Source organism: Balearica regulorum, chromosome 1 (genome assembly GCF_011004875.1).
Source record: "Balearica regulorum gibbericeps isolate bBalReg1 chromosome 1, bBalReg1.pri, whole genome shotgun sequence".
NCBI lineage: Eukaryota > Metazoa > Chordata > Aves > Gruiformes > Gruidae > Balearica > Balearica regulorum.
The window spans coordinates 82,972,605-83,041,895 of record NC_046184.1 but is presented as its reverse complement, the minus strand read 5'-3'; the positions used below and the strand labels follow the sequence as shown (position 1 = coordinate 83,041,895).

Below are 69,291 nucleotides of genomic sequence, written 5' to 3'. Positions count from 1 at the left end.
GAAGGACAACATGGCACAATTATCATCTAATTCATTTTTCTCACTGTTCATTATTACTTACTCACAAGCCCACATAGAACAGCAGCTCCCACACAAGTTCAGCTACCGCTTTATCTCCTCCTATACCACTGTAAATTTAATGGACTATCTACTTATGTAAGGCTGAAAGGAAATTTAACCCAGTGCGGCTTAAATCTAAATAATGTTTCTTCTGACTCTCCCCTGTGTCACACAGATGTGTACAGAGAACATGCCCTGGTGTCAGCCAGGAGCTAAGTTCCTGCTTGCTTCTTCACAGGACTGATGTGATGCTAAACGGCAAGGAGGAAAAGGAGAAGAAAAAGAAAGGGGAGAGGCTAAGAAATGGCAGGGGACCATCTGATTACATGGTATTACACAGAGCTCAGCAGCTTGCTGCAGCACGAGAGTTTCAAGTTGTATTTGCCTTTGCAGCACAAAAAAGTTTGCAGAGAAGGAGGAAAGAAGAAAGTATACAAGGATGACTGGAAAGCAGAGAGGGGACAAATAGCAGGTGTGGCAGAGGTGGGGAATATGTCGCACTGGGACGGGCAGGCTGCAGAGGCCCGAGCAGGGTGCGCTCCTCAGGGACTGTGGTATAAGGAGCTGGTGGATGGGAATATCTGTTCCAATCCGAGATTGCCACAGCTGAGAACAGTGCAGGAGATGAGCGTCATGCTGAGGTCCATGTAGTTCTTTCGTGTTTTGACTCCTTTTAGGACAAATGACCAGTATCTAGAAGAAAATCACAGGGTATAGGTGCTTATGTACGGTGTGGTGCCAAATTTTTCTAAGTTGTTGGGTACAGAGAAAGAATTAAATTGATGCACCAGAGGGGAAAGTAATTTAGGAGGTTAAAAAAAAGAGTGAAATTTGGTATTTTGAGCTGTTTCACACAGTGTTTGGGATTAATATGGACCCACTTACAGCCAAATTGAAATGCACAAAAATCCATGTTGTGAACATTGGGTTACAAAACTAACATCTACAGTACAGGCTTAGCTTCCCATAGATGGATATATCAGAATAAAGCAGGCAGAATCTCACTTTTGGTTTTGCACTAAAGAATTCTCTTTGAAGGAAAAAATAAAGTGGCCTGCTTCTTTTACCTGGGTGGGGTTTTGGAAATAGAGTAACTTGATGCCTTGATGTAACCTTCCGCCTCCGGAGATCCTCACATTGCCTTTGGCCCATGCTCTCTCCTTCCAGAGCTGCTGAAGATGCAAGGACAAGGGGCAGAGGGGACTGCCCTGGCCATTTTGAGAGCCCCCAGCTATTCTTTCTATTGCTAGATTTAATCTCATTGCAATCTGTGTAATTGTACAAACTGCTATTCAGCAATAATCCTGTAGTCCTGTTTGGTAACAGTACCAGGCACTAGTAAGTGCCCAAAGCCCAGAACAAAAAGGTTTTTGCGAAACACCGACCAGCCCCTGAGCTTTCCTGCGGCATGGGCCCGGCCGTTGGTGGACTTGTCAGCACAAGCACAAAGTCTGGTAGCGCTTCAAGCATAAAGGGAAGCACCAAGTACTTTCCAGCACAAGCCACACCTGCCGAGCGTAACACAGGGTCACGCAAACACCCGGTCTGCTCTCCTGCCTGCTGTGCAGGTTGTTCCGATCCTCTTTTTGTCACCCACCATCCTTTCTTCCCCTACACTTGTCTTCATCCCTTAGCTTGATGTAACAGGGATGCACCCTGGTTTTTGTATTTCTTACCTGATTCGGTGCTTTTTAGAAAATCACAGACATTCAGAGAACATCCATGGTTGGAAGAGGAAGGGGCTTATGTGGAGGATTTATGCTGAAGTTGAAAGACAAAAAACATTTCTGCACCTTTTCCACCCAAACACTCATAGTTTTCATAGGGATGAATGAAGTTTTATTTTTATTTATCATGTGCGCTTGCAAAAGAAGCATGAATAAAGAGTAGAGTGCTAGTCAGAGGTCTCAGACAGTACTGGGAGGCACTTGCACTTACGCTGGTAAGAAGAAAGCTTTTTCAAACAGAGCGTAACCAGACGGTCAGAAGAGAGGATTATCCCGCTGTATTCAGTGTTGGTCTGGCCTCACCTTGAGCACTGTGTACAGTTTGGGGCCCCACCATTTCAGAAGGACATTCAGGTCCTTGAATGCGTCCAGAGGAGGGCAACAGAGCTGGTGGAAGGGCTGGAAGAAATGTCCTCTGAGGAGCAGCTGAGGACTTTGGGCTTGTCTAGTTTGGAGAGAAGGAGGCTGAGGGCTGACCTTATGGCTCTCTACAGCTTCCTGAGGAGGGGACGTGGAGAGGGAGGTGCTGAGCTCTTCTCCCTGGGATCCAGCGACAGGACATGTAGGAATGGCTCAAAGCTGTGTCAGAGGAGGTTCACACTTGACATTAGGAAACATTTCTTTACCAAAAGCATGGTCAGACACTGGAACAGGCTTCCTAGAGAGGTGCTCAATGCCCCAGGCCTGTCAGTGTTCCAGAGGCATTTGGACAATGCCCTTCATAACACACTGTTGGTCAGCCCGAAGTGGTCAGGCAGTTGGACTAGATGATCGTTGCAGGTCCCTTCCAACTGAAATAGTCCATTCTGTTCTATTCTATTCTGGTTTTTTTTCCAAACAAAATGCTGTTGCTTTTTATCTGAATAACTCAAGGTTTTCAATTTATTTAACTTGGGTCATTGTCTTCCATTTTCAAGGTAGAGCTCCTCCTCGAAAGTGGCAAGAATTACACATAGCATTGCAGGTGAGATCTCATCAGTGCTTGTACAATGGCACTAATGACTTCTTACACTGACCAGAGATACCTCTCAGGATCAGGCTTGTCTTTCTAAATGCAACACCAACTACCCATAGTAAGTCAGAGGTTAATATTACCCCAGGGTATTCTCCTCCTTTGTGGTTTTCAACAATAATCTTCCAGCTTGTAGAGGACATCCTTGTCATTGGTATCAGAGTGCCTGAGCTTGCAGTCCATAGTAGGTGGTTTCATGCCTTGTCTTTAATTTCACTCCTCAAATTCATCATTTTTTCCTCTGCATGATATTCTGATCCACATAGTTATTAAAGATGCTTCCTCACTAACATTTCCACATTCCTGTATTTTTATTCAGTCATTTAAAAAAAAAATGCCTCATGAGGAACTTAAATATTAACTTTATTCAAGCTCAGTGCTTGACCTTGGACATTACTACTTACTCATATGCCCATAAATTGCTTGCATACCTAATTCATCTTTTTCTTTTTTTTTCCTAGTAACATATATCTTTTCCAGTTGAGGTGATGGTTTCCATTGTGGCATTGTGTCAAGTGTTCAATTAAAATTCACTTAGATCATATTCCATTATTTTTCCCTTGCCTAGACATCAGTTATTTCATCAAAGAACTATCAGTTTAGTCTAGTGTGAACTACTTATAGTAAAAACTCATTTAATTATATTCCAGGTTTCATTTACCTCTCTTGCCTGTAATTACATTTCTCCTTCAGAATTTGTTTTAAAGGCCTGAATGCTATTAAGGTCAAACTAACAGTTCTGCAACATTACTTTGTCCTCTTTTCTCCAATAAAAAGTATTTTATTTCCTATTCTCTAGTCATACGGTTCCACACCCAACTTGACAGATCTATTTAAAATACTTGCTTACAGATGTGTAATTTTAGATGTTCTTTCAGAATCCTGGGATAAAGATTAGTCATTTGCCCTGACAGGAGCGTATTAAATTCTTTAATTCTTGGCTTTAAATGTGGTATTTTCTCTATCCTCATTCCCATTATCTATCCTCTTTTACCCTTGTGTTCAATACTGCTGTAAATGAAATAATTCATTTTGGGGATGTAATTTAAGACTATCTAAACTCTCTTCCATCCACACACTGCAAAATTTCTGATACTTCTTTCCTTGTTCTCTATTTTGATATACACTTATCTCAAGATGGTTTTACTACTTGTTTTAATTTATTTTGCAAATTCTCATCATTTCATATCTAAGATACAATGATCCATATGATATAACTTTCTACTCCTTATAGGCTCTCTTACCAGGATCAGTAACCCATTCTGAGATGATTATTGATCTAATTGGGCCTAGAGACCCTCCCTGTAATTTTTGCCTGTTTCTACATAATTTTTATATGTCTGATTTAAACCATCAAAGCTTTCCCCCTTTTCTTCCATATTAAGTCTATTTAAGACTCTTAAGTATAGCTGACCTTATTAAACTAATTTCATCATTCTTGTCCTTCTGAAATAAAACCTTTTTTACCTCAACTTTTAACATAAGTAAATTCACTTTTCAATAGCTAGCTCTTCCAAAGTATATTAATGACTTACTTATCACAGTCAAGTCCAGCACATCTTTAGCTATGGCTTGATCAACCAACTGGGCGTCACATCCAATGATGCCCCAAAAGGGGTGCTGCCTGGACCTCAAGCGCATTCCTTTAGTCACCAGTAATTGCCTATTCACCATTTGTGTTCTTATCCTGGTACCTTCCTGCGCGCACGTTCTCAGGACCTCTGCTATTGTTCTCTGATCGTCCTCTCAGGTGCCCCGCTATCAACTTCTGGTTTTCAGGTAGGACATACGTAGACTCATGCAGGGCTTCCTGCATGCTGGGAAGTCCCGGAGATGTTTGCTGGTGACACTAGAGCTACCTTGGTGCAGAAGACCTGCCTGAGCGGCGTTGGATTTAGCATGCACAAACAGATCACCAGCACAGCGGGTTTGCCATAGCTGTGGATGTCAGGGAAACAGCTCCCATGCTGTGCAGTTGATTTGTGTTCATGCAGCTGCCATTTGCCTGGGATTACTATATATCCAAAAACCTCAGGCTTGTGGCCAAAGCCCTCATAAGAAGGACACATCTGGGGAAAAAATGACATATTTTAAGTCTAGGCATGTGGGCTGTGGATCTGAGGCAGTCTTATGAAATACCAAAAGCTTGGATAGAGAATGCATCTGATCTTAATTCTGTACTTGGGGCGGGGGGGGGGGGGGGAGAAAAAGGAAAAAACCCAAACAACTCCTCCTATTGCAAAGACAGGGCTATGTCTGGAAAACATAAACCCAACAGAGAACTGTGGGAATACAGCAAATATCTTGACAAAGGGCTGATACTTTAGAGGAAGGAAACTGTGATACTACCAGCACACTTTGCCAAAGTGCATGCCTGATGACTGCGAGACATTTAGCAGACCTCCTAGGAGATAATGTTGGTGGAGCCAAAACTGAGGAACAAGTGCACTACCATGCAGGGAACTTTGAACTCCTCTTTATCTCTCCTGTCACCTTTTCCAAATCAAGCCCAGCCTGGTAAAGCACTGCTTAAACATGAACAATGACTTTATCAAAGGAGGTCACAAGTTCCCTGCCTTTTGAAGCATCACTTTTTTGGGAGCAGAACACCACTGAAATCTTCAGCAAAATATAACATTAGGTTAGAGAGGAGAGGACTGAATTTCCTCTTGATCTTGGTGATGGCCACAGTCAACTTTTCTTCTCCTGTTGCTCAGCTGAAAAAGCCTGCCAAGACAGCTTTTGTTTTAACCCTCACCAGTGTAAAAGATTTTAAAAGTACACATTGGTTCTCTCAGATCTGACTACAGGCCATTATGTGGCCAAGCTGACGTGTTTCTAGCATTTATTTCAGCACTGTTTTCCTACAAAGATATTCAAAAGGAATGGACGTTTCTCTCATCACTTTAAGTTCTTATTATCATCCTGGTAATGTGTTTAACAGCTCGATCTGCTTTCACAGCCTCTCTTGGCAGCTACTCATGAAAATCCACCCTGTAGTTAAGGCCTTGTCTCCTGCTGCTAATTAGAGACTGGCATTTCACCGGGACAAAACATTCATTGCCCACTACTGAGTAATCCCTCAAATATTTATGTTCTGCTACTATGCCTAACAGAACCATCTATAACTGCAGCTCTCCTTTCCCATGATCCCAATAAACTGTATGGAATTGCTGTACAAATGTGCAAGAGTCACTTTATTAAAAGAGCAAGAAAGATTTCATCTCGGTGTCGATTCAATGACTTAAAAAGACCAGTAGTATATAGAGATCTAAAGAAAAAAAGGCTTACAATTAACTCCAGAAGCTTCCAAACTTACTGATTTACTTTTTAATGCACAGAGAAGCTTACATCTGATATAATAAAGCTGAAAGAAAAGGGACAGGATGTAAGATCGCCTAGGCCAGTATCCTGTCTTCAACAATGTCAAGTGCAGATACAGTACGGCAACTGCAGAACATGCCTGACTGCTTATACTTCCCCGGTCACTGGCAGATGTGTTTGCACCAATTTAGTGTGTTTTACAAAATCTTAATTAGGAGATTCTGGCTCTCCAGTTTTTCATTGGAAAATGTTACTTCATTAACACAGAAGCCATTTAGAAGACTTGAATGGTTTCACCCTTTGATATTTTTCACGGGTGGATGCTATTGTGCCATCTGCTTGCCCTATGTAAGGGTTAACACAAGATGAAAAAAATTATTAACAATAACTTAAAAAAACAATCATAAAGACAGGTTCCTTAGGATGGGTCTAAATTTTAGCCACCTACAAACACATTAAAGAAGGTAAAGCATATTATAGAGTAAAAAATCCCCATGGGAAGAATATTACCCAAGAAGTGGCAAAGTATTTAATAAATAAGTAGATGTTCCCATAAGATATTTACCTCATCAGCAAGAACAAAATGTTTATTAACCTGCTTGAGCATAAGCAAGAAAGAAAAAGAAGCCTTTTCAACTAAGGGAAGCACAGAAATTGCTAGTGTGTTTCATAACATTTGACAAAAGTTGCTGACTTAGGGAGGAAAACATTAGGTCTCCACTCATTTTCTAGCTGATGAAGGATGCACATTTTCAACTTGGTTATTCTGGCTCCAAGAAGTATTAACGGAATGACCGACCAAATTCAGGACGTGGCAATTACAGAAAAGTTCAAGCTATTTAAAGCACCAACAGGACAGTCTCCTGCTATGCAACTAGCCTCCCTAATAAATAAACAGGCACTACTGGAGGCAGGCAAATAAAGAATGAACTCCCCTCCCACCCTCTGCCAATAACTTTGTTAGCAGTCAGAATTAAAACTTTTCCACCTTCTTTGCCTGTGATCATCAATTTAGTATTCAGGAGCCCTCTAGGAAGACGTATTTCAGAGGAAGCTCAAGGAGTCTGTTCAAAAGCCCACATTTCCATTTTTCCTTCCTACGTACACAACTTATTTCCTCTAGTATGTTAAGAATGAATTCTTTCATTTGTGCAAAAGATCTAGGGACACTTTTAAATACAAGTCTTGAGCAGTTCCTCAAGCTACCACTGTCATCTCTGTGCTTTCAATTTGGAACAGACTCTTTTTAATTTCACAAACACAAACTTACTGTTTGGGTGGTAATCATTCATAATGTCAATAATGGTTTACTAGCCAAGGATTTTTCCAGTTGGTTGGCTTTCTCAAAAAAAAAAAAAAAAATTACTAATTTTCTAAATATTTTATTGTCGCTATTTGAATTCAGAAATTTTTACTTCTGAATAACACTGAAACACTTCGCTTAAGAATATCTTTGTTTTGAACAAAGGCTGCTTATATGAAGTTAAACTTGAAATAGAGTAATTTTGACCAAAGCTCGTTTTTATGTTATTGAGGAATCTTAAGCTTCCCAGGATTCTATATTATGAAGATTTCATGTTTGCTGGAAAACCCCTAGTCAGAAGATTTTGCCCAGAGTATTTATGAGTATCTGTACATTTAGGAACTGCCTCGTACGGGAAAGAGGAGCCACAATGAAGCAGCTTTCCTCTGTACCTGTAAAGAAATGAAAGGAAGCCAGCTGATCAGTCAGTACCAAGTTTAGCCTACCAATACAGAAGTTCAGCATAAAACTCCAATTTAAATGCGCCAACCCAACTTAAGGGCATCCAGCCCTTCACGTTATAGAACGCGTTAGAGGCTGAAAGTCCACTCTTGACTGACATCAGTTACCAGTATCCATCTTTACACATCAGGTAAGCTGCTTTCCTCTCTATGGACTAGTTTTCAGATGCAGCAGCAGATGGTTTCATGGGTATTTGCTAGATAAACAAGCCCTGCTGCAAGTAAAAAGCCTTCGGTTCATTTCCAGGTTCTGGAGAACACAACTGTGGTGGTTTAACCTCAGCTGGATGCCAGCTGTCCACCAAGCTGCTCTACCACTCCCCTCCTCAGCAAGGCAGGGAGGGGAGAAAATAAGATGGAAAAAACAACCCCAAATTCGTGGGTCAAGATAAAGGCAGTTTAACGTAGCTAAAGCAAAAGGCTGCGCGTGGAAGCAAAGCAAAAAGCAAATGATTATTCTCTACTTCCCATCAGCAGATGATGTCCGGCCACTTCCTGGGAAGCAGGGCTTCAGTACACGTACTCCTTACTCCAGAAGACAAATGTTGTAAAAATAAAAAAAAAATGAATGCCCCCACCCTGTTCCTCCCCCTATCTTTCAGTTTCTTATTGCTGAGCAGACGTCATATGGTATGGAATATCCCTTTGGTCAGTTTGGGTCAGCTGTCCTGGCTGTGTCCCCTCCCAAGATCTTGCCCACCCCCAGCCTGCTGCTGAGGGAAGGGGGGAGAAATGTTGGAGAGACAGCCTTGATGTGTGCTGGCACTGCTCAGTAGTAGCCAAAACACTGGTGCTAGCTACCAACACACAGCACACCAATACGTCTTGCTAGCTAACAATACACAGCACAGCACTATGAGGGCTGCTGTGGGGGGAATTAACTCCATCTCAGCCAGACCCAATACAACAACCTTAGAAGCCTACCTCTGATCACCACAGGGCTGAACACCTCCCACTTCATCATCATCTACATTTTAGCAGTGTTAGTATTGGATGAACAGCACGGAGAACAAAAGCAGAGCCCCATTCTGTGTTCACGGAGGAATCACGAGAACCTTCCTGCTGAATCACAGTCACAGTAATAGAAGCAGCAAAGTACAGTTACCAGAATCAGCTTAAATCATTTTGTGCCTGTTTTTCAGTAGGACCACAGTGAAGAATAGGTACCCACCTGTTCAAGGAAACAATAGCAACCTCCTCAACATTCAAGTCTCTGCTTAAGGGCAAAGAAGCCAAGTAGTTTAAAGTACACAGGATAGCATATTTTTAAAAATTACAAAAAACCTAAAACTTAGACTAACAGTTAATTTTGTACCGTTGCAAGCAATTTAAGTATGTCCTTAACATTTTAACATCAGTGATGTTAAAGAGTCAGGATAGCACTGATCCATCAGCCCTAAAAAGGCTCTTTTTCACAGTAAAAGAACAGCCTTGGGTTTTTCAGGAAAAAAAAGGAAGCTATACAATCTGAGAAAAGCTTCATAGAGTAATATTAAAGGTTTTTTACCTCAAAAAAAAAAAAAAACAGACGAAATGGAGTTCTATTCAGGAGCCTTTAATTTGTTTCTGGTTTTTGTTTGGTTTGTTTGTTTGGGTTTTTTTAAACAGGCTTAAAATATGCAAATGAAGAAAAAGTATGTGGATACTATAAATAACATAAATCAAATAAGCTTACACAGTAACACTGCAAACACCCCAGTGGGGAAAGAATGCAGTACTAACCGCAACTATAAGCACTCATCAAGCAATCAAACTTGCCTAATTGTAGGCAAAAATATTCATCCATCAAGTGTATGACTGCAATTGACAAAAGGATTCTAGTCGGGTACAACTTACCCTATTGATAAGGTTACTTATCAGAAGAGAGACCGTTATTTCAACTATGTGTACATCAGGTTCCTCATCCTGCTTACAGTTAAAAACAAATACCTTATGTTTGTGTACAGTGCTCTTCAACAGAGGTCTCAACAACAGTCACAATTCCTTACAAAACACTCCTGCGAGGTAGGTGTATCATCATCCCCATTCTATAAACGGAAAAGAGATTTGCCCAGAGTCTCACAGCTATTTAGTATCAGAGCCAGGAACATGTCCCCTGACTCTGTACCAAATCTTTTCCACTAGGCAAGGCTCCTTTTTAGGTTAAACTATTGCATTCAAAAATTTATTTTAAAACAACATATATGTTTAACATTACAATATAGCATTTTGTAATAAAACAAGAGTACAGTATAGCTCATCTTTGAGGTACCATTCCTCTCCTCTCACCTCCCCGACTCTTTTACCTGGAGATAACCAAAATAATTATGGGCTAATGAAAACAAGTTTTTAAAAATATGCACTCTAGGAGCAGATATGCAAGTGACTGGAATTATTATGTATCTGTTCATAAAGAACATTTGTGTTATTTCTCTAGTGCCAATTTATATTGGGCACTAGGACCATGCAAATCGTGTTATTTTAAGATGGTAAGCAGTTGCACAGCTTCAATTTTGCAGTTTAGTGTCAATAACTCCAGTCAGTCTCAGAAATTAGTACAGATACCTTTCCCAAGCTTAGTATAACAGTTATCTAAACCCACTTACCCCTACCAAGACTCTTAAAACACTTTTGAGGCTACACATTCAGCTCCCACATCCACTAAGTGAGAGTCTTGATTGAGACAAACACATGTGATTTCAGGTTTTAACAAATTTCCATTTTCAAGTTTTATAATGAAGTGACTAACTCCTGTATTGGGACTGACAGAAGACAACTGAGACTTTGTTAAATTTGTTGGTAAAGTACAGTTGAGATCTGAAACAAAATAACCAATCCAGTTCCTCATGTAGGCTCCATGACTCACCACTAATATATTGGCATCTAATATTTTAGAAGCTCCACTGTTATCAGAGCTCAGTTCTGCTTCACTGCAGTGGTTTGTCCAAGGGAAAACTAACTGTTCTTCAGGTGTTCCTGAGCTTCTGCTTGCTGCACCATGCATGTCTTGTTCTTTCTGTTCCAATTCAACAGCTAGCTGACACAGAAATTCAAAAAAATCCCTTGCACGTTCTCTTACCTAAAGAAGAAGATCAGAAGAGTACATTGTGAAGAACACAAGAGACTTCGGTTTTCAGAAATCTGAGATATAACTACTTCAGTTAAAAGACAAACATTTATCACAAGCAAGTCTCAGAAATCAATGGTAAGTTACTGAATGCTGTATAAACCCCTCCGTCCTCCAAAACCAAGGATGACAGTAATTGCCATCATCCTCCTGCAAATGAGAGCTTCCTGAGGAGTCAATCCCAGAATCAGTATTTTAGTTCTAAAGACATTCCTTACTTGGCAGCCACTGCAATCAGGTCAAGTAGTGTTTTTAGCTTAGAAAATAAGTACCTCTGGTTGGGCTAAGCTCTCAGTAAAATCTTCCTAAGTACACAATAGCTGCATCTGCACTGATAAAATGGCCTAAAAAGTAGGACACAAATAAATAAATACCATACTTCATCCAGTGTTTCTCCTCCAGAAGGCGTGAATGAAGGACACTGCTCGCCAGCAGCCTTTGCCATAGCCTTGAGGTCGGTCAAAGGCCTTCCTTCTGCAACACCATACTTCTGTAAGAGGCACGTAGCAAGGAGTGGGTTTAACAAGTTATTATCAAGTCTCCAGTATCACTTCCAACGTGAACATCTCTTAACAGCTTTGTTGTAACATGCAGGTGTAACTACCTTTTACATTTTATCCCAATATTGGCAGAGGAGGTATCTTTACATCTGCTATTTAAGTTAAAGTGTACATATAAATATGCTGGGTAGAGAAATACATTAAAAGCAACATCTCATTTGAAGTTCTAACATTCAAAAAACTACCTTTGGCCTGATCTTTGCCTTGAGACTTTTTCCTACATTCTTGACACTCATATAAAAAAAAAAAAAGAAAAACCACAAGTACGCTACCTATTGAAAATAAACAATAAGGCCTTCCCCCATTTTTTCAGGACATACATTACTGCTGTGGACAGTGTTTTCAGAAAACAAGAAAGGCAAAAAAGATCTTAAAAACATATGCTAATGGACTGAGAGGACATGTAATTAACTGTCTTCAATGACACACTTATTCCCAAGACCTCCAAATACAAGGCCCATATGAGAAACAGGAGTAAGAACCCATATATACCAGCTAGCCACAGTAGAAAACATAATATTTATCATCTGTAACGTATTTTACAAGATAGATAAACTTGGATGTGCATTACCATTTTTGACCTTGAAGATCTTTCCAAGGCACACCTCTAACAACGGTAAAACAGATTAATACTTCTCCCTCTGAAGATTAACACTTCACTAACAGATGAAAAATGTATTCAAGTGGAAAGCTTTGGTCTTTCCTTGGAATGTCTGAAGAGAGTGAAAATGCTGCAGTGATCATAAGTATTTTGAGAAAGGAAGAGCTGATGCTATACTGACATTCGGTTACACACATTCCAGAAATCCAGATGTCGATGACTGGGATACAGTCACATACTCATTACTGAGGCTTTTTTTACTACTATGTCACTATCCACTTGCTGTGGATATGCAATTAGCTGCCGTAACAACTAATTCATCACAGTCTTCTGTGTTTAAATGTACTGAAACACATTTACTTCAGCCTCTCAATCCCCTTCTCTAAAGCAAAATATTGGCAATTTAAGAACACTAAGAAAGATGTGAAGAAATAAATGCTCTGAAGCTGCTGCAAATTAAATCCTAATCTTAAAGATTTTTCCAGACTTCTCTCATGAAAGTGAGGCATGGGAAAATGAAACTTTCTTAATAGGGTCAACGACATATGTTCTTTTAAAGGACTTTGCTTCTTTTCATACAATTGAAACTTAATTCCAGTTATCCACAGTAGTGACTTAAAACCTGTGGCCTGCAGACACTGTATTGCCATTTCTATACATCCATACAAACACTACGAAAGGGGAAATACAATGTAACAGAGACTTAAGATTACTCTAAAATTCTGTATCATGATCTGTAATATTTTTGAAAATACCTGGTGATAAAGCAACTAAAGAAGATTGGGAGGCACTTAACTTGCTGATTTCAGTGGAAGAACTGGAATTTCTGACAAAAAAAGAAGATCCAAATAGGAAATGCTACAATCATGTTCTGCTCCTTAAACACTTATTTGCCTGCTGGCAATAGGCCATCCCACTTTTGGTTTTGTAGCATTTCCTTATTTAAAATTCAGCTGACGCTCTGAGCGTAGCATCTGAAGCATGATTCATATTAGCAGAAACAGCCACCATCTGAGTTTATTCTGATCAAGACATACTTAAAAACAGACAGGAGGTACAATTATGCCTGTTATCAGGCAGAGGCACTAATCAGGAAAGCAGATTATTCTATGGACAGCAGAAAGCTTTCCAGAAGTCTTTGTGCAAATGAAAAGGTATGCACAGCTAAAAAGCGCAACATCGTGTTGCACCACCAGGCTAGAGGAGGTAGGCAGGGGAAGTATCTTCAGCAATTTACATACGGGGTTAGAAAACAGAGCTAAACTTTTTATTACATGTAAGATAATTCCTACTACATGTAAATCTTACCTTACTTAAATCATTACAGCATCACAGTTACAGCACTAATCACTAAATTTTGGCCTTCCTTCACAATGCTACAAGCAATTTATAGCACCTTATGTGAAGAGTTCAGTTTTTAGTGATTAAAAACACATCGAATAGTGTTCTCCACTGTTAAGTCTACCATTTAATATGCCTCAGCAGTTACATTTTTTAAATTGTTCAATATTAAAACAAACTTTTGGAACTTACTCTCTCTCGAAGTCTTGCATCGTACTTGATTTCCAAATCTTTGCAAAACTTATTTTTTCCTAGAATTGTGGCAGCAGTCTAAAAAGTGAATACACAGTCGCATCAATGAGCTGTTTTCTCATGCAATAGCTAGACCATCTTACAACACCACAGCCAACGTGAATCACATTAGTAGTACCCAAACAAACAAGGACAGCTAGTAGTGTCACTCAGAATTGAATATATGGCCTGTGTCAGGCCACAAAAGACAGAAAAGCTGCAATCTTCTGAAAGTTCTTTCACAATTCCAAGTCCAGAACAGTTAAAGACACTTAGCACCCATGAAAGGTGGGCAGCAAGATGCACAGCAGCAGCAGGATTTACCAGGATAAAAGCCACATCTTCTCTTGAGTGTACTGCTACTCACAAAGCAATCATGCCAACACATTCTTTACATGTAGCATGTGTGTCAGACTCACAAGCAATACGTTCCTAAAAACTGATAGTTAAACCGACTGCAAAAAACACAGCATCAAACAAATGAGATTACTTTCTGGCAAGTGGCTACTTAACACACCTCAGAAATCAAATCTCTTGAAGCAATTAAGAGGCAGGAGGGCATTCTCTGGCAAAATACTAAAGCGTCAGCCTCATTGTTATGAGGGAGAAATGCACTGGATGATACACTTGGGAAAAAAAAATCTAGCTTATTGTATTCACTTGCTTTTTGGTAGCATGGCCAAGAGACAGTGAAAATCCAAATGGCTTAGTTTACTTTTAACAGTAGTCTGGATATCTTGAGGTTTGTGTTATGTATCTTTTTTCCTTCCAAGGAAGCATGTGATTTTGGGGGTGCAGGGAGGGCAAGACAACTGATCAAGAGGAAATTCCGATACCACTGTGGGAAAAGTATTGCCTAATACAGGCTCTAGTGTGCTGGATATTACATAGCTGTCTGGCTGCCACAGCCAATGATGCGAACTAAAGGACAGCTAACCTGCTCCTGTGCTCATATGCGCCAAAGTGTGAAAGCTGTACTGGATTCATATACAGTTTTGACTGGTAATAGTAGCTGGAAGTCTTGTGCAAATGTCCACATCCAATTGAACTGACATTCAAAGAACTCATTTTGAAAAGGCTCCTTAGATTATGGCAAATAATAAGTAGCCTTGTTGTACTAACAAGATTTTATGACCTATTTAATGTATTGCTTAGGAGGGGCTTTATGTTGCAACTTTAAATCTCTGTCACGGAGTAATGTAAAATTTCAGAAAGGGTTGAATCAATTTCCTTGTATATATGAATAGCATAGTCAATTGTATGATTATATCCTGAAATTTCTCCAGGATTGATACTCGTTCAGTACACAGAATAGACAACATTCACTTACAGAGCACTAATTCATACTCTGACCTGTAAATAAAAGTGAAGCTTCATTTACTGTGCTGAAACCAAAATCTGCTCTGAAGAAGAGATTAACTTCCTCACACCTTTTCTACACCATCCGTTACTAGAATACCACCATGCTTCAGAAACATTACCACTTTATATATGGAAAAGACTCAAAGATTTTTTTTCTCATTCTTCTCAGGGCTCAGCCTGTCTCAGTCCTGAACCTACCTTCACTACTGCAGAGTTCTTGTCCCAACAGCGTGAGCATCTCACAGTAGGCCCCATATTCCCCTGCAGACTTTGGTGTTATGGTCTGTTAAGCTGAAAAGTCTTACAGAGTTATGCTCTGTTCACACCACGTCCCAGTCTGCCCAACTAGTCTCTTTTTATTTTCACACTGCAGGTCTGCCTGCTCTCTTCTACACTGCTAATTTCTGGAGCTAGTCTTTGACTCTCCCTCCTAGCCTTATTCTCTCAAACAGGCTTCCCTGCAAAGCCTCTTTCTTCGTTTCCTGTACATGCTGACTTTGCATCTCTTTTCGCTCTCAAAATTCCTGTCCAGCTAGTACAACTCTCTTTGCACACATCCCTGTTTTCTCCTATCCTGTTCAGGCTTGATTGTTCAGCTGTCAGCCACGGGCAGTAGCCAGAGGACCACATACTGCTCTTGGTTCCAGTAACCAGTACATACCATGACTACAGCTGATGGAGGAGTCACTGCAAGGGAAACTAAACTTTACCACTAACAGTTTCTTAAAAAAAAAAAAAAAAAATTTTTTTTCCTCTTTTGCAAGGGAATTTGTGCATTCCTCTCATACTTGAGCGATGAAGTGACAGCGTAGTAAGAGACATTTCTTCATAGATTTGCGGCTGCCAAAAAAGGGAGTTCCAAGCAAATGGAAACTGCAGCTTTACACATCTTTGGAAAAGCTTCTGCAAAGTCTGGATAGCTTGTCAAACAAAGGGCAAAACACATTTCCTTTATGCAAAGGACAAATTCAGATCTGTCTTCCACGTTACGAATGCAAATGCTTCTCATGGAAAACACTGTCTCTAATACTAGGAAAAAAAATCACCAACCTGACTCTGAAGTGGCTGAGCATTCAAAAACAATTTCCCTAAGACAGACACATAGCACAGACAGTCTTATGAACGTTATAAAGCACCGTTAATGTTTTCAAATATAATCACTTCCATTCACATACTTAAAGGAAGTGACTTGTCACACAGTTATTATGTATTTTTAAAATATCTCATTATTGTACTCCTCCCGCCCTGTGCTCCTCCCTCCCTAGTTTGTTTTCTGCCTAAGTGGTGCTGCTACAACAGTTTACGTGACTGTGCTGCAAAACTCATGAACAATATTGATGATTTATGTTTTAAGATAAAAAGGGGATTTATGCTAGGTTTTGTTGATCTTGCTTACAGCAAGGCTTCACAGATTTTTGTAGCAGCACAACAAAGCAAAAAGCAAGCAACACCCAGGGCTATCAAGAATCACCTAGTAGTTTCAATCGCATGAAATCTACGTCTCCTGAAATCACAGCGTCAGCAAAAGAAGAAAGAATTAAGGATAGGGCTTCCACAGGAGACGTGACCTTCTTAGAAGAGCTGATCTATGCCTCTACCTTTAAAAGTTCTGTTTCCCTTATTTTTTAAGCATTTTGTAGTCTTTCACACAAAACCACATGTAATCCCCCTCAGTCATTAACATTTTTTTCCAATTTAATTAACCTATTAAAGTAGTGCATCAAGGCGAGAGGCGTGCTATTACATTCCTGCTAAAATCTAACCTTTCTATATATTTAATGATCCTTGTACTGACTTTACAACAAACTTTGATCTTACCTATATTGGTCTGTATAAGACCAATACAGAAAAAGCACAGCATATAGCCACAATGCATAAGACAGTACAACAATATCACAGCCAATTTGTTTTGGTTCTTCAAAGAAAAACTGATTTCAGTCTGTGTTACCTCTAAGTCCTGATTACCGCTTTAGCAGGATCTTACATGCATACAAAATAATGGCAAATCCATAAGAACAACACTGCATGACATCCTGTAAAGCAAGCTGGCCTTCATTGCTTCCTAACTGAGCTGTTTTCACTGAAATTTCCTTACTTGTAGAGGCCTTCTTGAATTCTACACAACTCAAACTTCAGTTCTAAGTCCATCAAAATAGCTTTTTGATCTCTGTCACTGTATTATTTTTGCATCATCAATAGCAAATAAAAGTCAAATTCTGAAGCTAACATTCACATTCGGTTGCCTCAAGAAGCACTTGCCTGCTTTGCTCGAAGGAGGTCACTTGAAAAGACATGAGTAAACTTCACATTACTGAGAAATAAACCAGCAGCATCTGCTTGTCTGAAACCAGTTGCAGAAAGCGGCTCATCCACTCCTTGACCTACAAAATAAAAATCCATCAAGACATGCAAATTTTAGATCATTCAGCAGCTCAGCAAGCATGGCAGCAATAAAGTATCTGCTCAGTCACAATAAAATGCTTCTCCTTCAGTAAAGCCAACCCTTAGTAAAAGTCACAGTTCCTCTGGTCTTCCCTAAACTCAGTAAAACAAATTGTATGAGAGAAGGGAGAGCAGGCTAGGAAGACAGAAGGATCATTACTGATGATACTAATGTATACGTATGACAAATTTAAACATAAAACAGAGGCCTACATTTTTTAAATTTGAGTAGTCATTTCAAGTCACTTGTCCTTTTTAGATGGTCACTGGTAGGTTTCCTCCAAGAGGAATCTCACAACCGAAACTCTGTAAACAGATTTGTTGATTGCAAATAAGAAAAAAGACAATAGAACTGAGATACTGTTGTTGATACTAAAATACATATATGGAAAAAACATGCACATCGAGAGAGTCAAGTCCTGACAAATATGAAATGCCTTCTCCTCCCCATTCCCTAACGTTGACAATGCCTTGAAGAAATGAGGCAACATGAAGGGATTCTGTGTATGGCGGAAAGCAGCACATGCTCTTTGCCAAAGACACAGTTTCATAAGAATTTTACAGCTGACGTCAACACAATCTGTTGTGGTCTCTTCCTCTCCCCTACTCCACCTTGCACATTGACACTAATGCTCATGCAGCTGCATAGTTGATGGAACAACCCTAGCTGAAAAGCAGTAACCCTTCCAAAAATTGTTTTCAGCCAGAGTAGTCTGTGAAACTAACTGGTCGCAGAGCTCCAAAGACAGCATTAAGAGAACCAGCACTTTGGTATTCCAACTTGAATGAAATAGGTGTGCTCCTGTCACAGCTCAGAAAGCCTGTAGGAGAATTAAGAACTGTGGCAGGGGGACAATCCTGTACCAAATTGCTATGTCCTCAGGTGTATCACCTATTTGACTTTCTACAAAAGTAAAAGCAGGGAGTGTGTGATTCTCATCAGATCCACAACAACGACAAAAACAATTTTCACCAAGCAAATACACAATCATTTATATGCTTCCAATAGCAAAAGACAGGACATCAGAAGTCCAGAACTTGAGTTCTGAGCACCTCGTCTGTAGTGCAGCCACGTAACAGCTTGTACCCCACCATGCTGGTATAGATCTTACGCCTTTCAAAAGACAAGGTGCACATGCTTCTGTAAGAGTTGGCAATGTTCACTTTCTACACAGTGGCCAGGAGGGCAGAGAAGAATGTACTACATGTCATCTGCCACAGAAGGCTAGGAATTTAAAAGACATCACTGGTACTTCCAAGAACATAAAGTGGAGGAGTATTGTTTATTCACTTTATTATGAGTACAAAGCCATGTTGCAAGAACTGTAAAGTGCAATGTCGAAACAGAGGCAGGAAAATCTAGAAGCACAATCCTTTCTGACAGCACATAGCATTGTATAAAATTTATTTATTCAGAGTACAACCCCACTAGGTTCCTTGTAGTGGTGAGACTTGGTTTTCCTACAACAGACATCCAAGCAGCTCAGTGTTTTCAGGCGGGTGTACAAGTCAGCAGTCACTAAGGAGAAGCCTGGTTTAGAATGTTTCATCTAAAGACTGCCTTCCTAGAAAAAGCTGGGATTGAATAATTCAAGCATTTAAACAATCTTTATTTTTCACTCCTCCTTGCTCTACTACTCTATAGGCTTTTTTTGTAAGTGAAAGATTACTCTCATCAGGCAATAGCCTCCTTTACAACATGACCTTTACCTTTCCTTCTGCGGCTCCTCACTAACTCCATCATACCAACGCGCACCCAGCTGGTTCTTCACCAGAGCTGCAGCTCTCACTTCTCATCTGAGTCCTAGAAGCCCTTTACCAAGGCTTGATACTATTGAGATTTAACACAGTGCTATGGGACACTCTGGCATCCTTAATAACAGGTGCTGCTATCGCTTTATTTGATTACTGGTAACTGTTCTTTCCCTGTTTAAAAAAAGGAACGATTCTAATATTCCTGTTGACACTGGAAATAATCACTATTTGTTGATATCCTGTGGATATTGACTAAGAATCTTTACAGTTCTCCACAGTTAATCAAGCTAACATCCTGGCTTACAAATAAAGTCTCTTAAGGTTTGCAAGATTATTCTGTAAGAACACTTAACATTTCAGCAGTTGGTTACACGATCTCTCATTGCACAGGGAAGAATAATTTTCCATCTCTAACAAGCTAGTAGAACAACTGATACTAACCTTGCAGGATCTTGTCTTTGTTGTATCTTGTTTCTCCACTGAAAGAGATTATAAATGAAAAAAATTAACTCTCAATAATTTTACTGAATGTTCAAAAATATTATTACATTAGATATCAACAGGAGACAGCACAGTCTGAATATGAAAAATGAGATATAGGACAGTACAGCCTCTTTTCAAAAAGATATATCTGAAGACTTTACAATTAAAAAAATAACCAAACCCAACATTTTCAAGTAGTCAACCCCAATCATGCTGTCAATATTTACTAAGGCAAACTTACCTGGAATAAAAGAAAGGGAAGTAATTTCTTAAATTTATCATAAATGCATCGTAATTTATCTATTACAATTACATCTCCATGCTGGAGAGAGGGAAGTTGGAGGAAGACTCTGGAGCCCCCTTATGAAAAGCATGTGCTAGCCAGCCGGACCTCTGCACTTTGAAGGGAAGACAATTCAAGAGATTATCAAAGAAAGCAGCAGAGCAGACTACACACCTTGAAGAGACAGAGCACAAGAACCCAGAGCTGTAGAAAAACTAGGAGAATGAACATCACCCTCTTTAGGAATTAGAATATTCTACCTCAAAAACTATAACTGGCAACGTTTCAAGAGAAGAGTGACTAAAGACATTTATTCAGGAGGGAAAAATCTAACCACTAAACTTGACATGAATAAAGTTAAGCATGCTGACTTTGTTGAGACTCCTCACCTGACTGAAACGTCATGCGCTTAAGTTTTTGCAGTACTAAGGCCAAGTATGCAGCTTGGGTTTTATACAGAGAGCTATCAACGCTGCCAGGTGGAAGTCCTCAAGAGGAGCCCCAAATAGGTAACTGATCACAGAAGGCCACTACTTTTAAGATAAAGCAGACTATTTCAGTACACTTTAAAGTCTTTCCTGCACAGGGGTCAGCAATTTAATTCTTCAGGCTCCCCCCACATCCTGACAGCTACTTCCAGGCTCCTGAGGGAAACGCAGCATGGCTGGATGGAGCCCATCCTGCTGGCATTCAGTTGAAGGTGGGGAAAGAGCAGAACGTGCAGTTTTCCAAGTAGCACTAAGCGCAGCATACATGAGCACAGTCTAATGGATGAACTACCATCCATCTGCTGGTGAATAAGCTGGGATCTCTCTGAAGTGTCTGCAAGAGTACCACCTGGAGATTTCCAGTTCAACAAATTGTTTCAGGTTCATGTGTTTTCTAGATGATGTAAAAGCAAGGCTGCAACTACAGCACCATGTCAGCAGATCCGGGTCTTTAAGGGAAGTCAAGAGTAACTCTTAACAGGAGGGGGGGGGGGGGGGAAAGTCACTGTTCCAGTTGCACTGATCAAGTACTAAACTCTATTATGCTAAAGGAGAAAAAAAGTTTAGCTTTCATAAAAATTAAACAGTTAACTACTGTCATTTGCTGGAAGCTGGAGCTACTTAGCCTAGTTAACCACAAATCTTGCGAATATCCACTGTGGCTTGAAAGAAAAGCTAACCTTACCAATTTTAATTAAGTCACAAATGCCAATTCTTTAACATTTCACAGCAGAAACGTCAGACTGCCATTCCTAAACAAGCTCTTCACCCCTCCAGAGAGCTCTTGGCAGGAGAAAGGTCTTATGACCTCAGAGTCACCTAAGAATTCACAAATACCACCTACTAGCATTGTGCATAGCCCTGCCATTCAACCAATACCAAGCCGTAGGGGTACGAGTTAAGACTCGCTAACCGAGGCCCAGGCGGACAGGGCCACGCACCCAGTCACACAACCAGACAGCCCCTCCGGGTCAAACACCCCCCCGGCCGGCACGGACACCTCCGGGCTCCCGCACGGCCCGACCCGCCTGCCTGACAGGAGACGTCAAGCCGGAGGGAACCGCGGGGAGAGGCGGGGCGAAACTCTGCTGCTGACGTCACAGCCCGTCCCGGCACCGGCGGGGAAGGGGGGGAGGGGGCAGCGGGGTAGAGAGGGGAAGGGCAAGGCCCGGCACCGGCGGGAGGGAGGGACGGAAGGAGGGTACTCACTGCCGGACGACGGTCAGCCCGAAGCGAACCATGGCGCGGCCGCACAGGTGCGCACAGGCCCGGCGTCACCTCGCGTCACCCCGCCGCCGCCGCCTCCTGCCCGCACTGCGGAGCCCGGCCGCCCCGCGCGCCCGGCGGTGACGTCACGGCCCCGCCCCCCCCGGGTCGGCCCGGCGCGTACGAACGGGTCCCCGCGCCGCCTGCTCGCGGAGCTCGCGCGGGTGGGCTCGCGGGAGTTCCGGCCCTAAAAACCCGCACCTTCGGAATATTCCTTTTTTTAAAAAAACCCCCACAAACACAATAAAGGGGAGAGAACGTGCAGTCTGAAGCGTTTTTTAAGGTCTCAAGGCACATGTTCTTACTTAATAATCAGATGGCTTTCACCTTAAAACTCTAGTTTTCACATAATTCCTCGTGACTGTGGGTCTGCAAACTGGAGTAAGTTTACCACATTGCAGAAGACGTAATACTTGATAACGGGCAGTCTTGTTACGTCAACTAAAGGAAGAGCACTAATGGACAACAGGACTTTGCTCAGAGTAATACCAATAGTTGGATAAATTACACTAATTACAAGCCAATTAAAAACCTTGGAAGCCAAATCGTGCCCCCGAGTAGCCACCGGCCAAGATGGGAGCCGTTCCGAAGCAAGGGTTTCGGAGCAGCAGCTTGCGAGGCGAAGCAGCGCGTGGTGCAGGCACCCACAAGGCGGGCAGCCTCAGCCAGCGAAGCCGCGTGCGGCACAAGTCCAGAGCCTCCCTATATTTTCTGAAAAACGGGACAGAGGGTCATCTTCTTCTTCAGGTCCTGTCCACCCCCATCACTTCACCTCTTGGGATCCAGATGGGAGATTGGCGGAACGCAATTTTGGGATCCATTGTCCTGGGATGGGGTGAGCTGCTGCTTAAGACTGTTGCAGATCGATTTGTTGGACGGAGGCTGCTTTTGCTCCACAGCCATGTGGGAAATAACGGAGAGAGGAATTAGGGGAGTTGCAGGGAGAGAGAAAAGCAAACCTACCACCTACCCCCCGGTGAAAAACATCATACGCTCTCCATATCATGGTGATGTTTTCAAACTCAGGAGTGAAGCTGACGTCTGAGCTAGCTACAATAAATTAGCTCTCCTCTTTTTCCTGGCAGTATTCTTTCTGGGCCAGCTGAAAGCATTTGCAGGGAAATAGAAGACGCATCTGCATTTTGTAGTTCACACTCTTGTTGCCGATGCGTAACTTCCTCTGTGAGTAAGGGGATTCTTCCTTCAGTTGGAGGGTTTGACATTCAGATTCTCACTTTCCCTAGCGAGAGTGAAAAAGCAAAGAAAAAAAAAAGTCTTAGAAAGGTAAAGATTTATTTCACTGCTCTGTCCCCACTTCCTATTTTTGAAGATTCATGAAAAAGCACACATATGTCTCGACAAACTGCAAGGATGTGGCATAGAAGATATTTTCCTCAACATCATAGAAATACAATGTTCACCTCAGGAAAGGTTCTGCTGGCCAGAAATACTAAGGATTCAAAATGGTTGATATTTTAGGAAATTTACCATAAAAATTTAGTCAAATCATCACCACTGTGCTATTGATGTAGAATACAATAACAGGTAATACATATTTTATCGTTGCAAAAAGCAAGGAAAGAAATGGGAAAACCACTTAAGGTTGAACAAAAATATCCAAGTAACTATGATAGCACAGAAGAACTGAGAAAATAACATTTATAGTTAATATTTTAATCATTTTGCTAATGATGATTTCTAATAGACAATGAGAGCAATGACCCAATTGCTAGTATTAAATAATAGTATTATGAAATTACTGCTGGTAAAATGGACAAAGTAACAGAAGAAGTGACTGCAAATCATCCTTTTCCCCTCAGAAGGCTGAAGTTTTATGGATTACAGACAATCTAATTAACCAAAATACTAGTTGGTCAGATAGCTGAGTGTATTTCCTTTAGGATTTCACAACCAGATGGAATAAATGCTATCTAAAAATCAGAGAAATTCTTCTGGGTTGCCCAGAGATCTGACCTAACTTTGAAACTGCTTTGCGCTTGAACACCAAACAATTTCTAAATGAAGACTAAACCATAATTCCTTCATTTTACAGCCATTTAAAACAGATGATAAATTAAAATATTTAACACAATGGTGGGTCTGTTTCATTCTCTCTTTATCATCCTTTGGCAGTGTGGCACAAGCCTGTATTTCTGCGGTGCCTCTCCTCCACGGATTTCAGAACTGACATTTTCAAAGGGTGAGACTAGTGACATGTCTAGCCTCTAAATGAGCCAGTGCCAAATGACTCAGCTCTGACCTATTTCTATTGTATCACCATTAAAAACAACTGTGTTTTGCTATGATGATAAGACCCCAGCTGCGTGAAAACATATTTGGGCCAACACCGTTGGCGTCTATATTCTTATAAGTGCATGGTTTGATACAGGTCCCTTTGCAAAAGTGATAGCCCTTCAGGCAAAGTTTTAGAGACTTGGTCTGAAGTCACACAGTTCGGGTTTGCAAGAAAACAGCTCGAAAGGCTGGCAGCTTCTGACTTACAGCGTCCTGGTTTGGTGACTGGATCATGTTTCCCTTTTCCATTGTTTAGTCCTCTTATCTTTGCTCCTGTCTCCTTCACCTTTATACCATGTGCATGTTTTTTCCTGAGCGTTAAAATTCTTATTTTCTGTTTCTTCCTCCTCAGTAATTTCTCTGAACTGCTGTAGCACATCATGTCAGTCTGTGATCTTGATCCTGTTTTTTTTTAACTGACCCATTGAAATAGTGTGTTTATAAAGCACAACTGCTAACACGAGCACTGTACCTCATCAGATGAAGAACAGTATTTTGCAGAAGTCATCTTAGGAAGGAAAAGCTTTCGTGGAGCTGGAAATTAAACATTTTTGAATGAGAAAATTTTATTCTACTAAAAGTTTTAAACTCGAATCTGGTAAATTCATCATCGTATGGATCGCATATCACTAACATCAGACAATATCATCAATCCACGGAGAGTTATCTACTCCCTATGAAACAACAGTTGGCAATTAGGAACACAAAACTGCAGTCATCAGCCGGGCTATGTTCCCTGCAGCCCGCTTGTCATCCAGGATCTCATCTTGCATCCTGCTCTTACAAGTACACCAGCCCAGCAGAAACCTAGGAGGAATTTATTCAATTTTTTCCTCCGCCACTCCTCTCTCTGTGTAATGGGCCTCTAAAGGACATGCTGTCAAGAAGAAATTCATAACTTGATCAAATCCAAGCACAGAGATTGTGCTGTGTCCGCTTCTTGAACTGGACAGGCTGGAGAACACAGCTGTGCGATACCTTTGCAGCAACTACATCAGTTGCTTTCACGGAAAAGTAACTTTAGGAAAGTGTTTAATTATTTTTTAAGACGATTTTCAGTGTGATATACTGACTGCAAACAGGAAGCAGAGCCAGCCTCTTGCGACTGTCCAGCTGAACGTAAAACCTTCTGTGCTCCTGCAACAACAGCACTCCAGACCAATTTGCCCAAGCCCCCAAGCACAGAAGTTCAAGTGGCGGCTGCAGGCTTTCCGCTTGATGAAGGCATTCAGGTTGGAGAATTGAGAGAGTTCCGTATAACATTTTACTTTCCAGAAGGTTAGGAAACCCCAGGCAGCTCCTGGAGGAGCTCCAGGAATAGCTGCAGCTGTCGGAGTTACGTTACCGTCATCTAGCGGTCCTCCCGCAGCCTGCACCCTCCGGTTCCACCGTCCAATCTTAGTCTGTTCCCATTCAACAAGCTTTGCATTTCGCTTAGTTCACATAGTTAATCTTTTGCTCTGGTGCTGCTAGCCATCAAGGAGAATCGCACCCAAATTTTATGCATGTCTGTTGCAAATTTCTGTAACGTTAGGCCAAGCCTTAATACCCAAACTTGGGAAACTAAACAATACTATCAGGGCACTCGGGGAAGATCAATACTTTGTTCTGTGTAAGAAGCAAATCCAAAGAAATTGAAATAAAAAACTTCCTGGAGAAGGAAAGAGGTTAAAGTTGAGGAAGCTGGAAAAAATTGAGAGAAATTTTTTTTCGGATGTGCTGGATAAATCCTGATTTCACTCCTCATCCCCCAGCTGGTTATGTCCCCCTCACAGGTTTGTTAAAGTTCTGAAAACCCTGGTCATCAGAAAGGTCAATGTATTGCTCTTCAGGGATGCTTGCTAGTATCCTGCCAGATGAACCAGGGTTTTTTTGCTCTAAGAAGCATTACCAAGTAATTTGAGGAGCCGCAGCCCCAAAGGCGCCCAGTCTGCTGACCTTTCTCCCTCACCGCTCTGTCCTAATTCTTCTTGTAGTTTCTGCGTGTTACATTTTGGAAGAGCTCAAATAACATCCCAGTTTATTTTTAGAGAAAACTCAATAGCAAGACAGAGCTATCACTGCATCATTTCCACAGAAGGACAGACATTTAAGGAGATAGACATTTTCCCCTTATTATTTCCCTTTACTCACTGTGCTTTGCATCAGCTCCTTTATCTCTGTCTAGCAGGTTGCAGCAGAGCTCAGAGGAGCCCCTCATGCCAGGCGTATTGCATACAGACCTCATACCTAAGCGTAAATACCTCAGCTTTACTCACCTTAATTTGTAAGCCTAACAGCTCTCGATTTAATGTATCCGCTACCAAGGGATGCCCTTCCCCACAGTGCATCGCACCTGAAGCCCGTGCTGAGCGCTGGCCTGATGTTCTCCCTGACAACTGTCTGTAGCGAGACCTCCGCAGTTTTCACTGCTGTCCCCTGGCAGCATCAGCAGTAACATCAGCTGCCATGCACTCTTCTTGGTGTAAAAATGTTGTGGTACCTGCGCCCCTGCGGCTGCACACAGCTGAAATGCTTTGAGAAGCCTTTTAAATATATTAGCTTAAGAAAAATGAAAGAGTGGGGATCTTTTTTAATATTTCAAGGAGGCACAAAGTAAATGCGGTACAGCCAGCTTTCTCCAAAGATCTAAAGGGATCCCCAAAGTCTTTTTAAAATAAACTTTCCCTTAATTGGGAGAAATGATTCAGTGTGCTGTGAGGGGCAAAGACGTAGAGCATAGCCTGTTTCCCTTTTGTGCCAGCTGGCTGACTTGGATTTGCAAACAGCGTGGAGAAGGCTCTCTAACACAATTTTTTAAAAACTGAATGCAACTACTCTATATTTATGCCTGCAAGTGACTGCAGAAGGGCGCAAAAGTCAGTAACGGAGTCGTCCGCACAAGCAAAGCCATACTCTTTCCTGGCCTGTTTCTTCCCTGTGAAACGTAAGATTAAAATACACCTTTTCTATCTTATTATGTACGTTGCCGTTAAGCCGTCCATGTGTTTGATAGTGCATGTGAGGTGCCCTTCGTCTCTCCCGCTCTGTATCCATGGGACGTTTGGGTTACAGTATGTTTGAAAATGCTTGTCATTCATGCTTCCTCCTGTGCATCCTTCCAGGCAGAGTATGGATGATTGATGGGCTGTGACTGCAGGCAGTGGGCTTCAGCGACCTAGGGTGTCCCGTGTGCTGATTTTAATAGGATGAAGCACCGATGTAATGCTCAAGGAAGACCACCATATTGAGAAAGATGGACTCCACACCTCTCATACCTCTTGGCAGCTAAGTCCTGACTTTTTCTGCTGAAAAAATAAAAGAAAATTACTTGGCCAGACTTAGCAGTTCTACCTGCCTTTACATCAGCTTCACATTTATCGATGTGACTCAATTTACAGTATGAGGCAAGAATGAACTGGAGTTGGTGGGAAAATTATTAAACCCATTGAAAGTTAACAGCAGAGCTCCCACTGTCTTCAGCAGGGATATAATTTCATTCTGTTTGTGCTGGTTGCATGAGATTTGTAGGGAATTTTGCTTTTTTAGAGCAGCACAGAATGAAGAGTGGCTGCATAGTTCATGGACAAATCAGAAAATATAGCAATTGCAATAGAAGTGTTTGAAAAGACTCCTGAAGCAAGCATTAAGGATGCCTTCTTTGGAACAAGAAGGAAAATTCCCTGCTTAGAAAGAAAAACTGCATTTCTAGTCCCTAAAGAAATATTTGGGGAAATATGAAATAAAACATCATCTAACTCGTATACCGAGATTGGAAACACAGAGCAATTGTGTGGTGTTTTTCTCTTCTGAAATCTCAATGCTAAAGCTTTTTTCTCTTTGCTTTCCTTAAACACAAAAGTCAGTCCAGCGTGCAGTTGCTTTAAAGCATGATTTTGCTATGTTGTCCCTCCTTAAAATCCTCAGGCTGTCCTTATGTAAAGTATAGGATCATGATGGGCAGAAATTGTTTGCAGATGGTAAGAAGACGACAATAGAAAACGGTTTCACAGGCTACATAATAATGGAACTTAACCCTATTGTATGTGGCTTCTCAGCATTCAGCCAGCTTTCTTGAAAGGAAGTGAACAGGCTGTTGTCCAATTAATTTCAATTTTAGCTTCTGCACCCTATATCCACCAATTCTGAAAACATACATTTATTTAAGTGACGACAGAAAATCTCTTTTCTGCTAAATCTAGGTTTATTAAAACCGCTTAAAACACAAAACTGCAGAGCACATCCCTGCAGTTCCAGGAGGACTATTGGTGACACTATAGTGGGAAAGGAATTAATCCCCTGAAACCTGAAATTAGGCCGGAGAGCACTCCTTTGAGCTTTAAACTACAAATGGAAGGTGTAAAAACAACCCTCACAAGTTCCAGTTCTTCACAGGCTCTAAGTTACGCCTATGGAGCTCTGCAGATTGCTGCTCATAGTGTTAAACGGTGGCCAGATGAACGCGAGGACTCGTGATGCTTTAGCGTCTCTACCTTCGGTGTGCAGATAACCTGTGAAACACAAAGCTCACAGGTTTTGAGAGACTTTGCCTAAAGCCACAGCTCCCAACTTTGTGTCATTAGGACTAGAAAGGTCTGTATCTCCTGACTCACAGCCTCATGATTTAGTTCGTATTTCCTATCCCATCCTTGGGTTTTTTTCTATTTGTTCATATCTGTTCATGTTTGCTCGCATACTTCTCCATTTTAACAACACATAGTTTTCGAGTGTTTTCCCTTCTCCCTGTCATTACATCTTGTGCTTTGGGGTTTTTTTCCCCTTTTACTTCTCTTCTCTGTTTTTGTCTGTATTAGTCACTTTATCTTAGCGTTACGTTTTCCCCGTTGTGTCTGCCCCAACACCTCTTCACTCTTCGGTGCCTCTCTGCTCGCCCCAGGGATGCCCAAAGGCCTGAAATTCGGTAGGAGAAGACTGCTCCTGGATGGCAGCGGAGAAGCAGCGACGCCGAGGTCGGGCCAAGCACGTCACAGGGGAAGTTGGTCGATCCACAGCAAGCATCCACGAGCAGGAGATGTGGAAGAGGACGAGCATCCCATCCTGCCTCCCGGGTGCAGGCTGAGCATGGAGGCTCATCCCTTCCCTCTGGCTTCACCACAAAGCCCTCTCCTTTTACTCACACTTTGCCCAAAGCTTACAGAAAGAAAAACAACAGAATTTTTGCAGTAGCCTTTAAATGCAACAAGTAATTGAGTGGAGGTTTAAACAGTATTTCAATTAGTTGCAAAACAGTGCACTCCATGTAATTACAAGGACTTTTCCACGAGCTTGATTTAATTTCCAATGTCTTAATCCAGCAACTTACCGTTTTTAAGGCTTTGCTCTCCTTAAATCTCACGGGACCTTTTCAAAGAAGAAACATGCCAGAATTTGCCTGCCTGGCAGGTGAAGGGCTACATACAACTTGCTCTGTGACTGCAACCTTCAATAGTTCATGTTTTATATGCCTGCTACCACCATCTACCTAGAATCACAGAATCACGTCCCCTTTTGCACTGTCTTCACACTGAATGAATAAAACCAAGACAGGCAAATTTAGGTCAAGGTGAGTTTATTGTCCATACAGCATACCTAATCCCGCCAAAACACTTTTCTTAGAACCATCTTTAAACTAGTCAAAACAACAGGTTATTAATAAAAATGACAACACTGAACAAAGAAGACCTTTTAAAAGGTAATCAAGACTACACTGTATCAGAGTCTTATCCATCAAAAACAATCTCGCATACTTTCTAAATACTTTTGTTTACACTGATCATGTCTACTACCGCACTTTCTAGCATCCCCTGACCATATAAACATCCACACGTCTTAAAGAGCACATTGTGAGAGAGTAACATTGACTTGATATGGCATCACACTCGATAAAGCAAAAAAAAAAAAAAAAAAAAAGAGAGTTTGAGAACAGAAACTGTGCAACCGAGAGTGATTTCTGAGGTACATGAGAACATGGTAATAAACATAGTGGAAAAAATCCAGTGGCCAGGTGGTTTGCTGAGTAATTAAGAGCCGTCTGATTATTCAAGCATAAATCATAGATATTAAAATGGTTAGTCATTTTCTCTTTCACAAGCATGTTGGGAATATAAATAGATTACGAGGTGCTCCTACACTTCGGTAATGGGAGGGAGGGGAATATCATCAAAGTACCATCAATAGGAAGCTGAGAAAGACACGCTTTTAGCAATTGTGCCCATCCCTTAGCACTTGTGAAAGTATAATCAGCAACGTTTTTTTTTTAATTAATCAATAGGAAGATTTATGATTTCTGCAATTCAGGAAAAAAAAATCTCACACCTCATTTGCAATAGTAGCGTTCACTTTTTTAACGTCTGTTAAAAGCATACTATAGAGTATTTTGATTTTGAATGCTACTGTGAAAACACTCAAGTTTTAGGTTTTCCAGACTTCAAATACAGTACGTTTCTGGGCGTAACCAGACGGTTAGCATTTTTTGAGTACGTCACTGCAGCTGAGGACACTCTTGCCCACGGCGGTGACCCGGGCAGACCCGTTGGGATGCCATGAGGGACCCGGGTTGTGCTGCAACCCCTGCGCCCGCTCCTCGCCCCTCCGCGGACCTCGCTCCCCCGTCCCCGTCAGCGCTGCAGAGCCCTGGGGGCACGATCCTGCAGGAGGGGGATCCCCGCACGGGACTGGGGCACCGCAGGAGGTGGGATGAAGAGCAGGGGCAGACACCCTAAATGCCACCCCCACCTACGCTCGACCTACAGCACGGAGGGGAGCGCACCAGGCAAAGGCGACGGACGCGGTGCCTACGCTGACTGCGGGCAGCTGTGCTTCAGCCCGGCACGGAGAGGGCATCCCACTGTCTGGGGACCCTCTGGCTCGCCTCCCCGTGAAGCCACCGCTTGCTAACATAGGAGGACTGTCAAGGAATGTTCTGATCTGTCATATATACGCTGCATGCAGCTCCGGAGCCTTGCTTCCACAAAATTAATTAACTTTTTTCCTCCAGGAGAGACACCGTCGCTGAACTTCAGGTGCTCACCCATGTGAAACATCAAGGCAGGAGCTGATGGCGGTGAGAACAAGGCTGTCCCCACCACTGGTTTTGGGAAACACGGACATGCTCCGGCGAAGCCGCCCGCAGAGACGCAATGCATTTTTTCCACTATGAAAAGGATACCGAAGACCAGAAGGGAGCCAGTGCCCCCGGCTGCCTGCAACCTCGCCCCGGCGCGGCCGGAGCGTGGGCCCCGGGGAAAAACCAAACTGTCGTGTTGTGAGGTATTGTGAAAATGGGAACCATTTCTGTTTTGTCCAGTAAACCTGAGGTAAGTATACCGTCTTTGCAGGATGTGATCAGGAAGGAAGGAAAAAAAAAAAAAAAAAGGAAAGAAGGAAGGAAAAAAATAAAATAAAATAAAAAAAAATAATCATGAACACGCTATTAGAAAAAAAAAAAACCAAAACCTGTACAGGGCATTTCCAGTAAATCAAAGAACTCATCATATCTCCACTTAACCATCTACTTCAGGATTTGAAATTTAAGCAGTAAAATAATATATTATAAAAATGTTTATAAAATAGCAGCACACTCAGTGAAACAATACAGCTAAGTACTGTTAATGTGAATAAGAATGAAACAAATCATAGCTTCTTAGCAGCGCAAAAAAAAAAAAAAACAAAACCAAAAAACCCCCAAAAACCATAAAAAACAACAAAACCTTAGAATCTTACTCCATTTTCTACCCTCGTCTAGCCAAATATGGCTGAGTCCATTCATATAATATTCTTCAAAGTAGCATGTTCTTTCTGGATTTTTGTCTTAAAAACGCAAACATTAACATTTCAACCAACAGCTTCATACTGTATATTTGCAAACTGTTAATACAATTGTGCAAAAAAAAAAAAAAAAGTTGCTCCAACTCCTTTGCCATCTAAATGCCTCTTCGTTACAGATGGAGCAGAAAAATAAATTCAAGTACACTGAATACACCTTTGTAATAAAACTCCAAGTCACACACCTTGATGTTTACCACTCGTGTCTTTTGCACCAGCAATTTTCTTTTCTTGTCCATAGATAAGCATGCAGGTGGTATTAAGATCCTTCTGTGACACTGAACAATACAAATCATCAGGCTTTTATCCGGAATGTCATGACAGGAATGTCATCTGAAGCAGGTGTTGGTATTTCCAGCAACACCGCAACTAACCGAGTACACCAGATACTGGAAAATATTGACTATAAAAAGCTATATGCTTTGCTTTTGTGACTTTTTCTTTTTTTCTTTTTTTTTTTCTTTTTTTTTTCTCCTCGGCAAAATCGTCATAAACCATCTCATTTAATCCCTTAGGAACAATTTTCAAAGTGCTTTTTGAATGAAATGGTTTACAAAAACGCTCACTGTGGATCAAGAAAGTTAATGAAATGCTGAAAAAGTGTGCGGGGGCGGGGGGGAAGATGGGTAGGTAGAAGAGGGATCAAACCAAATCTCACGTTCTTTAACACAGTGAGGATATATTAAAAAGGAAGATGGACAGAGCATCACTTAAATGTCTTTACGGTCAAGCTAAGGAGCTGCCAAAAGTTAACATTGATGTGAAGCATTAGCGCTGTAAAGGAATATAATGCTTTTCACAGGTGATCCACCGCATCTTGCAATCCAAAGGTCGGAGGCGGTCTGATTAGCCGACTGGTCAGAATTAATTGGTGCATTTCCCCCATCTAACGTGAACACTCGATAACTTTGGCTTGGCCCACAGTTGGGTAAACAGGATTGCCCTTATGCCAAAGATGCTGCTGTGTTTAGAATGAACCATTTCTGAAGGAAAAGTAGAAAAAGTCAAGAGGGGAGAGGGGAGTTTGGAAAAAGAACAAACACCAAAAACAAACAAACAAAACCCCCAAAAAAACACCTGCTCTTCCGGCTGGCAAAATAAAGCATCTTCTTTCTTAGGTAGCAGCTACCACAGACAGCAAGAGTAAACAAAACTAACATACAGAGATCCAACAAACACTTCTGACTAATAACAGAGGTGACAGATCAGCAAATCTCTTCTGCATTCAAAATGGTTCAATTGCTTCAGGGATCTTTTCCCACTTTGTCCTAAACCCCTTATTCTATTGCTTTGCAATCTAGTCAAGCCATAAAATCGCACACACGATTCCTTTCTTAAATCTAAAAAAGGGGTGTATGCACTAGGTCATAATACACAGACAAGTATACTCTACTTTGTTCCCACAAATGCAGGCTTACAGTTATCTAGCTACTTTGTATGCTTTTATAAGCATTTAATATCACTGATACATAATCAAATAGCAATTACCAAATATATTGTGGGATTCCCTTCTGTAGAACATCACAGGCACCAAATGTGGGGTTTTTTTCATTATTCAGTTTTTGTAATTTTTTTTTTTTTACCTAAAAGAGCTTTAAATATGTTCTATGTGGGAGCAGATTAAAAAAAAAAAGTTTCATTCTAAAAATAATAACAAAAATAAAAGGGCTGGGGGGAGCAAGCATGACTTTCTGTGCCGATGTCCTCACAGGTTGATATCTCTCACATCTGTGGGAGTGCTGGCCTGGTCCAGTTCGTCCACCGTCTTAGAAGGATTGCTTTGCTGTTGCTGCTGCCGGACTTGCCTAAGGCTGTTTACTAGCACCGCCTCGATCTGTTCTTGACAAGCTTTAAGGCAGTCCTAGAGAATAGAAAGCAAATTGAGCTGTTAGTGGAGATAGGTTTGGGGTTTTTTTTTCCTTACTGAGCTAGCAGAAGTTGGAAGAGCATCATTCTGGTATTCCTGAGGTGTGTCTGCTGTGACAGAAAGCGAGCTTGAATTCTCACAGGTCATCACTGCGTACAAACTCCCTGGGTTAAACAATGGTAATGCTGTATTTATTAAACTCTCCAAATCTTAGTGTTTTACCTGCTCTTGCTCATTTGTGTGGTCTTCTTGAGCAGGAACCCAAAGTGTTGCAAAACAACGAAGCATGGGGTATATGAATTTTTGCATCCTCCTATGCAGAGTAAAGTGACTTGGGTGGGCCTTCACTACAAAAAAGCTGCGTTTTTCTCCTCAAATAACAAACACGTGCTATACCAAAATCATGCAGACAGAAGCATTTCAGTTTTACCGTCAAGCAAATTGATGGTAAATTGAAGTGAAGGAGAAGTTTTGAGGTCCCTGAAAAAATGCAGTGCTCTTGTCACTGAGTTTTTATCAGTCATGCATTTGGGTCTCCAAGGGAAAGGCAAAAGAAGGGTCTGTTTATCTGTGAAAATTCATGCAAGGGGAACGAATGATGCAGCCCCAAACATGCAGCCATGTTAGCATTCTCTGAGCGCATTCCAGAGAAGAAAAGTGATTTCAGCAGCTGAGGAGGAGGAGAAGGAGGTGTAGGATACGTTCCCGCACCTTCACTCTGAGAGGAGGACTATGTTAACAGCTCCAGGAATAGTTACTGGCAATAATTCACAGAAGATATTAAAGCAAAGACAGGTAAGAGAAAAAGATGCAAATCCAAAACGCACAGCCAAGCCTCAGAGACCACTGCATTACAAATTATACTACGCACCACTTGGAGAAAGAGCAGGATACAGTACAGCAACACAAATTTGGGAGCCCTGTACACATACATTAGGAGTCCCGCAAAAATAATGAAGTACAAATAAACAAATGTGAGGGATTTGCCACACTTAAGCCAGACACAGCGATGAAGAGGACCACTAAAGTATTACAGGATGATCCACATTCTTGATAATACACTGGAAGACCAAATAATATGGTTATTTAAAAATAAAGACATGTGAGAAAACATTAACAAACACTTGGTTATAGCAGACACTGAAGAATAAAACCCGAGCCATGATTGTACAAACACAACACCAATTATGTGCAGCATGCTGGGACTGTGAGAGTATCAATATGACACTGTGTAGCTGGGCAGGTGGTACTACGATAAATGTTTTTTTCTAAAAGCAGCCCTACAGAGCGATCTTACAACACCGAAAAAGGTGCTGATACTGTAAACTCACTGAAGCCACGGTCTGTGTAAGAGCTGGGTCTTCTGCCAAAGACTTCAGACAGCAGAGAAACACAGGTTTTGGTAGCAAGGAGCTTTACAGCAGAGTTTCTTAAACAGAGCCCTGGCAGCATCTGGCAGGGGCAGCGAGACCCGGCATCACCATTCCCACTTCCAGGCGGGGGAGCTGAAGAACAGAGCCGGGCACTGACCTCCACGGGGTTCCACAGGCGCTTGCGTCCGTCCGCCCGGGGAACGGAGCATGGGATGCGAATGCCACGCCGGGGAGCTGGCCTCTGACCAACACCGCCCACTTTCTACACTCAATACCAGGTTATTCAGGAGAGTTTGAAATATTCATGTATGGAGGTTTAAATTGTCATACTAGCCAGACTGGGAAAACACGTCAAATGCCGGGTATCTGTTCTGCTGACGACATTTACGTTAGTGATGCGCGCAGTTAGCTCTGGTGGGTCACAAACACCAGCCATTTCTCTTGGCTACCAGCCAGCAGCTGCTAGCTGCGAAATCATGTCCTCTCCTTGCCGTGAAACTGTCCCACTTAACATAATGAAGTGCCACAACCTTTCTCTGAAGGTGCACCTGCCAAAGAGAGGATAGGAGGGATGGCTTTTCAAACTGACCCAGGAAAAGAGGGTTGGATGAGATGCTGACCGTATGAGAGACAAAAATATTCACAGTGATGTGGATCGCACCAGCTAAAGCCAGAGAGAGGTGTCATCGAAATCTCCTGAGTATCCGGGCTACCTGTCTGCAACCTGACTCAGAAGTTTGTTCCCTCAGCGTGGTTAGTAACACCACAGTGAACAGACTACGGGGCACGGTGACATGAAAAACCTCTGCTGCAACATCGTGTGCGTGCGGTGGGCAGACCGAGCCTTCCCCGCGTTCGCCTTTTGTCCCGAGAGATGGGGACTGTGAGATTGCCCCTGAAAAAGGAGCTGTGGTCACGTTAACTGGCTTGCAGTACCGCACCTACCTCAGTGAAGCTCCACTATAAGCCACGTTTCTCACTGCTAGCAACTTTTTCAAGTCTCAGCCACCGGAGCTAAACTTTCCCACACTTTACTCTCTGCCTCAGGCTGGCTTTTTTATGGAAGGGGAGAACCCACAACAAAAAAAAAAGGGCTGCTGTGTCCAAGGAAAGGGTTAAGGAAAACAGGTAATTTTACCAACACTAACCAGCTCTTAAACAAAGTTTTCAATCATGGTTTGAGAAGATTAAGTATAATTAGGATTCGGCATGGGACATAGAGGGGAGGGGTCAGAGATCTTTTGATATCCTCAAGAAATGCAGCCCAAGGTTAGCCAAGATACACAGCTCAGAAAAGTGCATACTGCCCACGCTCAGGAAAGCTTACGGAAGGCTTGGTGCTCAGCTCCCACGGCACCAGACCTGCGAGACAGATCCTCACAAGCAGACCTGTCTCCTCAGCCTATGAGAAGACCAAAGCCAAGCTGCAGCGCTGCTGCAAAAGTCTATGAACACTCGGAGGTGTTGCTAAGTCTGGCGGACTTTGTTCAGAGCCCTTATGATCGAGGAGGTCTGTGCTTTGGGGGAAGGCAACCGCCATCCCTGTTTGCATCTAAGCCTGGCTGAGCACCAGAGAGTCCCTGCAGGGATGCACAGGAGATCCCTGCCAGCCCAGGCATCCATGTTTCCCTCCTCTGGAAACCAGGTTATAGGAAAAATGGTACGTCTGTGCCATACCACTGGCACAGAGCCAGAACACAAATGAAACACAATGCCAAAGCTGGGAAGCTGGGACACGGAGGGTTTAAGATGGCCTGGGGAGCACTGAACATTGAATTCAGGTGACGGCGTGTAGGTTCCTCATCTCATGGAGCACAGCACTCTGCTCCTGAGCTCCAGCAGGCACCAGCGTGGCCCACAGTACAGCAAGGGAGTGCTGCAACCTGCTCTCGGTTGCACCAGTCCTTGCCCATATGCTGGAACAACTCCTGCATCAGACGCATTGCAGAGATCACCCCGAGCTCTTTGTAGCCGCCTCCAGGGCATGCCCCGATTTCTGTCACTCCTGGGATTCATCCCGACACTCTGTGAGCAGGAGCGATGCTCTTGGAAGATCAGAGGTATCTCATGGGCACCACCACTGCATTGCCACAGCCAGTGCGTAATCACAACCATTTGCAAGCAGTGAATATCCGTGGGGCTCAGAACCATGCCTAAACCCAGGCATCCCAGCGCTGCCCGGCAGGCAGAGCACAAGGCAGCAGCCCGTCCCTGCTTACGCTCCCGTTGGCTGGGGACTGCTGTCTGCTGGCCTCCTGCTCCCAGAGATCAGATCTGGGACAGACAAGCAAGGTTATAGCATCCCTCACCTCTTACGGTTCTTCCTTGCCTTTTAGGAAAAAGCAAGGAGAAGGGCTTCTCCGTCTGTCGCCACTTTCCTGCTGCTGCTGGCAAAGCTGATTTTTTTAAAGGGAAGAATATGTACTTTTGTTTAACCAGGTAAGCGTTTTTATAGCTGGGGCTTGCTCTTGTATTACTGGGGGCTTAATGATTTCCTAACACCGGAACTGCTTGTTTAACCATGGGAGCTAGACAAATTCCTCAGCCTTTCTTCCAAAGTACCTGGCTGCCAAAAACTACCAGAAACTTCAGATAAAAGAAAAACCCCCCGTTATTAGCTTGGGTGGGTTTTAAGTCCATTGTCAGAATTCACCTGTTTGTGAGAGGACAATGGCAAAAAGTCACTTCAAGGGTCAAGGCATTTTCAATGGAAGAAAGAGCAAGGGCACCAGTTTGGAGACTCTTGTAACCACCTACACTTGTAATGCACTTTTTTTTTTGGTGTAAGAATCTCTTCTTTTAAAGCACAGTGGTGCACAATTTCAAAATAGTATGTCCTTCCGAAAATAAGCCAGATTTTTTACAAGCAGCTTCAGACTGGAGAGCTTAATGAGGCAATTTCCTTGCAGTCGGGCTTGGGGAAGGAAGGGTGGTGACATGCGGAACATAAGGCCTGAGCATTTGGAGCCAGCTGTGTCTGTTTCTAAACACCCTTATATATGATCATTTACACTGTTATTAAAAAAAAAAAACCATCTGATGGTCAATATAACGTTTCATTTATTTATGAAGGGGCTAAAATCTCTAGGTACTCCTATACAGAAATCGCTCATTTCTGATGTCTTCATTGTGTACATAAAACCCATAAAGGGGCCCAGATTGGAATTGTCACAGTTTGCGAGGATTTTGTTTCATACAGGGATCCACAAGCCACTGATGTATTTATTCCATGATGTGTTAGCTCTGGTCTACTCTTACGTTTTGAACTTAAAATAACATGGCACTGAATTCTTCAAAACAAAGAAAACTATAGAAAACTGACCAGCATGTTGCATTCCACGTGAAATAGCTTCCAAAACAGAAGTTGCTATTTGCATACTAATTTTATTTTTTTTTTAATTAAGCTGAGTAATACATTCTGTTTAACTAGTCTTTTCTACGAAGCATCCATCCAGGAGCTGAAATTGCCTTGCCAGCGCAACCCAAAACCGGTGAAACCCTTATTTTGCAGGCTGTCAAGTTCTACAATCAAAATCTATTAAACCAAAAACCAACCCAAATGCCAGATTCATGAGTGAACCTCAGTCATGCAGCAAAACGAGCTGGAACACACCAGCAGGTGCAGCCCAAACTCTCCAGTACCGATGACGGAAATACAACAAACTCGGCCAGCTGAGGCTGTGGCCGTGCAATCATTAATCCTGGCTCCGTGCACTACCAGATCAGCCAACCACCCCGGTTTGCTGAGCACCACGCACGGGCCCGCGCCGCTGCTTCTGCCGAGGTGTTCCGCTCACTCACGCCATGGGATTTTTTACTCACCGCGGTACCTGCGGGACAACAGATGATACCTGGCACAGCATGGTGTCAGAGTGCTGTGGACAGATTTGAGCAACGTGTTTTACGCCAGATGAGATGGCAATTTAACCCATCGATGGCTTTTTTAATAAACTGGAATCGTCAGAAAAAGTTTACACCTGGCCAACACGACACATGAGCAAAGTGCTTGTGCTCTTATAGGAAAAATCCTAAACCCACATCTAGTGTGCACTTGAACCACTGTTTCAGTCTGCAACTAGCTTTAAGATATATGAAGTGCACCAGCTGGATAGTAATCTCAGGTGAAAGGAAAAAATAAAAAGATTTATTATTAAGAGTATCTTATCAGCCCAATTGTCATGGTGTGAATCAGCAAGTGACTTCTTTTATAGATGCAGGGGCTACCACTCTGTTTTCTTCACTGGACCTTTCTGTCAATCCAAAGTTAAGTGACACAATACAAAAAATACAAAAAACCTATCAGGACAAACAGCCTGGCCTTCCCACGATGCAGCAGTTTTAACTCCTCCAAGTTTCATGTGATTTGCTGCATGTGTACATATTTTACTGGTGGACTTTCATTTTGCAAGCTCTAGATAGCACTGACAATAGAAAATTAAAGCTTTAAAAAACATCTCAAAGAAAAAAAAATTATGAACTACACTATTTTCAGCAAATCTTCCTTGACAGAAAACTATAATGCACTGAAGTGATAGCCCTCGATTTTGCAATACAGGGACTGGCCCATTCCTTCAGAATATTGTAGGGTTGCCTTTGTTGTTTTTATAAAAAAGTTTTTTAAGTGTGTGTCACATGGATCAACTTCCCCATTCTTCTATATGGTCTAGTAGTTTTAATGATTAAAATAGTTCAGGTACTTTCCATTCCATAGTTTTATTTTTACTTCAGCATGTACAGAACTAAAAAGGCAATTTACTTCTGGGTTTCTTTTTTTTTTTTTCTCTGAAACTTTTTCATCCCTGGGTGATTTTACTAGCACACTTGAAATGCATTTGAAGGAAAAGCAATGCTTTTCTGTGTCCAGTGAGGAGTACCCTCATGGCTGTGATGGAAATGCTGGCAGTGAAAATGACTGGAAGGAGGAATCAGCAGGCCTATGGCAGGATCTACTTATCCAAGTCAATACTAATTGAGGATTTCAGTTTCCATGCATGACAATCTTGAAAGAAAGCACAAGCACTAGGAAAGATCATGCAGAATATTATACATAACACATTTTTTAGAACTTTTCAACACCTGTATAATATAGATACCCTATACTGCCCCCCTCAGCCTCCAGTTTTGAACTGATGTTGATCATGCTGTTACGAAAATGCCACTGGCAAGCTATTAGGGAAGGCATCCCACTCAACTCAACCAAGAGGCTCTCGCTTTGCACTGGTAATTACTGGGATTTTTAGTCCTGACTGCTCTGAGCTCCGGGACTACCTCATCACGACCCATGTAGCTTGTCTCTTCAGCTTTACTGAGTTAAACAGCTGCAAGATGTCCTCTCCATCTTGCAAGATCATGACTGGACTGAGAAATTTAAAAAAAAAAAAAAAAAAAAAAGGAAAAAAACGGGGAGAGTATTGAAAAGACATTTCATAGGTATTCTTGTAACATAGCTTGGGTTTCTGCCATCTAGCCGTTTTCAAGTCTTCCTTGGCACCCCATCCAAACCGAAGCTGACCGATTGTACCTTCTGGATGACAACGGTCTCTGCACCAGATGCCGCCACAACTGAGTCACAGTACACCACCTTCTCCACAAAGAAAAAGATCACGTCTCTCAAATGCCAATAGTGGAGTGCTATCACAACAAAGGTAAACTATCTCAGCCATGCATCTTTTCTCTCTTTCCCCATTTTGAATCAATCCAGAGCTTTTGTGAGCATAAGGGCACTGCAGCTGTGCATTTATTGCACCTACTCCCACGATGACAACCACACTAAAACTGATTTAAACCACCACATTCATTTCACAGCCAGGCAGGGATGAGAAACGATAGCACACCCTTGGATCCGTACCGGCCACGTAACAAACACCCAGGTCTGCCAGACCATGCACTCCTTGTGCCAGCAACCACCGCGGCTTTGCCGCTCACCGACTCCGGCAGGCAGGGATGCATGCCACGCAGAAGTGATGAACTTCACTCCGGTCTCTTCCACAGTGCCTCAGGACACGGAGCTTTTTGTACAGTGATTTTTAGATTCCCCATTGGCTTCTCAGTTTTGGTCTTGCCTGGGAGAAGAAAGAAGCAAGCTTACCCCAGCAAGCCTCCTAATGGGTACACGGAAACTGGCCTGAACCTTGCCTTTGCCCATCCAAGATGGCACTCATTTGGGAATACCGGTGTCCAGAGATAATGCGTTACGGCAGCATTGAAGGAAGAAACCAAAGTCTGCAAAACTATGGTTTAACAAGGTTCCAAATTAATACATTTTAATTCTATTAAATTTAAATATCACTTAAACCCTTGACAAGATCTTAGCTTTATGGTGAGGTGTTGTGCATCAGCAACCACAGAGTAAGGCCAGCACCGGCAGAACAGCTTTGATCAGACCAGTCAGAAACCACTGAAGAGAAGCGACACTGTACCCAAGTCCCACCTGGGACGTATGGACATCCAGCTGCCAAGAGCCCAGCTTGGTGAGCCCAGGGAAGTCAGCAGGGAGCAGCACGCCTGCCATTGCTACCACAGCCCAAGCTGCACCGAGCTGAGGCCAACAGCAAGGCAGAGCCGTGAAGACAGTCATGGAGAGTCAAGGCAGAGTCATGAAATCCTTTGCAGTGACAAGGCTGAGGACAATCACGCCAAGCAATTGAGTGAGTCATTTCTCAAGGGCTTTCAAAAGCCAAACTGCAACCCTTCCCTCCTTTACAACCAGCAGCAGAAGGGTAAAAATAAGACAACACATGCATAGAAACGATGCAAAATACCGAGCTATAACTCTTGATGCTCCTGCATTTCCTGACCAGAGTTAGGAGCCTGGATCCAAACCCCGGGTGCTTTGCTGCGTGCTCAAAGTCCCAAAGCTGGGAACGCTGCAAAAGCCTTTCTGGCGTTCCTGTGTTACAGGGTGGTTGGTTTTCCACACATACATTAATTACTTCACAAATAGCTGTTAACGCCCCTGATGACTGCCATAAAGATCTCTTCCTCTTTCTTAAAACTGATTGCAAAAGGGAAACATGAAAAGGACTGTTTTTAGGTGCGGGACCTGGTATGATAAATGGAAAGGATGCTGGAGATATTTGAAGTGACAAAACTTTTCACCGGTCATGTATGCATTGCTTGGACAATCGCAGAAAGCAGCAATCAGACATGCATTAAAGAGTTGCAATTTACATAAATTCCAGTGCGAAACGTGCGATCTGTACTCTGAAGTACAAAAGACGTCTGGATTCCTCCGCTGGTTCACGTTTAGGCCCCAATTCAAACCTCTCCGAAGCACATGCTTCATCGTTGACATAAACAGGGATTCCTTCCCAAAGTGGGGCCTTCGTGCGCCGAGCACTGGCCTTTAGCTCGCTGACGTTCTCCAAAATGAGAGTCTGAAAAGCTGCTGTGGGAATATCATGCCCATTTACCACATTTACTGTATCTATCTCAGTGATGTCACATCTAATGGACGCAGTTTAAAACCAGAAATATTTTCCCTCCTAAATGTGTCTATTTTTGCTACTGTAACAAGTAGCATCAATTACAGATAAAGGTCTATGTCTCTGTTTTTCCATCTGCAAGTACAGAAAATAGTAATTTGCTGTTCCAGAGGGTATTTCATGCAGACAAACGAGGACATCTCACTTTTTAAAAATAAAAAAATGGAAATCACATCTATGCCAGAATTTCTCCACTTACTATTTCTACATTATTGTAATAACGCAATATATAAGATGACTAACATCAGGCATCCGAAAGATGTCACATTTTTCTCTGCAATTTTTTGGTCTTTTCAGCACTTTCAATGGTGTACTTTCTAGATTCAGTTCCACTGTTTGCTTCAACAGTCCGCTTGCTGGTTTCCTGTTGCTCGTGTGGGTATTTCTCATAGCAACAGGAGAGAACAATGTTTTCAGAACTGGAAAAAGTGAGAGTAAAGCCAAAACACTGGCAGGGTGATCCAGGGGCAGACGCCATGCTCGAAATTATACTCCCTGCTTTGATGTGACTTGGGATTTCAAGCTGATCATCTCTAACAAGTACGCTTTGCAACTGTGAAAAGCTGTGAATCTACCCTGCCGTAACAAACGCTGCGAGCATTTATCAAAAAAGGTGATTTTATAAAAGCTGCGACAACCTTTACAAATCTGTACGAGCTGAGCAAGGATTCCCCACTGGAGGTCGGGGGGCAAGGCTCCGACCAGACTATCCATCACCGGCCCGTGAGTTCCTACAGCGGCGATGCCCGGGCTGCAGAGCCGGTTCCTCGGGGGCCCTGGCTTCCTCGGCGCGCCGGCCGAGGCTGTATTTATGAATGGATCTGACGGAACTCCGCCATGAGCCCGCGGTGTAACTGCATCACCCCATTGTTGCTACACACGCACAGCACTCACTGGGGAACAAAAAGCTGAATGAAGCAGAGCAGCTGCCAACTCAGGCAAAGACAACTTAGGAAACTATCTCATTCTTCCTTTCTTTTGGAGGCTATTTTGTCTGTTGTTTCCTTGCATACAAAATGCGGTCTGCAACAAATAAGGCAGGATAAGATACAGCGAGTCCTGTTACTTGGTTCCAAAACCACAGGCCCTAAACACTACAAAAGAGGGGATAAATGGTGTATGTGCTGTAGGGACAATGTTCGAATGCTATCCATTCAAGATAGATTTCCATGATTTTATACTGTGGCTCAGCAGAAACGGAATTCTTGAACGTGGTGGTTCTGAATGTCGTTTCTGTGCAGAAATTTGCAGGGATCTTTAGGAAGGAACTTTTCAGACCTTGGGAAATAAAAATAAATCCCAGCACTGACATACGTAGCACATTTAAGTGGAGATATATTACATGCCATTTATTATGGACTCAGTCTTCATAACAGCCTGACTCCACATTTTCAAGGGCTCACAGCCAGCTGTTTTGATAAGACCTTAAGAAAAGCTTGGTTCCCTTTTTCTTTCTACCCCAGGCACTTAAATATGCTTTAGATTTTTCAAAACCACTCAGTACACACCAGTTCCCATCTGGGAACAGACTTTTAGAATAGACTTGCGCCCGTCTACAAACCTACATGTTGGCTCTGCCTGAAAACCTTTCCCTTGCTGCTGATGCTGGGGAGGACAACTCCTTTTGTCATCCGGATGCAACTCTGAGAGCTGGGCTCTAGGAAGAAGATGCTCCTTATGTGCAACATATAACCCTCATTACCACACAGAGTGAACCCAGCCAGCTCTTCTGGCAGCTATGGTGCTGGAGAGTTTATTACACAAACAGCTACTAAGCAGCTTAATTTGGGATCTAACCTTGCTAGCTTTTGTCACTGATGTAAGCCTGAACGCAGTCCTAATATGAGATAATCATTTCTACATTACAGTGCACTCATGTCTCATAGAAGGTGGTTGGAAGGGACCTCTCGAGGTCATTTAATGCAACCTTCTGCTCAAATCAGGCCTACCTTTAAAACTTAGTTGTATGCCTAATTCTCACTGACTTTAGCCTGCAAAATTCTGGTCCAAGGTGCTTCGTAACAGGTAAAGACCTCACCTACCTACCGCTACCAGCAGTTTTTTGAGCTTCTCAGAAATGTGAATGTATTTCTCCTCCACAAGGAGATGTGGGCACCAGAGAATGCAAGGGAGCAGGACAGATTCAAGGGAGATGCAAGCGGTAACCAAGTCAGGGCATGCACGCCCTGCACATCACTTAGGAGATTGCTCCCAGGCATGACCAGAGAGGCAGTTTCCTAGCGAGCTGACACACTGAACTGACAGCTGTTCTTCCAAGAGGTGAGGAGAAAGATTTGCCCAAGACAGATCTGTCGCAAGACAGAATATTGAGTGCAAGGTCTTAAAATGTGCCCTACCCATTCAGCTATCCTTCCTCACATCCCGTAATTGTACACAGCAGGGATGCTTGTATCCTCCTCTGAAGCATCTGGCTCCACTGCGGACAGGATACTGTGCACACTGGAGTGCTGGTCTGGGATGCTATGGAAATTCCTGACTTCCTGAGTTGTTTATTTTTCCATTGCAATGACCCACCAAGAGATGCACAGGGAGTCCGGCGCGCTTCCTGTGAGTAGTCTGTTAACTCTTTCCCCCCCAGCCTCTCTTGTCCTCTTCAAGAAACAGTAAAGGAAATGTTCCCACCCTCTGGCAGCAGGACAGCCGTATGGGACTCGCTCTTAATGATTCTTTGGGACAATAATGATCAGAACAGGCAATTCAGATATACCATGCTGAGCTACTTTTGCTACCCATAAGGCTGCTGAGCTTCTCAGTTTCTCCAAGAGTAGCTCCCTGATGTTTATTTTGGTAGGTGGAAGGAGTAATGAAACCAAGGTTTGCATGGCCTTATTGTCACCGTCTCTTCAGACTGCGGTTCAACCTTCACCAAATGGCCCAGGGCAGCTATTTATCAGAAATAACTGTTATCCCTAGAGTGACACTGGCAGGATGCCTTGTACTATCTTGTCTGAAGTCTGGAGCGCTGCTTTGGATTCATACAAGGATAGCCGACACCAATGTGTTTCTGAAAGAAACACTCGTGTGTTGCTTGTTTGTTTACCCAACAGCTGGGTTCCAAATTAAATGCTGTTTATTAATAACATATTTTTGGTCTAAGTCTTAATGAAATGCCCATTAAAAGCATTATTGCACCAAATGCCAAACTCCAGTCTCAGTTACACCAGTGTAAAGCTAAAATAACTCTATTGACTTCAGCCTCTTGGTTTATGCTGCTATTTCCTAGCAAACAGATAGCACCCTCAAATTATCATTATAAAACAGTAAAAGTTCAGAAAAGCTCACTGCAGTTGAGTTACACCAGGATTTCATTATCATTCTCTATTTTCATACGCATGAAATTTTGAGGCTGGAATTTTTCATGCTTCACCTCAGACAGCGACAGTTTTTTGGAAAACCAATGAGAAAGTCCCATCATCTGTTTCCACACTAAGCAATCACACACACCAAAAGAAGAAGAAGCAGAAGCCTCTGGGACCCTCTGGTCGGGAAAGACACTTCCCCAGCTCTCTGCCATTTCCTGTGGGCTGCCAGGAGGCAGCGGGGGGGCAAGAAGTTTTTCCTCTGCAGAACTGTAATTTCTGTGAATTCCCTCGCTTTTCCACTGTGTGATGCTCCTGAAGCCTAGGAGCTCTCATTTCTTCCTCTTCCTTCACCTCCCCTTTGAAAACAAAATCATTCACACAGTGACGATGAATTAATTGTGTCGCTGCAGGAACAGCTCTCAGGCATCAGAAATGAGGAAGTGTGAGAACTGAAGCTGTTCATTCAACTTTAATTAAGTCTCAGCGTAAAATATATTACAATAGTCTTTACTCTTCATTAACACAGCCTTGGGCTAACCCCTGCACAATCTAGCCAGTACATTTTTTCCAACAATACATTTTACAGATGAAGCTGACGTTACTACCTATTGCTAAGGCTTCCCCATACTTCTCTGAGACTCTGTTTTCAGTTGCTTCTCTCTCTCTCAAGATTTAACATGTGAAATCAAAGTTTCCAGTCCTGGGCCCTTTTGCATTTTTTTCAATGTGAAAGTCATGGAGAAATTTTCTAACAATATATTTCTCCCATTTCCAAATAGCTGGCTGATGAAAAATACACTGTTTTGCCCAAACTAAAAATTCTGGCCACCTTTGGTTGGGCTGAGACTTCAAAGCCTGCAGAAGACAGACTTCAAGTTAAGCCACCTCTGCCCCAACAATGGAAACATCTTGAAAAAATGACAGCACTTCTAACTTCTGCAAAGATTTAATTTTTTTAGTGATTAAATTATCCAGAAGCTCCTTTTGTCTCAAGTGTGCTCTGACTTGAGGGGCAGAGTGAGACTCTGCTCCACAGTCTGTGCTGCTGTGGGCTGAGACCAGGAGCAAAGGGAAGAAAGCTTGTCTCTGCCCAGTGCCAACAGACTCTTGGGAGAGATGTGACCAGTAAAATGTTGAGTTGTTATTTGGGAAGAGTGCTATTTTTATGTTTTTTTCCCAAAGGCATATAAGCTCAGCCATATCTGGGAAGATTTTCACCACGATGGCAAAAAGCACATTTATGACAAAAAACCATCTGCTAAATTTCAAAGAAAACACACGAAGAAATTTTCAACCCAAAAACCAGCACCTTTTTTTCTTCTAACCACTGAAGAACTACTTAGCTGTTTTGGCATGTATTTTCTTTCAAACTGAAACAATCAGGATATAAAAATTCAGTACGAGAGATAAAGTTTGTCCAATCTGCAAGTTGCTGCAAGAGGGCCTTACATTAAGAAGCACTGGGATGCCTGAGAAAGCTTCAGTATCTCCTATAATAAAGAATATGAGCTTTAAGTGTACATCAATAAATGCCAAACAAAGAGAATTCAGAAAAACTCCCAAGACAGCAAAAAAAAGCCATATATTCCCTCCTCTAATGTCATTGTGTTTAATATGCTTACAACATGCTTGGAAAGTCAATTAACATGGCCTCTACCGTACCAAGAAGAAAGAAAATTCCACCAGAAAGATGCCCTACTGTGACTTTTCTTCCGCCCCTACAAGCCTTCACAAACATCCCCAGTATGCAGACCGAGCATGGGAAGAGTCAGCTGGGATCCCGATTCAAGCAGGGCTTTGCAGGCGAAGCAGCGAGGCACTAGCCAGCAACCAGAAAGGAACACACAGAGGGGTGCAGCAGGAAAAACCGTGGGAGTAATTCCCCCCCGTGATGAGTGGCTATGCAAGCGAGCAGCTGCACCTAGCCACGCGGGACCTTCTGAACATGACCACACGCAGCACAACTGCAATAACCCAACCGAAAGGTGACTAAGGAACAGATTACTGCAGCAAGGGCTGCATCAGGAAGAGATGCTCAAAATGTCTTTGCTGGCAAAAATGATGCACAAGGGAGGGAAATGCTCTTCCCTGTGACCAGGAATTGAGGTACAGCTAAGTGTCTTGCAAGGTCCCAATGATGTAGTCCTTGTAGCCCTGGCCCATGTGTTGAGCCTGCTTGCCCTCACCTAAGATCTGAGTATCATCAGCATCATGCAGTCCTGTCCTTGCTGAAAAAGAACAAGGACAGAAAAGATCCTTGTGACTGCACAGGGAAACTCTTAGAGGAGATGAAGAACTACCCTGAAAAATTCCCTGACATCTCCAGAAAGATGGAACCCAGCTAATCAATGGTCGATCAAAATCCACCGAACACAGCAAATGCAAATACACTAGCAAGGGCTACCTTGGCACCTTCCTTTGACAAGCGCTAAAATACTGTGGCAACAATATCGAAAGTTTATCTGCAGCTCACCGATACGGGGAACATGGTCCGGTGATGGAAAGACTGCATCGTTAATCCGATGGCATAGGAACAAAGCGATGAGCTCTGCTGAGGGTATCTGTTCTAGGCATGGGTTTTGGTGGTACCCAAGCACCACTTGCGTCTGCCTTCAAAAAGGACTTCCAAAAGACTGCCCAAAGATTTCTGCAGGCAGTGATGCGACCCGTTCTGCTTCACAGCAGGATAAGCAGGCACAGACCATGTGAAGGCTCTCCCTAAACTTTCCAGTTACTCTCCTTCACTCTGCATGCCTCCCTGTCCCTCCACTGTCACTGTAAGGGCTATTCGTGTTCCTGTTCGTCACCCCACCCTGTCATTCCCTCGGTCTCATCATTATCCTTGTCCTGCGGACTACCAAGTTGGTCCATCGGTCTGGCTGTAACTTCTAGAGCTGCAGCACAAGAGGCTCACAGACAATAATGGTTAAAGATATTCCTCTCGTCCCCATCTTACCCTGTGGTCCTGCCCATTGGAATATTTTCCACTGTAAACGTTCCTTTTTCTGTGCTCAGTTCTCCCAGCTGTTTGTGAGGCTGTTCTTGGAAATCTATCAGTCAACTGATCCAACTTAGAAACCAAGCAAGTCCCCCTGACCCCTCAACTCCGCAACAGCAACAAGTGGTCCTTCCTCCCCTTCCTGAAGCTGGATCAGTTCCAGGATGGGGTTTTAAACACAAGGGAATGGACATCAGTTTTTGCTGTGGGCATACATCAGCAAAAACAAGCACAAAACTAAGCAGTTATACAAGAAGCTCTTAGTGGCTAGCACCAACTGCTTTCCTTATTCTGTGGATATTCACAACCTTGGCTGAAGACAGCACCTTTGCTAATAAGATGTGAAGTCTCTCCCTAAGTCCTTGTCTTTCTCTGCCCTGTTTTCTCGTGTCCCTCTCACATCTGCCCACTTGTCTTAAGAGTCCTCCTGGACATTTGCCGGATGCAGCATCCAAAACTCATTGTGTTACATCCAGTCAGACAAATGTCCAAGGAGAAAATTTCATTCAGCCAATAACTGCCACCAGTATCAGTACGAATAACAGATAATTCTTGTTATCCACATAAATGAAGTACAATTAATGGATTTACCCAGTCTAAATGTAACAACTGTACAAATAACCTTTGTGCAATACTCGCACCAGGCCATGCAGTCTGAATTGTTATATAGGATTCTTCTTCTGGCACGCTCCTGCTGCTAACTGTAATGTATCACCACTCTTGTTTCTCCACATTTATAAAACAGACACAAAAGAGCAATTACCTGTGTAAAATTTGCATTTACACAGAAAAAAATGTATGTTAAATTTCTGCAGCTACTTGATGGACATTGTCAGCATTCAGAATTGGAAATGTTCCTTTTTCTGTGCAAAACCCAGTTCCAATCAAAACAAACAGGAAGCCCCAGAACTGCACTTAAAAATGAGGCTCAATCTGATTGAAAGGAAAAAGAAATAGTGAAATTATTCCCTTTTTGTTAAACTGGACTATTCCTTTTTTAACCAAAATGTAGAGCATTTGTTGGAAAAAGCAAACCTTCTTTTGACAATGTTATCACAGATCTAGTAACTGCACAGTGTATTTAATCTACAGACTAAAAGCAATACAAGGATTTATAGTTAGCACATGTTAAGGACGACTCATTGGAAACTGATACTTCTATGGTAAAAAAAAGCATTATCTTATTAGTGGCCTGCATTTCAGAAAGCCTCACTCATTTTCTTTCAAGTGAATTTCATCACAGCAAAACACGTCAGCTTCGCACGAGATGAAACTCCTGTTTATCCACAGACCAAGCAGTTTGGATTTGGAGGAGCATCAGCTCACCTTGCAGTGTCCCACCAACACAGGGGCACAGCAGGAGAGGCACCACCGCTCGGGGAAGGCACCCTGAGCGCTCCCTTCCATCCTCCCAGCTTTCTGCTGGGACTGCCAAGCACAGCTGTCAGCTTTGGGTTTTTCTGACGTTCCCACTAGATGCTGACCCCAGACCACCAAATTCACTTTTGAGTGAGCTTCAGCACCACTGAACTGCCACCCGATTCACATCCCCGACTGACGACGGGACTTTCTGACAAGCCAAGAAATGCCCTTCGTGAGGTGAGTTCAGCGACGCTACAGACAAAACCCCAGACAGCCCGGGCTGCACCTGCCTCACGCTGTGCCTGCGCCAGAGGGTTAGCTCATTATTCACTTCCTTCAAGCAAAGGATTTTGAGACGATAGCTCAGTGAGGGCCAGAAAAGCAGTTTCAAGGTTGTGAACACAGGACTGGCGCACACACCGGTTTACCTTACACCCCGGGGGATGCTGTCTGCCTGCTCACCCCATCGCCCAGGGTGGTACCCGAGGCGGCTCCCCCCTACAGCAAGCCTGATCATCAGCCAGGGCGGGCAGAGCAGGCTCTCCCCAACAAGCTGCTGAACAAAACCTGAATGAAAAATGATGCCAGGAGGCCCAGGAGCTGTGGATATCCAAAGTACTGCAACCAAGGTGTCGGGTCCATGCCTGCAACCCACTCACTCTGGAAGCACCCCCATCCTTTGCTCCACTGGGCTTTCAGGATCAGGCCCGGTTTGATGGCCCAGTTGATTCACCACACTCTCAGAAGTGAAAGGAGAAGAGGAATGCAGGCCACTCACCACATCTGTGTTTGTGATCTTGGCCAGGAGGTCCGTGAGGCTGTCTCCATCATCGAGCTGAAGGCCACAGATGGCTGCTCCCACACTTCCAGTTGCTATCATTGACGGTGGGTACATGGCAAAGTTAAAATCTGCAAGAACAGATCTGGGAATTAGTCCAAGCCCAGACCAGAAAAGCTGCAAAACATCAGAGGCAAGCAACATAAAAAAACCACACCCAAGAATAAAAAACGGGGAAGTAGAAGAAAGGGAAAAGTGCCGCTCTTTTTGGTCCGGCGGAGCTCATTAGTCACACTGCTCATCACAAGCAGTCAAAGGAGGGGTAACAGATCTGCAAATTAAAATGGAAATGTGGTTTGGTCTTTTATTCTCACTGATGCATAAAATAAACCTGGACAATTTTTAATAGTCTTTCCTTAGTTTTAAAGAAAAGGAAAGAGAAGAAGGAGGCTTTCTGTAGTTTGTGTCAGAAATTTGGGTCTCGGTCACATTAGAGCTCTCTGTGTAACTGGAAAACTAACTGGAATAAGGTGTCACAAAGGACCAAACTGAGATTTTTAGTCACGTCAATTTTTAAAGACTTAATTAACTCAAGCATTTAAAGACCTGTCTGGGAAAGAGATTTTAATTAACAATTCTTCTTTACCACCTTTGCAATTAGGAAGCGAGAACACAGCCCACAGCTACATAATCAAAGAAAAAACAAAGATCTCATTTGTCATTACTACTATTTCTTAATAAACAGGTTGAAAATGCATTTCAAAACTTCCTCTCACACATTTGCAGAGATCAGGAGAGAAATGAAAATAAAACTAAACGTTCTTGTGACCTTTATAAGGCCACTTTACGGTTTATGATACCGCCATCGACACTGGCCTATTGGCATGTCTTGCTAAATACCATTTCCAGGAGATTTTCTTGGTTACTGCCATCTTCTTAAAATGAAACTTGGTTTGCAAGTTGCTTGGTTCAACAATAACTCATTAACAAACTCTTCTCTACCAGTTTTCAGCTGGGGGGACTGGAGGAGCAGGCAGAGGCAACCCAAGTAATACTTAATACGAAATAAACCACTATGAATATATACAGCCTATTTATAGAAACAGATTGTTACAGAAAACTGCCCTTCTGTTAAGGGCAGATCCCAAGCCTTCTCTCTTCAGCTAGCACAAATTCTGTAACCCCCTTGATGTCTGAGTAACCACTCAAGTTTCAGACACACGGAGAGTTGTTCTCGGCCTCCCAGACTCTGAGCTGGCAGATACTGCAATAGCTGTGGAGACGTGCATGTTCTTCTCCAGGCTGGAATATGTCCCTGGGACCCACGAGGAATGAAGCGGTCAGGTAAGAATGGGACTCAGGTCCTAACGTTCACTCAGATGGACTGGAGGGGGGATGTCAGAAGTGGGGAGAGAAAAGGAGGAGCTGAAACTCGGACATGGATTTATCTGTCTCACGAAGCCACCGGGAGACGACCACCTGCAAGCCCACCACTGCAAGCTAGTGAAGTCCACTGTCCTTCCTACCAGCAGACATCACGCTCTGAAAATCACTTCTGAAGGAGCAAATTCCCACCAACTGAAGCAATGAATATGGACTGTCATTATTATAAAAATAATAATTATGCACTATTTTAATAGTAAGAACCCACTGTATACAGGAAAGCTGATGATATTGGATATAAATTAAAGAAGACTACATCTCCATGGGTCTGTTTCTCCTCTTGTACACACTTGCATTTGCTTGGGTTTGAGAATCCTGTGTGCTTGCACCAGTGCGAATGAGACTGCACTTGGCCAAGGTGGCCTTAAGTTAAAATGTGACCCCCACATTTAAAACTTTCACCAAACTGTCTCCTAGTTATACATGGCAACTATGGGTGGCAACGGACTTTCCATAATTTACCCCTCCCGGTCTTGAGTTTCGGGGAAGATCTAGTACTAAGATGATGAGAACCTCGCAAACTCTGCTGGTATTTGGACAGTCCCTATGGAAGCTACGATGCAGTGGGTGAGAATGACAACCTGCCCCCTCCCACCCATCATTTCAGCCAGAAGCAGGGAAAAACAGACCCACTTCGATGCCCGCACAAGGACCCACACACGGAACAGCTTCATCCAGCCCCAAGTAGCTGGCGGGCAGACCCGAGCAAGAGGGAGCTCCTGCATCCCACACCCAACGCTCAGTGTCGCCCAGGGCGTGACGGGCAGAGAGAAGGACACAGGTCCAGCCTGCCTCTGAATTTCCTTGCCTCCTAGGGGCTTGCACCGGGACCTTCATATTATCCGAATGCCGGTTTTCTCGTGGTTGATTTTATATCTACTCCCAGAAACCGTCTTCCTAGGAAACTGAATAAAGAGCCACAGTGCCCCTGCCAACTAGCACTGCTGTAGGTCTGCTTCCACGTGGGGTCACATGAGAGCATTTCTATGCCCAATAACCTTGTTAGTTCCCTTAATGTCATTCATAATGCAAATGAGACAGTGAGCGAATGGCCAGAGGCCCAGAGTGACTAAAGCTCAGCATCCAGAAAGTCTTACATCGCCTCTAGCTCTAAACTAACTTCCCTCCATAACAAGCACCATAAACTTGGCTATCAAAGCTACACATGCCCAGTCTTTGTTGTACAACAGGCAGCGATTTGTATCACTGGCTTCTATTTTTAGCATATTAATTAACTACTGCAACTGGTGAGGCAAGTGTCTCCAACTGGAGAGTGTGGCGCCATTGTCTGAAGTCATCACCTCATCTTGCGCTATTGAAAATCATGGCAGTGACCCTCCTGCTGATATGAATTTAACCTGACATGCCCACAAAGGGATGGGGGGTGGTGCACCAATTTTGTGCACATGGTTCTCCACATCACCCTGGACCCTATTAGTGTGGAAAGAGCTCATTGAAAGAAAAGAAGCCACATTGTGCTGGGCCACCTAGAGGGTTGAATAGAAAAGGCTGAGGAAAAGAGCAGGCAGTGGAATAAAGGCCGTAATTAACATATTTCCATATTCAAGCAAAGCAATAACTACGTGAAATGTTTGTCAAGGTGCAATGAAAGCATAAATATTAAGTACCGTATCTGAGGGGATGCAGAACCTCCCTCCGAGTCCCCTACATTCCATCGAGAAATTCAAAACAAGGTTTTTACACGTTATTTTCAATTATAAACCTCCATCCCCGCTTCCCCTATGACAGCAAGTCCCCAGGTCCCGCCATCCTCACTCGGTTTTCACCCAGGTAAAACTTCCCCCAGAATTAAATCAAAAGCTAGCCCTGAGATTTTTAAAAAAAAAAAAAAAAAAAAAGAAAAAAGAAGTAAAAGGGGGAGAGAGCCAAGCTAAACATGTGAAGCTGAAACATAGCTTTTACTTTAAATTCGTGTTGGAGATGATGAATCCTGAATTACAGCAGGAATCTTATAAAAAGCACTTATTACTGGACACTTGAAGCAAGGCTATGGGCTAAATCCTTCTTTCAGATCTATGTGCAACCTTGGTTGATGGGCACGCAGAGCCTGCACCAAAAGCATGGCTCTGACCCTAACTTTATCGTGATTTATGCAATTCCACGGCAAAGAACAAAAGAGTCTCGTCAAAAGTCAGAAGTAGTGCAACAACGTGTAGTCTATGAGTATGTGAGCACATGGACACTTCAAGGAACAAATAGGTTGTTAGAAGGCAGGACTTGTTTTGCCTTCTATTCACAGACAATAAACACCAGAAACCATCCCATCCCCATTTTGGTATCACTTTTTTCCTAAAAGACTTTGAAAACAAGGGACCAACCTTACACAACCCCACTGACTTCAGTGCTGTACATAAAAAAAGCCGAAAGAAGAAACAGTGTCCTTTGAAACACCACCTCTGGACCAGCCAGGTGGAGTTATCAAGGAAATTCAGGGTATCCTGAATCCGCTCCCTGCTTTCAGACTGGAGCTAACACAGCCAGGGCATGAACACATGCACGTGCCGAGGACGTTTTTCTGCCGGTGCGGCACATGCAAGTGATGGCCAGGTTCTAGGACCCTGTGCACCGCGGCCGAGCTGTTTTGCTGGCTCTCTCCTGATCCAGTGGACTTCACTACCTCCGAGCCAGGAAAATGCAAGGTTGACAGTCAGTCTAAAGCAGGAGGGAACTGGAGGCAGGAACCCAGAGAGGTCCTGCGAGGGGAAGCCCTAAATCACAGCCAATAAATGAAAATTGCCGGAAGGAAAAGCACACTGACAAATATCCAGGCTCAACGTGCTCGGTGTGCCAACGCCAGGTGGGAACTCCACCTTCTTACAATGACCCTTGTTACTGCTCTGGCTGCAGGCTGTTTTTTTTAACAGCCAGTTTTCATCTCTATCATTTGATAGAGGTTTATTTTCAGAGTTGAAAATGGAGAATTGGAAACCCCCTGTCTTGAGGAAGATAATGCTTCTCACAGGGAAAGGAAAAAAAAAACCAAAACAAAAACCAGAATGTTACCTCCATCAGGAGAACAGAATCACGACAGTCATCAGTATCAGTTTATAAAGTGATACACATAACAGTCCGATTTAACCCAGCCTCAAACTTCACCCAGCCAATGACTATACGAGGACAAGCATGGATCTGTATTTTACCAGGTAAGTTGAAAAGAAAGGTCTATGGGAAATATTTTAAGTAAGTAGTGAATTTAATTTTTGCCTGTTTTGATCCAAATGCAATTCCAGCATCAGTGTGCTCCTTCATTCTTCAAATACAGTTGGTTTTAACTGCATTGGCCATATTTTTTCTCTTGCTCTCTTGTTTCTACAAGACACATCATTTTTTCCTCACGTTAACTATCTCTGCTTTTAAAGGCAAAACCAGATGACTCTTCAGCCCTTCAAAAAAGGGCATGGCAGTGCCAAGTATGACCAAACAAAAAACTGTCAAGTAAAATAGGATGCAGACCTGCTTCTATTTGTTGAGTAGGCAGGAGGGCAGATACCTAATTCTGTTCCTGGGCTACAGTAAGGCAAAAAGTATTTGGCCTTTATACAAATGGGTCTAAAGTATCCTAAATGCTAATGCTACATCACAACCGTGCAAGTGAGGTAGAGACAGGGAAACACATTGGGCAGTCTATGTAAAGTATATGAGCACTCAGTACAACGTGCTTATTAGCTGATCATAAACTCTATTTCTGAACAACTGTTCTCACTGATTATTATTTTCATTTGTTCTACAACTTCTCTAAGGAAGCCTAACCAAGGATCAGGATTATGTTAGCGTTTGAACCATCAAAAGCTCAGATCTGCAGCTCGCAAGAAGGAAGGCAGCTTATCTGGCAGCACAGGAATTACCCCAGCTTGTATCAGCAAAGGCTGTCTTCCTCATTTCCTTCCACCTCATCTTCCCAGATGTGATAGGTCCTACAACTTAAGGAGTGAATCTGCTCGTACAGAACACTCCCCAGGCCCTGCTTACTTACTGATGGAGCTTCCGTGGTTGTTGTGGCTTCATTTTGCTGGAAAGCTCAATATACTGACGTGAGCTGCCTCTCCCAGGAACAAGTAAGAGCCTTCTTTTGTATGGCAATAAATTCATGTGGATTATTCTTTCTTCTGTCGTGCAAGAAGTATTCGTGCAACCGCTGCCACTTTGCAACACGTATTTTATTTCTAAGAGATTAATCCACACAATGAAGCCTCTGTGGACATCTTTCTTTCCCTCTGCAAAGAACAGGTCCTGGCTAAAACTCGTTATCACACTTCTATCCTCTGCAGGGAGAGTCCAGTAACTCTTACACTGGCTGAGAGGTGAAGGATGCATAGTAGACGTGCCCAGCAGTAGTCCTGAGGACCAAACATGCCTCTTGGTGTTACAAAGCATTTCTGTGTGGTTACCCTCCAGATCACTAGGGTTGTGGGCTTCATCCTGCAGTCTTTGCTCAGACAACACTCCCATTGACTTCCACAGAACTTCTGTCTGAGTAAGGATCCAGAATTTGGCCCAGAAGTTAAAAAAAAGCCTTCTCAGCTTTCAAATGTAGATGATTAATGTCCCAGAAACAGTGGGCAGAGGTTTGGCACACTGTACAAAACTGACTTAAAGCTGAAATTTTCCTCCTCTTTCTTAGCCTCTTTGCAGACACAGGCTTCGAAAGCCACCAGTCTATGAGATGCTGCATTGTACCCATCATGGAAACATCTCACCTGCCATAGGACTCGGCTGAAGCACAGAAGAGACCATGCAAATGGCTGAGTCTAGGGATCTACACAAGTTGCCTCCTGTCTCTGCAAGTCTGCAAAGCTTTTTCCTTCCAAGTTTTGCATGCCACTTAAATCAAACACCGAAAACCTCCTCACTGAGGTTAGTCTCTCCATTACAGCTTGCGTTTGGAGATGTACAGCTCCTCTTTCTGAAAGCCTGACCTGCACCGCCTGTCCTCCCCCAAAATCCATTCCCTTTTAGGCTCTGACATAAAAAGGGGTAGCCTGCGCCAAAACAGTGGCACATACAGCCTCCAACAAGAGAGCGTAATGCAAGGAAGCATCTAGGCATCTGTGACTCTGAACAGCCTGGAACAAGAAGAAACGAAGGACACACTGAAGTTGATGAAGTAAGGAATGGTCTTCTGCTGCTCTGCACACAGCTCTGTAACCAGTGCACTTGCCCGCTCCTCCAGAAGAGATTCCCTGGCTTGGAGCACGGCACGTACAAGCAAACAGACAACCCCAAACAAAACATCTCCAAACTGTGGAGTGCCTGTGCGAAGAGATGGGAGGAGGAACGAAGGACGCAAAGCAGTGAACAGACAGAGGTGGGGGTCACAGCGGCAAAGCGATGGGATCCCAGAGAGCAAAAGAAGCACGATCACTATCAGGCTCACAGATAAACAGGATCCTCCCAAGCTGAAAAAGCAGTCAGCATCAGTTTTGCCAAGCTATATTGTAAGGACAAGGGGTCCAGATGCAGCCTCTTAGTGCCTTTAAAATTCGGGAGATTGCTGAAGGAGATTTTAGCTTACAGGGGGAGCCACCAGTGGAATGAGGAAACAAATGACATCATGACAGACTATGCCAGTGCATGTCAATCCATATGCAGTATCTTACTGCACAACGAGCAAGGCAGCTTGAAGAAAGCTGGCCTCCACATGGGCAATTCCCAGCCAACAGATCGAGCTCTTGCTTAACGACAGTACCCTGTTTGCACGGCCATGGCCCTGGAAGCACAGCCAGGGAACGACTGTGGGCAGACGCCGCTTTCGGCCCCTTCCAGTGGAAAAGGAGGCTTCCGAAAGCATTGTGAGTGCAGGGCAAGGCAAAGAGAAAACTTTTATTCAGGGAATAAGGTTCTGTCTTGCTCAGCAGCCGTATGTTCAGATGGGACCAAGGGCAAAGAGGGATACATTCCAGTTTCAGTCATGCTCATGTGAATCATTAATCACCACAAGGACTGGGGAGAGGCTGTGGATTTATATCCACACAGCTTGTTTCAGAAACTGGGCTCAAAAGAAAGACAAGAGAAAGAGAGAGAGCACACCAAAATGATAAAACATGACTGAAAGAATATACAAAAGAACCGAGTATCGTCTCCTTTTGCATTCAAATGAAAAGGAGAACAGATGAATATCAGAGTGATCCTACACATCCAGCACAACATTCGGAACTGTTAATGGTTGCTTTTCTCTGTTTCCTGACATAAAGTATTGCAGGACTGAAATCACAGCCGGCTTTGTAAAGGCAGAGAACACTCGGGAATTTCTGGTATAACGCTTTTGCTGGGAAATTAAAATGGAGTGGTTGGTGAAGAACTCAGGCTAGAGGAAAAAGGTTCCAAACATGACAGACTTTGCACGATACACTAAAGAAGAAAGAAAAGAACTTGAGAGCAGAGAAAGCTGCACTAAGATGGAAATAAAACGAGATTCATTGCCGTGCTACAGACCAGAGCCGTTAGCCACCCAGCGAGGTCAGCTCTGGTAACAGTCAAGAGTCATGCATGGAGGGAGCAAGGGAAGAGGCAACCACATGTCAAAGGAGGTCATCCTGCCGAAAAAAGGCAAATGGGGAAATGAAACACCAGGCTTAACCCGAGCTGGCAGAGAGCAGAAGCTTTGAGGGAGAAAGGGAAAGAAGAAACATGGTGACCGATGACAGCTCTGCAACAAACAGGACAAGGAAAGCAAATGACAACTGGATCTGGAAGGAAGTCTGATGAGAAGGGGCTTTTGAAACTGCAAGGGGTTGTGGGTCCTCCTTCAAACTAAATGCCAACACAGCGGTCTATGGAAAATAGGATGAGACGAAAAGAAAATCTACAGCCAGCACCATGGTGTCCTGTCATTTGGGAAGCTCCGTATGCAGTCAATTATGTCTTCCACTTGCAAGAAAACAAGTTGTGACTTGTTGCCTCTTTAAACCCTACGTAAAGGACTTCAGTTCATGGATCTGAGACATATAACACGAAAAACACATGAGAGAAGTGCATGACTGGGCTAAGGGTTGGAAAGTGGATGCTGTTTTGGATCTCAGTAAATGAACTAGTAAAACACGGAGCTAACCACCAAGAAATTCATGGAGAAAGGGTAGAAAGAAGCCATGGACTTTGGAAACTCTTTCACGGCCCACAGTCCTGCAATGTTTTGGTTATATGGAAAACTTTAAGGGCGAAGGATTACAGACCAGAATCTGAGAAGTTAAATCATAATGAAATCTATGTCACTCAAGAAAATGTCCTCTTGGATAAAACAAAACAAAGCAAAAACACTATTGTAGGAGGTGAAAGCAACAAAAGAGAGGGAAGATTGATTTGGTTTGGAAGACAACATCCAGGTAGGTTGGACGTTGATGGCTAATGGTGTTGTGAGGATCCAGAGAAAGATCACCTTTTTCAGAAGAAAAGGGTAGTGTGAATGCACAAGGGGAGGTAAGGGGAGAAGGCAAAGAAAGAAGGCAAAGAAAGAAGGCAAAGCTGACGGAACAGATTAATGCTAAAGTAAAAAGCTAATTAGTCCAGAAATGTCCGATGAATTACCAACAGCGATCCTGCAGGCTTTGAGCAATATTTCTATTGAGTCCTGTGGTCTTTTGCCTGAAAAGGACCATGCAGCAGTGGGAAAAGAAGAGAAAGCTTGGGCATCTTGGTAACCAAAAAGTCAATTACCCTAACACAGCCCATACAAGATTCTCTAAAACGTATCGACTGAGGTAGCAAAACCTGGCCTACATCGCAAAAGCAGTCACTGCATCTCAAGTATCAAGAAGCCAGCACAGCAGTAGTAGACATTCACATCCAAAAGCTGCACTTTGTCTTCCTCTCCCCTCTGCAAACATGCAGGCAGAACAGCTCCTATCACAAAGGACTAGGTAAGTCAAACTGTAGTGAATGCAAACATTGAGACATATACTACCTGGTAATAACCCTGGAAAACACTGCATGCTGTTTATCTGTTCCACATCTAGCTTCTAAGAAGTGGCCTAACCACTAATCCATTAGATGAAAATTAGAGTAGACTTATTTTCTAAAAGTCACTGGGGAAAACAAAACAAAACAAAACAAAACAAAAACCCAACGTTTTGCAGACAGGTATAAATTAAAAGCCACTCTTCCACAGAAGCAATTATTCTCATCTAAATTTTCAGAAACTGTATACAGCCAAACATACGACAAAAGGGGAGTGTGGCGTAATGGTTCTACATGAAACAGACTATTTTCACTGCTTGCTTAGAGTAAAGTTAGAGAAAAAATCCAAATGTTTTAAAGAAAAAGTCATTATCTTTTAAATTGTCATTCCTTATGCTTCAGTAGCATGGTAGTATCATATAGATGTTAAAATACAATTTTTACCTTTCATCTGGACAGCGTCCAGTTAATGAAAAATTTATGAACACATTAATTTAATGTGTTAGCCCAATGCATTTTGGGCCAATGTGCCCTAACAGTTTCTAGTATTTTGTCTGTCCCGCATTTGTTCTTAGAAACAATCTGTGGCCCTTTAAAAAAATTAGTGAATGGGCAAAGTAGAAAATCGTTATGATCAAATCCAGTCTTACTGAATTCACTGCAAAAGCACCCCATGTGTTAGCAGGAGCAGGACTGCAACTGCACTACAGCTCCTGACTGCAAGAATTCTGTTTATACGCAGTTTCAGGGCCTGATTTGCGATGCCCTTTGCAAACAGTCCCACTGGCTTCAGCCGCTCCTCCCGCATCCCATAAGGATGGAAGGGATGAAAAGCTTTCGTACTGCCAGTATCTGCCCTTTCAAGCAGATGGGAAGCAGCAGGCGCACCTGGAGTACCTTCACCTACCTGTGGCACAAAGAGCAATGAACGTTTGTGCATGCTTCCGGATCAAAAGCAACTTGTCTTTAGGTAGAGGCAGCTTCCTTAGGATGTGTTCAATGAAATCGTGCGGGGTGACAGCTGCGAGGTTCCACTTCAACTTCCCCAGCACCACCAGCTCCCATTCCTGCAGGGCGGGACGGGGAAGGGAGAAGAAAAGCCATAAGCAAGCCTGAAAAAAACCCTGCTTCGCTTATTTCTCTGATTGTAATTATATCACTGCTAAATTGGTTTTGCTGAAACATTTTTTTCCCTATGCCCCTACTGCTTTGAAGTTGTTGACTTTATTCTTTTTCTTTTTCTTTTTTTTTTTTTAACACTGGAAATGTCAAGCTCTACTGAAAGTAATGAGACCTGGCAGCTCCTGCCAAGATTTTACTTTTTTTGTATCCAGTGCTGAATGCCCACCCAGAAAGTTTAGCCTGCAATTAGATATTGCCAAGGTCACTGTGGTCCTTTCCTAGTAACTTCTTTTAAATGGCTATAGTCCTTGCTTTATAGCCATTTAAAGCCCTAGGGATAACCATGCACAAAAATAACCTAGATATACATTCTTTTTTTCTTTTTTTTTTTTTTCAAAACTGGGGAAGTTAGCTTGATCGCATTCTCTCCCAAAACTGTATTCAAAAGCTCCTGCAGATAAATCTGATGGTGCTTAAACTATCCCAAGATAGGCTTCGCAGAAAGGAAATGCACATAACACAGCCAAGAAGTAGCCTGTGTAAATTATCTGCCAATAAATCATGTAGGATCCATTCCTCCATTCTTTGCACACTCACAACTCCCAGTGAAATCCAATGAAAGCTTGGCCACGTATGTAACTGCTGGCCATTCCCTGCAATGTGATTACACGTATAAATGGTAACTAATCAACAGATCTGGCCATGGGGTTCAAGCAGGGCTAGACCTGAATGCTTCAACATTTGAAGTAAGTTTTGAATACCTCACAGTGCCTCAGAGAGCGAGCAAAGCTCGGGCCTTGGACTTGTTTCTGTCTCATGCATCAACCATTAGCTATTAACTAAATTCCATGCACTGATTCTTGAGTCCTGATGATGCGTGAGCCTGATGGAGCCCAGCGTGGCAGGGAGCCCCAGCTAAGCTTGTAGAGCTGGCAAGTCAAAAAAAAAAAACCTTGTCCTTTAATTTTGCAGCCGAGGAGACGTCAACTAGCGTTGCTGAGAAACCATAAACATGGACCCCACAATGCCATTTCTGCAGTTGATTCTCTGAATAGATGCCCGCTTTAACAGCAAGTTACTTTCCTACAGACATTCCTACTGGATTATGGCAGAGCCCTCCATAGCTTGAAAAATCTCATGTTCACGTATGTGACCGGCCCCAGAAACTAGATGGGTTGTCTTTTTTTTGTCTTTCTCAAGAAAACCTGTAAAATGTTTGAGCACAACGGCAATTACATTAACTAAGGACTGATCTTCCCAACATTACTAATGTGACAGGTTCTGACACAGAAGAGCACTTCATCTAGATGACTGAATACAGGGAAGCACTGCAAACACATGCTTAAATCCACGCGGCACAAAAAGGTAGTAGGTGCATCGTTCCACGTCTTCTTGCGCGGGTGCCATGGCACTTCCCCTAACAGTCCGTACCACCAAGGGGACACCTCACCTCCGCGACAGCCGCGGCAGGGTTTGCAGTGCAAAGCTCTTTACCCTGCAGAAGCACGAGCTCCCAGCCCCTCCCCGGGGGGAATTCCCACTGCCTTCACCCAGTGATTCATAGGAGATGAATCCTCCCGGGATTCGGCTGGCTAGGCGCATTCAACAGGCTCTGTGAGAACAAGGCTATCCGGCTGAACGTACGCCTCACAGGGAGGCTTAAATACTTGTCTAGCCCTCTACACCACGAAACGCTTTGCAGATATTAATTACTCCGTTAAATAATTTTGATTCTTTTTGGTTTTGCTTTCACTACGTCCGAACTGGACGTAGCAGAAGTACTACCACGAGAAGTACGAGGCACGGCCTTTCTTTCACTCGCAGCGATGTTTAACCGCGCTGAATTTTCACCTCGCCACCTGCCTCGGCGATAACCTACGGGGAACCATGTCCGCACAACCCACGGGAGGAAGGCCACGGCTTCCCAGCCTACAAAACCCGCCGTTCACCCGCTGGCACCCGGGCCTTCCTAGATGCCACCCGACTGCCAAATTCCCCACCCCGCAGCCTTGGGCTCCAGCGAGTAGAGGAACCCACCCAGTCCTGGGACACCTCCGTGCACCGACGGCAGCTCAAGCGGCGGGATGCCTCCCGGCGTTTCGCGGGGCGCTGCGCGGCCCCCCGAGGGGCTGAGGGGCTCCCCCCGCCCCGCCCCGCCCCGCCGCCGCCGGGGGCGCGGGGCCGCCTGGCAGCCGCTCAAGGGGTGAAGTCACGCCCGGCGCCGCGTGTCTGCCGCCAGGTGGCGCCACCGCCCCGCGCCGCCCGCCCCGCGCACGTGCGCCCGGCGCCTCCCTCCCGGCGAGGTCCCCTGCGGGGACACCCGCACCCACGGCGGGGGGGGGGGGGGAACACGCGGCGTGGGGCTGGGCGGGGGGACACACACGCACGGACACACGGCTTCCGCGGCAACCCCAGCCCCCGCGGGCTCCCGCCGGCAGCGCCGTGCCCGTGAAGGAGGCGGGTAGCGGGTCTGAACGCCGCCGCGACGAGCGGCTACGGAGCAGCCGGAATGGAACCGACAGGGGAGGTCCCCGTGTGTCCCCCCACCCCACCCCACCCCAGCACGGTGCGCCCGCAGTTTCGTGTCGACCCTCCTCTGAGTCTTTAGCACTTTTTGACAATTCAACAGAGTGCGTAAAAACCCGTGAAAAGCGTGATTTTTAAAAGGCGAAGGGGTGAGGCGGGTGGCAAAAGTGATGGCTTGCCGTGCACGAAAGGGAGAGGGAAGGAGCAGGCTGCCAGCGCAAAGGCTGACGGAGAGAAGGTGGAAGGGGGCTGCTTACCAGCAGCTCTTGGGGTTTGATGGAATTGTCCGTATATATGCACAGCTTCTCGGCTGTGAGGGGGATTGTCTCTTTCAGCTTGGAGGCCAGGAACATGCACACTGCCCCCAGCAGTTGCAGATGGCACTTTCGAGTGGGCACCACAGCTAAGAATCTGTCCAAGTAATTCATGGCCAGAGGGAAAACTTCTTCTTCGCACTTCTGCTCTTCGCAGACCTGCAAGCAGGGAGCGTGGGGAAGGGAGGATGGGGCGGCGGGGTTGGGGGTGGGCGGGGGGGGGGGGTGGAGGAAGAGAGAAAGAGACAAGAAGGAAAAATAAATAAATGAGTGATCCCACGAAATAGACCACTGCCTCCCTGCTACGGCTCCTGCTATTTTTGTTGCCCGGGGAGCTAAATTTTGGGGGAGGGGGAGATCTCTGGAGAGGCTGGGAAGGCTGTCAATCGGCTTTCACATTCCTTTAGTTCATTCAGTAAGAAATGAATTCAAGACACTGTGTGGGAGAGCCGAAAAGCCCCATCCAGCAGCAAGCGAGCAGCCTCCGACTTTTTTTTTTTTTTTTGCGACCCAATTTTTTCCTTTTTTTTTTTTTTAATTTCGTCATATTTTCAAAAAATCGATAAAAATATCAAAACTTCCCCGAGGGTCCCGGTTTTGGTGCCGGTGGCATCCCGGGACGGTCCCCTATCGTTTCCGACAATTGAAAAAATTCCCCCGGGGGGTGTCCCCCAGCTCTGCGCCCCCGATCCGGCGGGGGGGGGGGAGGACGGGAGACACAGCGAGGGCGAGGTGGGGTGGGGAGAGCCCGTGCAGCCTGGATCCTTTTAGCAGGAGCGAGCGAAAAAATATTTCAAAAATTTACCAAAAATCGGAGCCGGGGAGAAACAGCACAAATCGCACATGAAAACCAAGCTGGGACTCTGGTCTTTCTAACCCAGGGGGTTTGGTCCGGGAAAGGACCCCCCCAAAGGAGATCCGAAGGGGCAAACGATGGGTGGCAGGGCCAGGGCAAGGCAGGCAAGTCTGCGGGGATCTGGGCCCGCTGCCGCCCCGCCTGAAGTATCGGGACGAAGGGGGGGCTCGCCGCCAGCTCGGGCTCCCCAGCAGCCCCCAGCCAGTCCGGGGATACCGCGGAGCTGCGGCGGGGTGCATTTCCGAGCCCCTTCTTGGAAAGTAGGGGGGAAGACGGGCTCGGCACCTCCGAGCAGAGTTGCATGCAACGCAACATGGCGAAAAAAGGCACGTCCTCACCACTGCATACGTGGGCATGAAATCCTCGCTGGGCAAAACGCGGGGGGCACCGGGCACCCCCCGTCCCTCGCCCTGCCCCGGGCGCAGCTCCCTTTCCCAGAAAAGCCTCAATCTCAAGCGCTCCCGGCCGCCCGCAGCCGAAGGCGGCTTTTCTTTGCTTTTTAATTGCAAATGACTTTTTCAACTCTCCCCCTCGTTTCCTCCCCCTCCTGCACCCCGCTTTGCAGCAGCCCCCTGAAAGGGGCGATTTCCACCCCGGGCTGTAGATGCTCCCCGCGCCCCTTCCCCCACCGCACCGCACAGAGTGAGCTCGGGAGGGGGAGGAGAAGGGGGGGGGGGTGAACAAGAAGAGCCCCCACCGCGACCGAAGGGGCGAGAGGCTGCGGGGGAGGGGGAGAGGGGACGAGACGGAGGTGCTGCCCGCGGCGGGGAGCCCGCAGCCGGCCGCCTTGCCTCACCGCCCCCCCACCCCCGTCCGGCACCGCTCCGAGGGGCCGGGGGAAGGCACCGGGATACAAACCTCCAGCATCCAAGTGGCCACCATCCTCCTCATGAAGGGCTGGATGTCCTTCTGGACGCACTTGAAGTAGGAGCATTGGGGCAGATACCTCTCCTCTATGGTTAGTAAGTTGTGCAAAACGCGGTCATCGTAGAGCAAGTTCGGGTCAGGCAGAGCTCTCCTCATGGGATCCACCTCGCAGCACAGCAGCTCCATGTTTCCAAAGAGATCTCCCTCTTTCTCTGATGGAAAAGTTTTTTTTGTTGTTTTTTTTTTTTTGGAGGGGGGAAAGGGGGTGGGGAAAGGAGAGGGGTAAAGGAGGAGGGGTAGGTGGGTGGGAGGAAGACGGCAGGGCTTTCCAGCTCGCTCCTGCCTCCCTTGAAACTCGTCTCTCCCTCTCTTGATTTCTAGCCTAAAGTTGAAGCAAAGTGACGCAACTCGCCAGGGCAGGCAGTTCTCTCTCTCTTGTTATTATGGAGAACAGCAGCTGGTCAGACGTAACATCAAACGCGGTTTTTTTTTTTTTTTTTCCTCTCTATAAGCTAACAAGGAACCAGGAGGCCCTCGTATAGGGACACACACACATACACAAATGACAGCTTCTTTTTTTTTTTTCTTCCAGCGACCCAATGAAATCCGCTCCACACTTTCCTTCAGCGGGAGCCCGTCTGAATTTATTTCTCCCCTTCTTTTCTTATGGCAAGAAACTGAGGGCCCCCCCTCGGTACCCACCGAGACGATGGGGACGAAGACTGAAATATCCTGGCTCGGCGGGGTACCACAACCACGACAGGTTCTCCCGCCCCTGAGTCTTCGATTCACTACCCGCCCCCCCCCCCCCGGTACCCCCTTAATCTGCAGCTGGAGTGGGACAGAGCTCCCCGCTTTACTGCAGCCTAACAGCAAACCCGAAAAAGACGACCCCAAAGCTCCTTGAGGGGTGGGGGTTCGGCGGCGCTTTCGGGGTGCAATCTAACAATAATCACCACGCTACTTCCTCCGGCACACATACGTGTCTCTAGCAGGCGACCCGTTTTAGCACTGCATGGCCACACTGATACAACTTTCTAGGAAACGCAGCGGGGGAGGGAGGGAGGGAGGGAGGGAGGAGGGAGAGAGGTTGGCTGGGGGGGACCACGACGACAGGAGTTATGTCCCGCACCGGGTGACTTCTACCCTCCTCGCACTTCGCCGGCGTCGCAGTCGCTCCCCGCCTGCAAAATGTGTGCGAAGTCTCTGCCGCTGCCTGCTACGGTAGAGCAGAGGCTCCCGAGGGGGAAGGAGCTGCCCGGGGCCGGCCGGGGATGAGGTGCCGGGCGGGCTCGGAGCGGCGGCCGCCCCGCGGGGCACGCAAGGAGCACGCTTCCCGGAGCCGCTGTCCTCCCCCCTCACGGGCGGCACGGAGGTGGGCTTGAGGGTGTGTGGGGGCAGAAATACCGCCTTAAAAGTGTGAGTGGGGAGTTTGGGGCGCCGCTTCCCCTCCCTCTATTTGCATAGCCAATAGCTCTGGGGCTCTCGCCGCTGCGCGCTGATTGTTACCGGGCAGATTATATTTTAAGGACGCATGCTGCCCGGCATCGAAAGCAGCCCAGGAGGGAAGGGGCTGAGGTGGAGCCCCCTCACCTGACCGCACCGCCGGTCCCGGAAGCCGCCCGGGCCCTGCCGGCATCGAGGAAAGCGGGCGACCGGCCGTTGTTGCCCGCGAGTGGGCAAACGCGCCCCCTCCCACGCCAGCTCTGGCCCTTCTGCATCGAAACGGATGGGAGGGATGGGACCAGATTTGCTGTGGGTTGCATCTCCGCGGAGTACAGCGGCGAGGGCTCCCTTTCAAAAACCGGTTGGGACGGCCCCGCAACAAACCCGCCCGTCGGAGCAAATGGCTACTTCGGCACCAAAAAAGCCGACCTCCCCCCCCCCCCCCCCCCCCGATAACGTGGAACTGGGCCGGGACAGCCGAGCCCTCCACGCGTTGCTAGCAGCAGTTCCCCGCAAAATCAGTTCCGCGCCCCCCTGGTCCCGTCCCGTCCCCGAAGCGAGTCACAGTCGAAGCGGCGGCGGCACCGTCTGGGAGCTGCCGGGCACCGTGTGTGGCCCCTCGCACCCCCCACACCCCCGCACCCCCCCGAGGCGGGAGCTTACCGGGGCCGAGCCCGCCGTAGGCGGAATTGGGCAGAGCTTTGCTCCGCAAGGCTCGCGTTTTAGGAGGGCGAAGGAAGGGAGCGAGGAGGGGACACCCCCCCGCCGTACGTCGAAGGCGGCGAGCGGGGACCCGCTGCGGCGCGGCGTGCTCCGCAATGAAAGGCTCTTTAACTTCCACCATTCATTTCCCCTTCCTGGCTACTCCTGTGAACAGGGAGCGTGTTGTGTCAGCGCACGTTTTCCTTCTCCAAACTTAAATTCATAAGCGCTCCCGTCTGGCTTTGTAGCCCGACAATGCAGCGATTGTGATTTATGTGGGTTTCGGGGGGGAGGACAACGGGTGTCCTAATTGTCCGGCACCGACTTTCCGAAGTGGGGTGATGTCTGGGGCACGGCGCGGCTGCCGGCGGCAGGGAGCCGTGGGGACCGGGTAAGAGATGCGGGGGCCCCCCGCGCCCCTCGATGGGGCGGCCGCCGGGGAGCAGCCAAGGACCCCGCGGGCGGGCCGCTGCCTCCCCGCCACCGTGCTGGGGAGGGGTCCCGGTAGGAAAACAAAACCCTTAAATCGATAAATGGAAGCATGCCAGCTCTGCACGCGAAGGTGCCGTTGATCTGCAGCGACGTCGTGGGGAAAAAAAAAAAAAAAAAAAAACAAACCAAAAACCAACCAAACCAAACCACAACACTTTTCCCCGGTGCGACGGCTTTTATATACGCGGTACCCGTTTCCAACGGGAAAACGCCGGTCCTGTGAAACGCGGCCGGCGGGCAAGCAGCCGGGGCGGCCGTCGGGGGCCCCGTGGCCGCGGAAGCCAACGTGCCCGAGCTGCCCCTTCTCCTTGCCCCCGTGCCCACGGGCGCTGCCGCATGCGTTTGGAGACAGCAGATGTTTTAACAGCTACCGAGCGCCATATGTTAAATACCACCCTCCCTCCGGGAAAAAAAAAAAAAAAATAAATAAACACGTTTCGCGCTCGCTTCATTTCTTTTGATGAGCTGCTTCGCTCGTTTGAAAGCATAAATGATTAAATCAAACACTGTCGGTATATGGTTTT

General features: G+C 44.6%; 2 protein-coding genes across 5 annotated transcripts; both read right to left on the bottom strand.

Annotated features, from left to right (window-relative positions):
• Positions 1 to 9,426: 9,426 nt before the first annotated feature.
• On the bottom strand, positions 9,427 to 21,903 carry TIGAR (TP53 induced glycolysis regulatory phosphatase). 3 transcript variants are annotated; one of them, XM_075761587.1, is made up of 6 exons: positions 21,749 to 21,903; positions 19,727 to 19,764; positions 17,348 to 17,469; positions 13,688 to 13,765; positions 11,368 to 11,483; positions 9,427 to 10,945 (listed from the first exon to the last, which is right to left on the bottom strand). In XM_075761587.1, exons 1-6 carry the CDS (start codon positions 21,778 to 21,780, stop codon positions 10,942 to 10,944), a joined length of 390 nt encoding a protein of 129 aa, XP_075617702.1. In that variant the 5' UTR covers positions 21,781 to 21,903; the 3' UTR covers positions 9,427 to 10,941. The 3 variants fall into 3 exon arrangements, with proteins under 3 accessions (XP_075617702.1, XP_075617683.1, XP_075617692.1); XM_075761568.1 differs by having other exon boundaries at positions 11,373 to 11,483; XM_075761577.1 differs by lacking the exon at positions 13,688 to 13,765 and having other exon boundaries at positions 11,373 to 11,483.
• A 10,433-nt stretch (positions 21,904 to 32,336) lies between these two features.
• Positions 32,337 to 68,317, bottom strand: CCND2 (cyclin D2). 2 transcript variants are annotated; one of them, XM_075761554.1, is made up of 6 exons: positions 67,260 to 67,564; positions 66,119 to 66,339; positions 64,348 to 64,563; positions 61,350 to 61,509; positions 51,089 to 51,219; positions 32,337 to 33,764 (listed from the first exon to the last, which is right to left on the bottom strand). In XM_075761554.1, the coding sequence occupies exons 2-6, from the start codon at positions 66,311 to 66,313 to the stop codon at positions 33,609 to 33,611; spliced, it is 858 nt and encodes a 285-aa protein (XP_075617669.1). In that variant the 5' UTR covers positions 66,314 to 66,339; positions 67,260 to 67,564; the 3' UTR covers positions 32,337 to 33,608. The 2 variants fall into 2 exon arrangements, with proteins under 2 accessions (XP_075617669.1, XP_075617660.1); XM_075761545.1 differs by lacking the exon at positions 67,260 to 67,564 and adding an exon at positions 68,237 to 68,317 and having other exon boundaries at positions 32,339 to 33,764.
• Between the last annotated feature and the right edge of the window lie 974 nt (positions 68,318 to 69,291).

Coding starts and splice junctions, on each gene's coding strand:
- CCND2 (XM_075761545.1), bottom strand. CDS start 66,313: ATGGAGCTGCTGTGCTGCGAGGTGGATCCCATGAGGAGAGCTCTGCCT. Junction 64,564..66,118: donor TGGCCACTTGGATGCTGGAG/GTTTGTATCCCG, acceptor CCCTGCTTGCAG/GTCTGCGAAGAGCAGAAGTG. Junction 61,510..64,347: donor TCAAACCCCAAGAGCTGCTG/GTAAGCAGCCCC, acceptor CCCGCCCTGCAG/GAATGGGAGCTGGTGGTGCT.
- TIGAR (XM_075761568.1), bottom strand. CDS start 21,780: ATGGTTCGCTTCGGGCTGACCGTCGTCCGGCA. Junction 17,470..19,726: donor CAAAGACAAGATCCTGCAAG/GTTAGTATCAGT, acceptor TTTATTTTGTAG/GTCAAGGAGTGGATGAGCCG. Junction 10,946..11,372: donor GAGGAGAAACACTGGATGAA/GTATGGTATTTA, acceptor CTTCTTCTTTAG/GTAAGAGAACGTGCAAGGGA.